General features: G+C 34.5%; 4 protein-coding genes across 4 annotated transcripts; 3 read left to right on the top strand and 1 right to left on the bottom strand.

The window, feature by feature from the left end:
- The first annotated feature begins 2,126 nt into the window (after positions 1-2,126).
- Positions 2,127-8,930, top strand: LOC145631383 (galactokinase-like). The gene is made up of 13 exons (XM_081683455.1): positions 2,127-2,347; positions 2,424-2,608; positions 2,997-3,043; positions 3,213-3,307; positions 3,450-3,532; positions 4,482-4,550; positions 5,212-5,397; positions 5,699-5,833; positions 6,153-6,287; positions 7,068-7,138; positions 7,415-7,492; positions 8,384-8,525; positions 8,624-8,930. The coding sequence occupies exons 1-13, from the start codon at positions 2,185-2,187 to the stop codon at positions 8,732-8,734; spliced, it is 1,500 nt and encodes a 499-aa protein (XP_081539581.1). The 5' UTR covers positions 2,127-2,184; the 3' UTR covers positions 8,735-8,930.
- Positions 8,931-14,099: 5,169 nt separating this feature from the next.
- On the top strand, positions 14,100-16,671 carry LOC145631382 (uncharacterized). The gene is made up of 4 exons (XM_081683454.1): positions 14,100-14,327; positions 14,536-15,241; positions 16,062-16,206; positions 16,465-16,671. The coding sequence occupies exons 2-4, from the start codon at positions 14,719-14,721 to the stop codon at positions 16,523-16,525; spliced, it is 729 nt and encodes a 242-aa protein (XP_081539580.1). The 5' UTR covers positions 14,100-14,327; positions 14,536-14,718; the 3' UTR covers positions 16,526-16,671.
- Positions 16,672-30,308: 13,637 nt separating this feature from the next.
- On the bottom strand, positions 30,309-39,723 carry LOC145629924 (nuclear poly(A) polymerase 3-like). Its single transcript, XM_081682164.1, has 11 exons — positions 39,519-39,723; positions 39,185-39,382; positions 38,958-39,035; positions 37,731-37,850; positions 36,692-36,754; positions 36,444-36,605; positions 36,111-36,224; positions 34,929-34,991; positions 32,415-32,720; positions 31,956-32,126; positions 30,309-31,235 (listed from the first exon to the last, which is right to left on the bottom strand). Exons 2-11 carry the CDS (start codon positions 39,326-39,328, stop codon positions 30,870-30,872), a joined length of 1,587 nt encoding a protein of 528 aa, XP_081538290.1. The 5' UTR covers positions 39,329-39,382; positions 39,519-39,723; the 3' UTR covers positions 30,309-30,869.
- Positions 39,724-48,637: 8,914 nt separating this feature from the next.
- Positions 48,638-51,133, top strand: LOC145631381 (uncharacterized). The gene is made up of 2 exons (XM_081683453.1): positions 48,638-49,153; positions 50,560-51,133. The coding sequence occupies exons 1-2, from the start codon at positions 48,833-48,835 to the stop codon at positions 50,800-50,802; spliced, it is 564 nt and encodes a 187-aa protein (XP_081539579.1). The 5' UTR covers positions 48,638-48,832; the 3' UTR covers positions 50,803-51,133.
- The last annotated feature ends 9,815 nt before the right edge of the window (positions 51,134-60,948 follow it).

The following is a 60,948-nucleotide window of genomic DNA, read 5'->3' as shown; positions in this document are numbered from 1 at the left end:
AGTTGATATTCAATTAAAAAAATTTAAAAGAACAATAGTGCTGGGGTTAATAGTTTATTGAAAAAAAAAAATGAATGTGAGTGAAAAAATATAATAAAAAGGTAGTAGTTTGGAACCATGATTGGAGAAAAAATATAATATTTAAATGTAGTTTTCTTTTAAGGAAAAGGAAGTGTATAAGTGTAACACTTATTAAAACACGCAAGGAGTAAGATAAAGAGATGAAAAAATTAATTTTGTTTTTCTCCTTATAACGAAAAAATTGTGGTAAGATAGAGTTAAATTTAATGGGTAATGATATATGTACTATGTATAAGCATTAAATATACTTCCCAAAATGGAATTAAGTTGGGTATTCATGTCAAATCACGCGCAGATTAATGTTAATTATATATAACCCTAAGGATTATGTTTATCATTTTTCAAATATTTTGTCTTTTTTTTTTGGCAAATCTATCTATCTATCTATATATATATATATATATATATATATATATATATATATATATATATATATATATACTTAATGTTTAAAAACTCTAACCACAAAAATCCAAGGAAGCCACGTGTCATTATCCTACTACATTTCCCCATCATTTCTATTGCAACACAAGAAAGTCAGACCACAAGTCTTCTTATATAAGAGAACCACAAAAATCCAAGCCAAGGTAGTACGACTCAATTCATCTTTTCACTCCAGCAAGCCTTTCCATATCTCTCTTTAATTTTAGTATTGATAGCTTCAATTTCTCTAATTCTCTCTTTAATTTTAGCATTAATCCGGCTCAACCTTCCTACTCCTTCATCTAGCTTCACTTCGAATATTACCAATTAATATCTTTAATCAAGTTTTTGGTTACACTTTACCCCCAAAATTATTTATTTATTGGTATTATGATATATCTCCAAAATAATTTATGCAATTATAACATTATATCACAAAGTTACTTCATTATCAATCAATATTCAAATACTTTTAAAACTAAAATATAATATCCTTATAATAAGCCCGTACGTCGTCGTACGGGCCCAAAAGCTAGTTTAATTTATATAACTAAGATAAATTTATTATGAGTATAAGCTATAAACCGATAGGGAGTAACACTAAAGTGGATAAACCGATAAAATTATTAGCTGAATCCCATTGAGGGTTTTATAAATTATACTTAATTTTTTGTGACTTATTTACCAGATTAATCATCCTCCTCTTTCTCAAGAGTCAGACCTATCTTTTTCTACAGTTTTCCGGTGAATGAATTCAAAAATAATGGCGAAGCACGAAAATGAACCGATACCAATTTACACCTCTCTAGAACCCGTTTATGGCGATGGCTCACTTCTCGAAAAACCAAGGATTCGTTTTAATTAGTAGAACTAAGATAAATTTATGATGATTTGGTTTTGTATAGAATTTGAAAAGTTTACATGGTGTTAAATACTTGACCATGTAAACTTTTCAAATTATATACAAAATTAGATGTGCTCTATTTTCTTGAGTGACTTAAATACTATCATCGATGATGTGCTCTACCTTATCTCAAATTTTGATTTTATTTCTTGGCTACATGTTATTGCCATCACTTTGTTTCGTCGTATGTACTAATGGACAAGTTGTCTATTAATTCTTAATAAAGGTGATACCGCGTGTTTTCCCAAAAAAAATAAAATAAAATACTTACTCCGTATTTGTTACTATAAATATAGAGAGTAACACTATAAATATGTTTGTTTAGAGGGATGGGGATTAAAAGAGGTTGAGGACAGGGATTAAAACACTCCCTTATCCCTCATTTCTATAACTAAGGGGTGGTATAAGGGGAAGGGATAAAAAAATAGGCTAAAAAATACCAAATTACCCCTTAATGAAATTAAAAGGATAAGAGAAAGGTCAGAAATGAGTAAAGATATTTTTATAATTTTACTACTTATCCGTGATTTATTTCTCATATTTATCAGTTATCAAACATGGAATAAAGATTATTTTCTTTGTCCCACCTATCAATTCCCTATCTTTATCCTCCTTCCTTATCCTTCTTATTTCTATCCCTCAAACCAAACACGTAATAAAATTATTAGGTGAGTCACATGACAGGGTTTTATACTTTTATTAATTACAATTAATTTTCTGTGAGTTATTTACCAAATTATTCCTCTTCCTCTTTCTCAACAGTCAATTCAAAAACAATGGCGAAGCACGAAGATGAACCAGTACCAATCTATACCTCTCTAGAACCCGTTTATGGCGATGGTTCGCTTCTCGAAGAAGCAAGGCTTCGTTTTGACAAAATGAAATCAAAATTCCAACAATTGTTCTCTCATCCTCCTGAAATCTTCGCGCGATCTCCAGGTTTTATAATTTTATATTTTTTCAATTTTCTCTCTCCTTAACTTATGCTAATTTGATTGGTTTTTTTGGGGATTAGGGAGAGTTAATTTGATCGGAGAGCACATAGATTATGAGGGGTATTCGGTGTTGCCGATGGCGATTAGACAAGATACAATAGTTGCGATTCGAAGGAGGGCCGAAGATGAGGAGAAAGTGCTTCGAATTGCGAATCTCGATGATAATAAATATTCAATGTGTACTTATCCTGCTGATCCCAATCAGGTTTATTTTAATCATCTCTCGTTTTTATTTTAATCTTGATGATAATAAATATTCAATGTGTACTGGATAATTTATGAGGGAATACAGTACTCCCTTAGCATAATTCTATTTAGATGGAGTAATGGAGAGGGGTATAATTATAGATAGGTTACTTGGGGTTGGGACAATGTGTCTTTTATTCTCGAACAGAAGACTATTATGGACACATGACTAGCAATTGTGCATACTCATATTAAGTTATTTCAGGACACAATATTAAGCTGAGATGTTTGATTAACTCTGTTTCTGTTATAACTTGTTTTCCTATAGTTTACTGCTATGACCAGAATATTGTTCTTGGTACAAGTCGCAGATGTTATAATTAATTTTAATCTATTATGTTAAGCAGGAACTTGACTTGAAGAATCTCAAATGGGGTCATTATTTCATCTGTGGGTAAGAATCGTAGTTTTTTTTTTTTTTTTTTTTAGATTATATTGCTAACTGCTGATGCATTTTCATTTTATTTTTTAATCAATCAATCAGCTCAGAACGGATTTTTAGTCTTCCAAAGTTTATGCTGCTATAATTTTTTTATTATTAGACTTTTTTGTAATATATGCAGATATAAAGGCTACCATGAATATGCCAAATCAAAAGGTGTAAATGTTGGTGAACCTGTAGGCCTGGATATCCTTGTAGATGGAACAGTGCCAACTGGTATATTTTCTTTCTTTCTTTCTTTTTCACTAATATTGTCACAATTGTTCTGATTAGCATGGGAAAGAAAAACTATTTTTATAATGATCTGATTAGGGCAGTGCTCATTCTGAATTGTATTTGCGATTCCTTTTTCACTTAGGTTCTGGATTGTCAAGTTCGGCAGCTTTTGTTTGCTCTTCTACAATTGCTATAATGGCTGCTTTTGGGGTTAACTTCCCTAAGGTATTTATAGCTCTTTGTAGTAGTTAATTCTACTGCTCGCTGATTTTCACCTCAGTTGCTTTCCAAAATCCATTTCATTAATTGGAAGAAAATAATTGCATTTTCTAATACTGTTCTAAGCTTCGGAAATTAATTTATCACAAACTTGCTTGAAATGATCCAAGACTCCCAAGAGGACAGATTGCTTTTCTTTCCATATGGATGATCTATTGAGTGGAAATTTTAAGGGCTATCATCTTCTCAAGTCAGACTGTATCTATGTCTTAGAGCTCTCTGAGATCACTTTAAGGCCTATCTTATAACACTGCTATTATTTTATTAATTGTTACTGATTTGGGAAAAGCTTTTAAGACCATACAAAATGAGTTGTTTTTTGCTAATTTCCCAATGGTGAGACGCTCTAAAATATGCTAACATCACTTTCAATTTATGGCCCACCAAATTCATATTGTAAGTTTTTTCAAAAAAAAAAAACAAAAAAAAAACACCTAAATAAATTACAAAATATATTATATATTGATAAGGGAGCCCAAACTTTTTGTCAAATAAGACTCAAAGTTGAGTATCTAAACTTAGCAACTTTTATTTAGAGTTGCTAAGTTTAGATACCAACTTATTGGTATCCTTCGCAAAAAAATCTCTCTTAAGAAACTCTCTCAAGTCTTACCATTGGAGATGGTCTAACAACAACATGACCTACAACTTTACTTTCGAATATAAAATTCTGTTATGCTACTTGAACTTGCTTCTGCATGATGAAAGCATTATATATTGGACTGGTCTTGCACAATTTATATCGGATGGAACAAAAGGCTGTAACAGACTGTACAGTAACAGCTTATATACTATAGTCATGTGTAGTTTACTGTCTATATATGTCTTGGTTGCAATCTAGATTTTAATTTTCTAATATAATTTCTTTTTTCAAATTTCATTCCCTTTTTTGCAGAAAGAAATTGCACAACTCACTTGTGAATGTGAGCGGCACATAGGGACACAGTCTGGTGGAATGGATCAGGTTAGACAGCATATTGTTATATATTTAAAGGATTTTGAGTAAAATGAAAGACTTTACTGGGAACAATAAGTTTTGGAGTACAACGAATATCTACTGAAATATTCACAAACTACATGCAGTTTGTCAATGTTGTTGAATTATTTTTCTGTGGAGTTATCTTGTCTTTAGAAGTTTTTGAGACCACTTCTTGCTAAATAGCTACTCCTAATATTCAAATGTTGAACTTTGTAGGCTCAAGACTTACAAATATACTTTCGTATTTTCTTCATGTTGGAAATTATATACTATAATCTTACCCGCTCATTGCTTTCATAGATTTTTATGTCTCTGTCTAAACTATACTACAGTTCACATTCTCTGTTTTCTTCTCAACTCTAGTATCGTTCCAGGCGTTTACCTGAACTTCTCTTGATACTCAACTATTAGGGTTCCATACTGATTCAAGGCTTTAGATCAATATGCTCTTGACCTGGTTTGGCATCTGATTGCTCATTTTTGGATCTATAAAGAGCTCCCTATAAAAAATATTACTGCATAATATGAAAAGACCCCACCTAACTTCTTTGACCTGGTTTGGCATCTGATTGCTCATTCAAGGCTTTAGATCCATCAATGTTGAGATTATTCTATTTATCAATTGATTTAAGCTTGTTTTTGCTAGGCAATTTCTGTCATGGCCCAGACTGGATTCGCGGAGTTGATAGATTTCAATCCTATTCGTGCAACTGACGTAAAACTTCCAGCTGGGGGATCATTTGTTATAGCACATTCATTGGCAGAGTCTCAGAAAGCTGTCACTGCTGCCACAAATTACAACAATCGTGTGGTTGAATGCAGACTTGCTGCAGTGAGTTTATATTCAACTTGTCTTAACGCTTTGAATAAAAATTTTGATGGTTACAAAATCATTCATTCTACATGAGTTCTAAGTTCTATTAGGCAGTTATGATGAGACAGGAGAAAATCAAAATTTGTGACATTGTTTTTCTTCCGATTATTTTGCTGCCGACTAAGCTGAAGATTATTAAAGAATGTGTTAAGCAGCTTATTGATTAAAAATTTAGGGTTGATATGACTATATGAGTGTTTGATGCAATACTGTTGATGTTTGAGTTTTGCGTTAAAGTTTGCTTGTTTGACTTCTGCAGATTGTGTTGGGTATTAAGCTTGGAATGAACCCAAAAGAGGCAGCATACAATGTCAAAACACTTTCTGATGTTGAGGGCCTCTGTATGTCCTTCGCTGGCACTCGTGGCTCCACTGATCCTGTACTAGCTGTCCAGGTACCCCTGCATACCTTATTAATAGTAGTTGTCTCTTTGTACCTATAGCATCATCCACGGTTTAGCTGTTTTCTGTTATTTTAGGAACCGAGTAATGGATTATGCTATGTAACCTTTAATTAGAATGTGTTGGGTGTGGAGAGAATTTTATTTAGGGAAAAGTTGGTGTCACGTTATACGATAATATTATTTAACAAAGTGCTCATATTGTGCTGCACTATCAATCACCAACTGTTTAGTTAATTCTGAAATTTGACTAGGCGTAATCAATCCTTTTTTACCACTAGTTTGACGATGCAAACCTTCCCTGTTTTTCCAGGAGAATCTTAAAGAGGAACCATATACTGCTGAAGACATTGAGAAGATTACTAATGAGAGTCTGCAATCAATCTTTAGCGACTCCCCAACTTCTTTGGATGTTTTGAAGGCAGCCCAACACTATAAGCTGCATCAGGTATAATACTACGGCCCAACACTATGTCTGGTGATTGTTAATTTAATTTAGACCCTTGCAACTATGTTTGCTTTCATGAATCCTGATTGTGTCATAGTTACCAGACATATGTTGATTTTATCTTTGGCTATTGTAGATCCTAATTTGTATATAGCTGGTTGTTATGCACTCAAAAACATATAAAGATGCAACTCTGTAGTTGCTGCATGTTATCAGACTCTGGGAATAGGTGTTTGACAATGTCACTATTTAGTACACTTCTTTTCCTTTTTCAAAATGTTTCAATTTTCATCAAGGGTGTCTTCTCAATTTGGAAATTTGATACTTTATATCTCATCCACTATATACACTGCAATTGTATTGTATTGTGCAATCTGCTCTAGCTGCCAATTTATAATGAAAGAGTGGAATTTTTTTATCTTTATGTCCCTGCTGCTTTTTTTTTTTCATTAGTTGTTCTTGGAACACTCTCTTCTCTTTCCCTTCCCCCACCCCCTTTTTTTTTCCTCCTCGGATCTTTTTCAAGTCATCATGGTAATATTTCTAAATTGTGAATTTTTCTTTTGCTATTTCTCTGATATTTTTTTTTTTTTTTTTTCCCAGATGGTTTTAGATAAACTTTACATTGATGTTAAGGCTAGAGTGTTTCACTGATGGATTATTTTATGATTCTTTGATCCATCTGCTGTGTTGTATGCTTGCACACCAGTCACCACTGTGGTAGAAAATTAGTTATTTTTTTCCCTAAATTATGCCTAATGCCAAATCATCTTTCTCCAGAGGGCTGCTCATGTGTATTCTGAAGCCAAGAGGGTACATGCTTTCAAGGATACAGTGTCCTCAGATTTGAGGTAAGTTGAAATTTAGCTTTTGGCTGAGCATTTGGATCCTTTTCCCCTGTCGTGTATCTTTTAAATATCATGCTGGACCCTATTATCCTTTCATTCTGCTGGAGACTGTCATATGCAGTGAGTTATTGACTAAACACATGGAGAGTCACATAGCTGTTGTACCCAGTAGTTTGAAACAAATATTTGACAATTATCTGTAGTAGCTGAGATTAAAATTTTACGTACCGTGTATAAATAGTCTTTTGTATACTTATATTCTACAACTTGTCTTTGCAGTGAGGAGGATATGCTTAAGAAGCTTGGTGACCTTATGAATGAGAGTCATTATAGCTGCAGTGTTCTCTATGAATGCAGGTATAGAGGCATTAACCACTAGTGATGCTAATTTGAGTTCAATTTAATTATTTGATGAAGTCTTCCTGTGTACGAAACTACATGTGTCTGGCTGTTTTAGGTCGACCTGAGAGTGTTTGAGTGCTTTAACTTTTATTTATGAATTTAAGCAATATTTTTCGGGACTTGTGAGTGTCCTGAATATGATGAGATTTGTGAGGAATGAAGGAGAATTGTAGCAAAACCTGTATTGTCACTAACTATAGCATAATGTTATATCACTTGCTCGTGGTCTCCTGCAGTCCTGCTACACTTAAGTTGATCATTAGAACACATTAATTGTACTGTTAATTTTAAATGGTCTAAGGGTTAGAGTAAGGGAGTGGCAGGGCATGAGGAATACTGATCATATAGGTCCATCTTACATGGGGCCGATGGGGGGCTATCCACCGTTCTGTGCTTTACAAACAAGATACACATGCCTGAATTGCAACTTTGACTGCTTAAGGCAATTGGAATGAGTAATTCCCTTGGCCATTTCGATGTTTTGACAGCAATTGTGCTTCAAAGTGGAGCTCTGGTGGTTAATCGGTTGGATTTGTCTGCTGTTACTGGCCACTTGATTTGCGCTTGGGTGTTTATTTCGCCTTCAGTTTTTCCTATAGCAATATATAGGTCCTTTTCATTTCTACTGCTGGAGGAGTGGAATGTAATGCCCTTCACCCTCCAGTTTCTTTATGTAGCGTGGCAGTATATGTAGGATCCTTTGCTTACTAGTTGCAGACAGGGTGGAATGTATGTAATGCAGATGTTAGAAATTGGAACATACTTTATCATATCACTTTTTCTTTGGCGCTTCTTGATTAACTGAGATTTTGTTTCTTGGTGGTGAATGGGTGACTTGTAATATAGCTGTCCTGAGTTAGAAGAACTTGTGAAAGTTGCTCGCGACAAAGGTGCTCTTGGTTCAAGGCTTACAGGTGCCGGATGGGGTGGCTGCACAGTTTCTTTGGTAAAGGAAAGTACAGTGCCACATTTTATCCTTGATTTGAAAGTAAGTTCAACTAAACACCTCAGGTTTTAATAGAGTTTTGAAGTGTGCAACCCGAATATAAGAAGAATTATCTGACCCATTTTGTGTGTCTCTATCAGGAGCACTTCTACCAATCGAGGATTGACAAGGGGGTGATCGGTAACAATGACCTTGGTCTCTATGTTTTTGCCTCAAAGCCATCTAGTGGTGCTGCCATCTTTAAGTTTTAGATTGTCCATTGCTGCCTGTTCATCTTTGCACAGCCAAGTTTAGTTTTGTCTACCGCAGTCCCTGATTTTTTTGTCTTAGCAAATAAACACCAGTTACATCTGTGGAGTAAACCTCCACTCTTGTTCTGTTACAGGAAATGTATAATTTAATGACAATAAAGAAAAATAAGGCGTGAGCAATTTTATGTCGTGTGAACTGATTTTCGTATCTTTATCAGTTATATGGAGTATAATCTTCAGAAAGTGATCTCGATGCAATCAAACAAATTTCACCTTTGACTAAATGATACTTTTTAACTCTTAACAAAATTAAAGTGAAGATGGATTGGGTCTTTATTATTGGACATACCCCCCTCTAAACTAGTTTTTTGTACAAGAACTAGCTTGAAATAGACAAAGAATTGGTAGGCATGTCTATCTATAATGACCCCCATCAAGTAACACTTGGTTTAATGGTAAAGGTTTGGCTAAGTGACTTAGAGATTATGGTACTAAACCTCACTAGGTGCTCTTTGGGGATGAAGGTTTGTGAGAGGTTTCGGTTCAGTATAATCATTCTTCTAAAAATAAAAAGAAAATCTCCCTCAAACTAAATTACTAAAAATAGATACGAAGCTTTAAAATGTACTAGTAAGATTTCATGAAAAAACATCAGAGAAGATAAATGCTAGTCTGTGCTTGAAGTGTTGCTAAATATGTATAATGTATCCTGTGATTCTGTGAATATTAAAGCTCATAAATGAAGAGCATATAGAAATTAAGAAGAGCGTTGTGACCTTTGGCTTTGGCTGGCAAAAGTCTGGCGTTATGGGCATGGATAAATGATAGCAAATTATTTGGGGATTCATTCCTCTGTTTTTTGTTTGATATTGGCTCCTCACCCCTGCTGTACCTGCTCATGTTCTTGATACTTCCAATGACCACCAAATGTTGATTTTTTTTTTCTCCTTTAGCTGAGGAGCGTGACTCCACATATAGCATGGGTTTAGAGCGTTGGACCACGTGTAATATTACGAGTACTGTTAAGTTTGTAACGGTTATAATTGTTTTATTTGAATAGATACGATTACAAAATATAATTTGAACTTTTTTAGAACAGATGAAAAATGCCCATAAGGAATTATCAGAAGGGGACGGAGGGAGTAATTAAATATAGAACCGCTACAGGTGATAATAAGAAGCTAAAGCTCAATTAACTTGATAGATAGTTTGACTTGATGCATTCCAAGTTCCAACCAATAATACATACGGAGTACACCGTAGTAATTCGAAAATATCCGAACCCACAAGTCCACAACAGTACAACTTTGTTTCTCTCGCTCTCTCTGAGTATATGACCCGAAACCCATCAATCAACTTTATAGAACAATACACAATAGGACAAAGGATCAAACAAGCAAGATTTTTTTTTCCTAATAATGCATGTCATACGAGTTATGAATTAAATGCAATGTCCGAGTTGAAATACAAATTCAGTTAATGATTTAGTGAAATAAACGTCAATCTTGGGTCAATTTGTTTCTCAGCATCACCCCACTCAGCTACTCTATTAATTCTAGTTGCTGTTTGTTGAGGGATTAAGATGTATACGATGAGTGGTGGTGGCACGAGGCTTAATGTGCTCGTGCTCATGCTAATGAAAGCGATTACATGGCATTACAGGCAAGGTTGATATAGTAGCCTAGTAGGGTTTTGTGATTTTGAGACATCACAAGGTGGTGTAGGGACTAGGGACTACTAAATTGTAAATTGGGAGATAATGTACATATCTTGTGACATGTATTTCCGGACTTCTCGTTTTCTCATTTAGTTCACATTTACTATGAAATACGAAGTATCAGTTATAAACTAACTAAACTAGATTATTAATTAAGTGCATCAAGCCCTTAGGATACTATATTTCTAGATACAACTGACTTTATATAGTACAGTACTAACAAATTGTATTACTTTTTTAAATTAACCATATATATGAAGTAGTATTTATTTTTTTGAAATTTTATAATTTATAAAATGTTCTTATTTAGGCTAAAGATTTCCTCAAAAAAAAAAAAAAAAAAAAAAATTAGGCTAAAGATTTGAAGAATACTACTTGTAATAAACAATTAGACTAATATATATGTTGTGGACAATGCATAAACAATTATTTTTTAAAAATAAAACTCTAAATATACTTCGTACATATTACAATTTTTTTTTAATTTTTTGAATAAAAAAGAATACTTTGTTCCGATAACATTACATGAGAGTGAAGTACGCAATAACTAGTTACTAGCTAGTATAAACTCGTACTATTCTTTTGTGAACATAAACAATAAAAGTCATTTTTTTTTTGAAGCAATAAAAGTCAATTATAAAGACCTTTAATTATTCCCAATTTTCAGAAAGTACATGAAGTAAATAAAAAAAATAAAAAATTTTAAAAATCAAATTTGCTGTAGACAATGAAGTGCATTACATTAATGTGATCCATCAATACCGGGAGAATATACAGGGATTAAATCTCAAACACCTGAGTTTATTTGTTCATATGATGCTAATTTTATACTCTACTTTCCAGTTTCCACAAAACAAATCCACATAAAAAGTACCCACATTTATAGAAGCTGCACTACAATAATAAGAAAACATTGTTGAGTAAATTTTGGAGCTAATTTCTTGTTGATCCACATGACCACATCTACGCCTGTTTTTCTGAACCTCTTGCTTTCAAAGTTGGTTATCAACTGCTTTCTTGTTCGGTTATATTCCACTAGATTTAATGCACGTGATGCGTGTTTCAACTTTTAAAAACCATATACGAGACAAGCAATCACTTTAAAGAAAATATGAAAATAAGGGACTTTAGCACGTAGAGTTATATGATGACTATTTTTTTTTTTTTTCATAAATATTTCTCAATAACGATGATTGATGCCACTATTGGCATAACTTACACCTATTTAAACAAAATGTTTTCGTATAATTGTAACAAGTGATTAATGTACAAACTCTTATATATTCCATTCACTTGTATTTTATTACATTATCTATCTTAACACTTGCATCAAAGATAGTACAAGTATAATGATAATATTGGGTAGTTGGGCTAACATCACCAAAACACTAAACTACGTAGTAATAAAATTTCAAAGAAACCAGTGCCAAAAAAAAAAAAAAAAAAAAAAAAAAAAAGGGGGTAAAGCAAACAAACAAGATGAATCTTTATTATTTGGTTGTGGGTCATTCAAAATTCAATTGTCGACTTTCTTTTTGAGTCTTTGCAGCTTACTTTATGTACTATTTGTTAGAGCTATATTGTCAATCATTCTCAAAAGAAATACTCCGTATTAACTTTTTAAAACTTTTGATTTATTTAAGTATTAGTGTATAACATATGTAGGACAACATTAATAAGAACTTAACAATAATTTTAGGTTTATTATATACGTGAAGTGACCAACTTATCCTTTAAAATAAATATCCATGTACTCTTAAGAAGTAAAGTATGTGAAGCCTTAAACATTTGAAGCCTTATATGTGAGACAGACTTCAAATGTTTTACTTCATACAATTACAAAGTATTATTTTTAGGGTTATCTTATAAAATTTCTAAGGTAACTCAGAATGTCTTCTTTGTAATACTCTATTAGTATTACTATATGCTCACTTGATGCAATGCTCTTGAACTCAAAAATGAGCTTACATACCTACCTATTATTAAATATTAATTGAGTAGTATATAAATGTAAATTCAAATCTGTTAAAAAAAAATGTAAATTCAAATGAATCTACATAGTATTATATTCCGAATGTATATTTAGGCGATTTCAAAATAGCTTGAAAAAAGAGGTTGATATTGTGTGGAATACTTGTTATCATGGTGTGATGACGTCAAAAAAAAAAAAGTCCCATTGTTTAATTGTTTATTAACTTTAATTAAATAGACTGAAAATATTATTACCTCCGTTAACATTTACTTGCAACTTTGGGGTATTATTTGATAGACATAAAATATTCCAAAGTTGCAAGTAAATGTTAACGGAGGTAGTATTACTCCTATTAATTTCAATATTATACGGAGTACTTTGAGCTAAGTGGTGATGAATGATTACGGTTATGGGCCAACCTATTCTAGTTTTAAATCGAAATTGGCAGTTGGCTAGGTAGCTTATAAGTATAAACTAATTGCTCACTTTGTATAAAATCAAGTCTTCCTAAAAATAAAATTAAAAGGCACATTGGTTTTTTCTATAATTTATTCTGTGACTAATTTTAATTTAGCTGTAAAGGACACAAGCATGAACTGATCCTTTGAATTTGTTATTTGTCATTGTAGATGTTGACTATTATAATACACGAAATGAACTACCGGCAAAACCATGATTTAAATTATGAAAAAGCAACTACCAAAGCTTATAGTAGAGCTTTTATTTGGGTTGGGTTTTATCTTGTCAAATTTATGTTTGTGCCAATTAATTAATGAGCTAGCTATAAATTATTCATACTAATCCGATCTAGCCAAATTTATATAAACAGCCAAACGTCTTAAATGGACTCGTCACTAACCTACTACTTTCATGCCTGCTTTTATACTTCTAGCCTAAAGCCACTCTTATAAATTAGCTTTCTAACACATACACAATTAATAATTAAAAAAAAAAAAAAGAACATTAACAAATTGGTTACTTAATTACTTTGGTTGAGTTTACTACAAGCTGAAAAAAGCCAAAATGGTGAAAATATTTGGCTAAAAAGCATTTGTAAAAAACAAACAATTTTTTTTTTTTAATAGAAAACCAAACATTATTTAATTAGCTTATTAATGGTTTTTTCAACCAACTTAACTAGAAAAACCTAACTAGACATATTCAAAAGAATCAAACTATGTATTCTACTAAAAACAACATGTCCTAATTCAATCTCAAATACTCCGTAATGTTTATGCCAAACATTCGAGTCATAACAAGACAACCACGAACAAACAAATTTGATTCATTGACCCAGACTTGACCCGAACCCTTCGTAAAATACTTAATCAAATTAGCCCACCCAGTTGAACAAACACTTAAATCCAAATTAGTATTCCTTAATTTCAATGGATAGAAAGACAATTATTTTTTTTTTTTTTTTAAAAACAATGGATAGAAAGACAATTCTAATGTCTTAATTAAGCATTTGGTAGTTGATGATAAAATGGGTTTGTACTTTGTAATAAGGTGTCGGTGACAATCCCGGGTTTCCCTCTTTAATTGGGTTACTTTCAATAAATTGACCCTCATTTTTATCATTTTTTTTATTATACTAAATAGTTTTTTTTTTTTTTTTTTTTTTTTTTTTTTTTTTTTTTTTTTTTTATTAAAGCTGTGACTCACAACATAGACTCCAGTTTCTTTTACAGTATATACTTTTTTAAATTCTGGGTTTCATTCTCAAATTCAAACTTATCCTCTTACATTTTTCCCCTTTTTTCTCTCTCTAATTTTCTCACTAATTCACGAAGGATCCAAGTTATTTCTTTTTCATTTTTATTTTGTTTAAATTCTTTAATTGTCCTCGTTTTCTGCTGCTACTGCCAGCTTCGGATCTGCAGTTTCTTCGCTCCCCACAAAAGGTATTCTTATAATCTATACGCTAATTCAATTTTTTAGATTAATTTGATACTTTGCTGCTCTTTATAGCATTGAGAATGTGATTTTTAACTTGGGTTTTTGAGCTAATTCAGTGCTTATTAATTGTTCACATTGAATTTTTTTAGGATAATATATAGTTGTTCAATTTTCTGGGTGTCTTAAATTTTAAATGTTTGCTTCAAATTGCAGGGTTGCTTCCAACATTTGAGTCAAAAATTTAATTTGGGGGAACGGAAATTAGGGTTGGATCTTGTGTAAAATATATAATTAATTGAAGAAATTTTGTGGGTAGTGTGTAAATATTAGGAAATTGTAAGGAAATGAGTTCTGTTGTATTGCGGTTGAGATAAGTTATTGGAAATTTATATTATTATGATGGAGAATGTTACTTCAAAAGACGGGTATTTTGATGCTGATCTTGAAATGGGGAGAGCTTGTGATAGCCTAGATTATAGCGGGGGTGAAGAAATTGAGAACAATAACATGAAACCATTGTATTTTGAGGGTAGTGGTAATGGAGGGAATAAGTTTGAAGAGAGGTTATCGCCTTCGATTGCTACGAGTTGTGGCGGGGAAGACACGGAGAGTGTGAAATTAATGGTAATAGATGAAAGGAATGTGGAAGTACCGGAGAAGAAGGTGGTTAAGGAGAGACCAAAGGCGATGAGTGCTAAGAAACCCCCCAAACCCCCACGACCGCCTAGAGGTTTGTCTTTGGATTCAGCTGATCAGAAGCTGATTAGGGAACTTCATGAACTTGCTAGGCTTAAGCGTGCAAGGGTTGAGCGAATGAAAGCATTGAAGAAGACGAGAGAAGCAAGGGTTTCTTCTCCCAAAAACCAGCTATTTGCTACTCTTCTTACTGTTTTGTTCTGTCTAGTTGTGCTTTTGCAAGGTAAATTTCTACCCGTGTTCTGTTTCTGTAAATTTTTGCTCCCCAAACTTTGTTCCTTGAAAATCTAATGAAAGATCTATCTGTTGGTTTTCGTGCAAAGCAGAATGAGTGGATTTTGTCTCCTATATCATTAGATATTTTTTGGTCTGATTAATTCTTCATGTTGCTTCTTTAGCGATCATATAAAATACTCAATGCAATTGTAATATTTGTTAAAAAAAAAGGTTTTCTGTTCTAATGATTCTCACTTCGTATACACCACACATTAAGCTCTTCTTCATTGTTGTTATTTCTTTGTGGATCACAGTTTCATGCTTTAGGCTCTTTTTTGACTTGTAATATTGAAGAAGCTTGGGAATTAAGGTTCTCTTATATTTTAGATTTTTAGTTGAAGGTTAAAAAAGTATCTGTTCTGCTTGAGATCCCTCTGCTATTTGGAAGAGAATGGGCTTCAAGATGTTGATTTAATTCCATTCCTTGTTTATTTAATACATTTTCGGATTTGTATACATCAAACTGTCGGCTTCTATTGGTATAGTTGCAGAAGGTATTTCTGTTTGTTAGAGGTGGAGTTTCTAAATCATCTTTTTTCTTCAAAATCATCCTTTTTCTTTCGTTGGATAACCTGAATTCAATTCTTTGAGATTATGTTATAAGCTATTCCAAATTTGGTTGAAATGTTAGTTTTGTATGTTCATTTGTTTTACTATGAATTCAATGATATTTGGGCAAATGAAATTTAGAGCTAGCCAGATCCCATGACTAGAAGTGTATACTTAACAATCAGCTGAAAGATCGTTTGATATCTTGTATGTTGCAGGAATTTCATCTAGGACTAGCTCAGCTGCAAGCTTCCAGGGATCGCCTATCTCATCTGGAGTCACAGAGCGTAGCATTATTTCTGTTCAGCATAACCCGATATCATCAGCAAGCTATTATAACGGACCCGGTTTTGAATCTCATAGGTATTATTAAGTTCTGCAGATACTTTTTTGGTTGTGCTAGATTCTCAATACTCTAATTTGAGTGTAAATACTAGTACTTGACATTTCATTTTGGACCCAAATCTTTAAAATATTTCATAATATGGTCAAGTTCTGCCACTTGGAGTAGTGATCATGTCCATTGTACCTGAGTATGAGTAACATACCTCGCTTCAATGTTTTGTCTTATGTAGTAAGTCATCAATTAGAATCTCCTCTCATGTAGTCAATATATTGCAGATTAGTGGAGCAGTCTTCTGGGAATAATAGAGGAGAACAGGCGAGCAGAGCAGTGGGCTGAGTATAGCTTGCAACCTAGGGCACTAGAGTGCTTTTGTGGTTTCAGGATTCACCAAATTTGGTGTTAGTTATTCTTGTGCTGCTGATGGTTGTGTAAAAACACTCATACTAATAACAAAATCTGTAGCTGTTTGATTTTGAGATGTACATAGCGTTGCATAAGCATAAATTGTGTGCTCCGTAGCTTCTTGGGGCTTGAAGCATTTTACTGATATATAGAATAACAAGTATCTTAAAACACTGTGCCTCTTTTCTCTCATGAATACCTGTAACTTCTCTTAGAGATTGGGGACAAGAGAAACATTTAATTCAGTGGAAATATAGAAGTTAGCTCCTCCTCTAAATCAGGTTCCTCTGAAGCCGGTTTCTTGCTGGAGCAGGTTCCTCAATCTCTGATTCCAAGTTGCAATATCAATGTGGAGATAATTCGTTACTGTTACATCTAGCGCTTTGGACAGTGCAGTTAGCATAGCACTTATACTATTGTTACTTCTGCTCGTCCTTTCCATGAGTAACGCCATCAGCATGCTTCCTTGAATCTGCTCTTCCAGCATCCTCGAAGATTGGTATCTGTAGTGCTCTGGATTGTGGTAGTAGAGGTCCTGCATATGTAAATATGTAATAGGGAGTAATAACTAAAAAAGTAATGGTGTCGAGCTTATTGAGATAAAATTATGAGTGGTATGGTTGTAGGCTACTAGGCTGGATTCTGAAGGCCCAGATGCACTGTTATCCATAAATGTTACGAGTAAAACTAAACTTTTAATAAGTTATCCATAAATGCCAGTATTCGATTTTTGTTGAGAAAGCTTAATGGCTTACAAAAGACCTCTAGCCCATAATATTGGCCCTTGTATAAATTTTTTGGTTTGAAAATTATTAAGTAGCTTACATTTTCCCTCTTTTTGAGAGTGAGGGGTAGCTCAAGTAGTTAGAGTTTTCCTCCCGATTTCAAGAAATTTTGGGATCGATTCTCACCCCCGCCTTTGTGGCTCTCTAAACACCAAAAAAAAAAAAAAAAAAAAAAAAACATTTTCTCCCTTTTTCCAACAATCTATTCTCCAAAGCTCACTTCGACCTCCTCAATGTACGGCTGCTGCATAAGAGCTTTTTTTCTCGACATTTCTATGCGTCCTAAAAGAACGGTTCGTTCTCGGCCAACCAATGGATGTCAGTATACCCTTAACAATGAATGAAGCTGCAACACCTTCAACTCAAGTGAAGCGTTCACTCATGTTATCGAATGGAATTAGGCCGATACGACACCAATCCATGTGTACTAAAGCCTAGGAAATTGATCAAGAAAGATTCATACAACTATTTGCTCAGTATAAAAATTACTCCGTAGTAACTATGAATCTATGATCAGACTAAGGTGACTCTATTGGTAGGAGTTTAAAGCTAATATGATTTCAGCTGATATGATTTCAGTATAAAAATTAACTCAAGCTTACTACGAACATTTATGAAAACATATAATAATCATATATGGTTCCAAACGACATTTTATGACCCCAAGATGTATCCCCTTAAATCTCAAAAATTTTTGAAACCGGTCCTCGAAACATCCCAAATTTCTCAAAAAGCGTGGATTTCAATTTTGGAATTTTTTTTGACTATTTTTCACTCGCAAATAAAAGTTGCCGAAATGTTTACCATGATCCCTTATACCCTCCGGGAGTCCAATTGGGTGGTGGAACCATCCAATTTGCCTTTAAACGGCCAATTTACCGGTTTACAACTTGCACCGATTTCATTAACTCAAGTCTACCACCAACATTTATGATAACATATAATGATCATTTATGGTATCAAACGATATTATATGACCCTGAAATATATTCCCTTAAATTTCAAGACTTTTCGACACCAGGCCCCGAGACCTTCGAAATTTCTAAAAAAAGCATGGATATTAGCCTTCAATTTTGGAATTTTTTGAATTTTATTCGTCTAGAAATAAAATATTTACGTAATGTTTACACCGGGTTGGGTGGAATCATCCAATTTGCCTTTAAACGGTCAATTTACCGATTTACAACTTGCACCGATTTCTTTAACTCAAGCCTACCACATAAATTTATGATAACAAATAATCATCATATATGGTTCCAAATGATATTATATGACCCTGAAATGTATTCCCTTAAATTTCAATACTTTTCGACAACGGCCCTTTAATTTTGGAATTTTTAGGCTTTTTTCGCCCGGAAATAATAATTGCCGAAATGTTTACCATGGTCCCCAATACCCTTCGGGAGTCCAATTGGGTTGGTGGAACCATCCAATTTGCCTTTAAACGGCCAATTTAATTACCGATTTACAATTTGCACGAATTTCATTAACTCAAGCTTACTACGAACATTTATGACAACATATAATGATCATATATGGTTCCAAACTGCATTTTATGACCACGAGATGTATCCCCTAAAATATATATACTTTTCGACACTGGCCCCGAAATCTCCAAAAATTTTCAAAAAGCCTGGATATTAGCCTTCAATTTTGAATTTTTTGATTTTTTTTGCCCAGAAATAAAAATTGCCGAAATATTTACTATGGTCTCTAATACCCTCCGGTATTCCAATTGGGTGGGTGGAACCATCCAATTTCCCTTTAAACGACCAATTTACCGGTTTATAACTTGCATCGATTTCATTAATTCAAGCCTACCACGAACATTTATGACAACAATAATGATCATATATGGTTCCAAACGGCATTATATTACCCTGATATGTATCCCATAGAATTTCAAGACTTTTCGACACCGGGCCCAAAAATCTCCAAAATTTAATTTCTCAAAAAGCGTGGATATTAACCTTCAATTTTGGAATTTTTTGACTTTTTTTCGCCTGGAAATAAAAATTGATGAAATGTTTACTATGGTCCCTAATACCCTTTGGGAGTCCAATCGGATGTGTGGAACCATTCAATTTGCTTTTAAACGGCCAATTTACCGGTTTACAACTTGCACCGATTTACCGGTTTACAACGGCCAAATTAATTAATTTCCACCGAACTCGACTTGAACCGAAGAACCAAACCATTTTAACCCGTCAAAACCCGAATTCAACCCGACTTGTTATTAACATGACCTGAATTCAACCCGACCCGTTCCTAATCCGACCCGAATTTAACCCAACATGTTACAAACCCGACCCGAAATCAATTTGACTTGTTATTGACCTGTCCCAAATTCAACTCGACTTGTTATTCACCTGACCCGAATTTTACCATACCTATTACTTACCCAACCAAAAAATTCAACCTGATCTGTTACTATCCCGACTCGAAATTTACACAACTTGTTATTGACCTTACCTAAATTCAACCCAAATTGTTCCTGACCCGATTTCAAATCACCTTAATTGCAATTTAGACCACCTTATTATTGTTGATCAAAGCATTTTATCTTGGGAGACCAAGTCGGTCCAGGCCAGCAAAAGAAAGGATCATCATCCTCAAATTTAAGAGTTAAATATAGTATATATTTGTTGTATGGTCAAAGGAGATAATTATCTTCCTAAATTATAAACTATAGTTCCCTAGTATATTTCCATATATATTATAGTCAAAGGAAATAATTAGCTTCATAAAAATGATAATTATCTATTTATAGTTACTTGAACCCGAATATGACCCGACTTGGAAATGACCCGACCTGATTATAACCTGCAAATTATTGACTTGAACATAACCCGACTTGAATCCGAGAATGACCCGACTTGGAAATGACCCAACCTGATTATAACCCGCAAATTATTGACTTGAACCGAACCCGACTTAAACGCGAGAACCCGACTTGAAAATGACCCGACCTGATTATAATCCGCAAATTATTGACTTGAACTGAACCCGACTTAAACCCGAGAATGACCCGACCTGATTCTAACCCGCAAATTATTGACTTGAACCGAACCCGAATTGAACCCGAGAATTACCTTAACCCGTTTTTAACCCGTGAAAACCCGAATTAAACCCGACATATTGTTCACCCGAACCGAATGTAACCCGACCTGTTATTAACCCGACCTAAACTCGATAAGAAGCATAACCTGACGTCACCCGTTTCAAGCATGATCCAACTCAAATCCGACCCGCATAGGTTATGGAATTAATCTGAAATGACTTGACCCAAACCCAACCCGTTTACCCGAATTGATAGCTCTATGTATAACCTTAATTCTCTAATTGGTGAGGAACCTTTAAAGGCCCCCCTTATAAATACGTTAAAATCCTCCTTACAGAAAATTCATCACTTAAAAAATCTCCGTACTCTTTGTCATAGAGAATCTCGGCGTCCCAAAGTAAAACCAAAGACAAAATTGTGGTTAAATAGCTAGAGTATAAGCAATACTATATTTAATTTTCAATGTGGGAACGTTATTTATTTGTTTATTACAGGAAATAACATTGCAAGTAGGGATAACAATGGGTTCAGGGTGCTACCCTAAAATATGGGTATTGGTCCAATTTTTTGGACCCTATGGGTATGGGTATAAGTGGTATCGGGTAGAGTAAGGGTTTGGGTACAATGTATTCAGACCCAGACCCTACCGAGACCCTTCTCGCGAGCCCATCAAACCCAGACTCGTACTTATACTTGCCCAATTTACTAAATCAAAAAAATTAAATCAAATAATACTTGTGAAACCCTAAATATGTGAGGAGCTTATAGCCGCCTTGCATCGTACACGTTAGTCACCCAAGTAATTGATACTATAAAAGTTATGACTATGATAATAGTTTTTATTATTTGTTTTGGACGGGGATGTTAATAGATGTTATTGCTACAATTATTGTTGTTAATAGAAGTGGGGTTAGCTAGTTTTGGCATACCAGTACAATAAGTTGAAATCCCACATTGATACGAATAGGAAATATAATTCAGTTTAATTATGGTTCTCTATGTTCGAAGGTTACCTATATGCTAAAGATAGGTAGCTTGTGTCAATATTGAATTCGATTGCCTTCGGCTAGCTGATGTGCAAATAGCCATCTAGTAAGGATGGACTAATTTTTGTTTTTGTTTTTTTTTTTTTTTTAGTATATCAAATTATTGAATTGGATCATAAGATTGTAGCACACTACAAATTTAGAGAGGGGGAGAGGGGTGCGTAAACATATAAAACACAATATCGTAAGCAACATTGGAAAGGTCATCCATAGCTTTGCTATCAGCAGATATGGGAGACTTAATTGGTGCCTCGAAGCTCCTCTCACACAACTCCACATTTGTTGGTACCGCGGCCATGGAATCTCGAGCAAAGCCATAGTCTCTATAGGACAAACCTTCTCGTACTTCTTTAAGCCAATTTATTATGATTATGTTATACCTATCAATGCAAGCTTTGAGGAGTTTCTTCGTCGGTTTATCTATCGTTCGATTCTTTAGGAGACCGGAGATGTGATCTCTGGTTTTGCTTGCCTCAGCTCGTCGTCAACATGGGACACCATGATGGTGGCTAGGTCTCTCATATCTTTTGCATTACCCGTCTTAGGATCTGAGTTTAATGTTGTAACACAAAGATCGTAGTTATTTGTTTGCTTGCATGTTTGGTTTATTAGCAATATTAAGGTAGCATTTTCACCATTTGCTACCACTATAAGATGCGCAACAATACTAACTATTATTAAGGCTTTAAAACTTCCCTCCATGTGTTTGCTTATGCCTTAAAATTTAAATGTGCCTGCAAGTTAGATAACAAGACCGTAATTAGCTAATAATAATGACCTCATATAGGAGACTTTGAATAATCAATCCCTTTTGCATGCCCCCAGTTTACAATAATTTTATTGTACATCGAACATTTTGCGAAAAGTGACCCTTTTTCGTATAAAAGTGACCCTTTTTCTTCTACAAAAGTAACCATTTTTTTCACAAAAGTGACCCTTTTGTTTCACAAAAATGACCCCTTTTATTCACAAAAGTGACCCTTTTTTTTCACAAAAGTGACCTTTTTTTTTCACAAAGGTGACCCCTTTTATTCACAAAAGTGACCTTTTTTTTTTTTTTTTTTTGCAAAAGTGACATTTTTTTCAACAAAAGTAACCCTTTTTTTTCACAAAAGTGACCCTTTTTTTTTACAAAAGTGACATTTTTTTCAACAAATGTAACCCTTTTTTTTCACAAAAGTGACCCTTTTTTTTTCACAAAAGTGATCCTTTTTTTTAACAAAAGTGATTTTTTTCACAAAAGTAATTAAACTACATATGCAAAATAGAGTATCAAAATCAACTAAAATAAACACAAAATTAACAATAGTGACCCATATTTACTGAAGTAGGAGAGTGTTTCAGAAGACATGATAAACCGCCTATTATCGGCCGTTGAGAGCTTGAAGATGATGATTGCGAGCTCGTTGAAGGAGATCTACCATAAAGTAATTAAGACAATAAACTTGAAAATCGAAGGGATATAATAAATGAAAGGAAGAAAAAACTTGGATCACCCAAAAAGAATGAAAGAGAAACTCTGAGTAGATGAAGAGGAGAGAAAAAAAAAAGGAGAGAGAAGTTCTAGTATCTGAAAGTGGGAAATGAGAATGAAGGAGCGACAAATATGTTTAACTTGGGTAGGTGAGTAAAACCTTCCTTTTCTTTCCGCCGCCATTCAGTAAAATACTGTACACCGGGTTTTATTAAATATGAACTGTTGAATAATTTGGTGGAAAATTTTTATTATAATATTTTCATTCCAAGTTGTCATCATCTTTTTCTTATTTTTTATGCTCTCTACTCTCTACTCTCGAGTACATTAGCCTCTAACTCTCTAATATAAGGGTCTGTTCACATTTACTGAACTGAGTTGAACTGACCTGAACTGAACTAAATATTTTATGAGAGAGGGAAATTAGGAGCTGAAATGAACTGAACTAATTGGAGCTTAACTGAACTGAACTGAACTGATTGAAGCTTAACTAAACTGAGCTGAAATTAAGTAAATGTTAATAGGCCCTAAGTCTATTTTTTTTAAAACCCTAATATAAGTCTATTTTTAATCTCTCTTACTGGCGGTAAAATTCCAAAATTACAAAAAATAATAAAGTACGTGATTATTATTACTAAAATTAAAAAAAAAACTTTTAGGTGATTATTACTAAAAACGACAACAATAGTAGCGGATTATTTTCTATGCTTCTTTTAAGAATTTTCTTTTTTCAAAGATGATATTTTTAATAATTGTAGTAATGAGTTGAAAACTGTGCAAAAGAAAAATAGTTTCGACAAATAAAAGAAATTATAGGGATTATTAATTTTTATTATTAAAATCTTTTTTCATGTATACTACAGAGTATTAAAATCTTTGAAATGTGGTAGAATTTGGTGAAGGAAATGAGAATTAAAGTTTAGATAGCGTTTTTAAAGGAAAAAAAATGGGGGAAAAAATCACTCAAAAGGGTCAAAATAAGTGTTAGGTGGGGCCTAAAGACGGAAAATCCACCGGATTTTTAAAATGGGTGGTAATCTGAGCATTGGTTTAATTTAAGGGGTGGTAATTTATAATAAAAAATTAAATGGGTGGTTAGTTCGAAAATGGTTATATTTTTGGGTGGTAATTTAAAAATTAACCTATTTTATATCTCACAAATAATACCTCTTTGTTGCAAATAATAGTTAACGAAGGTAGTATATGAAAATTTTCAAATTTTCCCGCTTCTCAATGCATTTCATTATAATAGCATATCTAATTATGCAAATGCAAATTTATTTAAAAAAAATATACAAAGTATATATATATATATATATATATATATATATATATATATATATATATATATATATATATATATTTGAAAAGATATACAAAGTATATATTAATAACATACACATAAGTACATATATCTAATGTATAAACCACAAACAAAAACATTGTTTTTTAAGCTTAATAATTTTTGTTTGATATGCAATAATAATTTTGTTGATTTAAAAAATTCTACATATTTAAATGTGTATCCAACGTTATTCATGTGGTCAAATTATAGGAAATTAGAGCAATACAGAAAACTTACCAAGTCTGAGCAAAGGTAAAGAAAAAATTCCCAACAACACCTGCAGAGGATCAAAGATGTGCAACTATAAGAGAGTGGAGAAAAGAGAGATTTTTTTAGGGAGGGGGGGGGGGGGGGGAAGAGGGGGTTATAAGAGCAACTCCAGGCAAATTAATTGTCAAATTAGCTTGTATGCCATATAAGCTTTTAAGCTAATTATCTTTCTAGATGATTTGAATTCCAATGACTAGTTATCAGCTTACTATTTAAATTATTATTCATTGTTTTCATCTTAATTAATTACTAATTTACTTTTAACATTATTTTCTTTTTAGCAAGGTTTTTTTTTTCCTAGCAAATTAAACTACATTGGCAAATCTAATTTGTTTGGCCAAGGCGCCAAGCTAATTGCATATATTCTAGCTCAGCTCCAATGGTCAAACTAGTAGCTAGAGACTATATAAAATTACAAGCAAGTCCCTAATTACAATCATTGAAGTTGCTCAAGTCATTATTGGTATGAAATTTAATTAATTAATTAATTAATTGTTGTTGACACACTTCCCTTTTAAAAAAAATTCTAGTTGATACTTGATATGCTTCCTTTTGAAAATAAATCTAGTTGATATGCTTCCTTTTGAAAATAAATCTAGTTGATATGCTTCCTTTTACGAAAAAATTAGTTGATATGCTTCCTTTTGTAGTTGATATGTGCTTCCTTTTTAGTAAATATATGCTTCCTTTCTCAAAAATCTGAGTAGTTAATAATATGTTTCCTTTTCTATAATCAATAAAAAAAATTTAAAATAAGAGGGGATTTTTCTGTATGGCTGGTCATACCGTGTAGCCGGGGTTACTCGAGTTACTCGATTAGAGGTTACTCGAGTTACTAGGTAAGGGGTTACTCAAGTTACTCCTGACTGAACCCATCAAGTAACCCTTGACCGAGTAACCCCTTAATTAGCCTCTGACCGAGAAACCCCTAACCGAATCCATCAAGTAACTATGTTCACGAACACACTCGTTAGCATCTTGAGTATTAATTCGAGCTTAAATGTATTTTAATTGGACTTGGTTAAATAAACGAGCCCTAATTTATCATTAAAAATGTTTTTTTTTTCAAGTTTTAATGCATCTATTTAACTTTATATAAGATGTTATTTTTCTTTATATTGAAAAAGGTAATGAAAGAGTTTTCATGCCTATATATGATGAAATAATTAGTATTTTTACAAATATGTATGAGAAAAAGATATATAATTTATTGAGTTTTATTTAGGCGTGAAAAACTTATAAATAAACTCAAACGAGTTGTTCATGAACATTATCAAGTCGAACATGATGTTGTTCGAGCTTTGTTCATCTATTTGGCGAGCTTAAGACTTTTGTTCGATCAAGCTTGTTTGTTAGCTTAACAAACTAGTTTTGATCCAGCATTGAGCGATCTTGTTCGCGTGGGAGTAGTTCACAAATGTATCATCTCGTTTACACCTCTATTTAACGATTTTTTTCACAAGATATACAATGAGGAAAATAAATAAGAAGTAATTATTAATGATAATATGATAATATGAATACATATAATAAAATTATATATTACTTTTCTTTTGTGAGTGAATTTTGAGCAAATAAAGTGTATAGAATGATTTTGATTTATTACCAAATGGAAATGTTTATAATTTACAAATTGCAACCATTTAAAGTTTATAATTTGCAAATTGCGGCTATTTAAAAAAAAATTGCAATTGCAACCCAATAGTATTAGTAACTTGTTATTTTGTTAATTGTCACCCAATTCATTTTTTTCCTCGATTCGAATGCTAAAAAAATGTTATTATTAAGGTTATAGGGGGTCATTTTAATTTTAGATCTTAAGGGTCCAAATTGAGCTCGAAAAAAAAAACGTAAATGCCTTGTTCTGTTCAGTTCTGGGTATTTTAATTTACGTTCCAATCCCCTCCTAATTGTTGTTGTGGGGGTCAAACAACTTATCCTTCCTACCAAGTACAGTCTCAATCACCACTGCACCAACAGTTAATTGGTACTCTATAATTAATTGTAAATTGTGTAGATTAAGAAAAGTAGTTGCAAATAATATTAATTGTCTTCACCTTAAAAAAATTATTAAGTAAAAATAATTTCAGTTCAGTAAAAATAAGTTTAGTTCAGCAAAATTCAGTTTTATTAAAGAAGAAGTATAATAGAAAATCAGTAAAAATAATTTCAGTTTAGCAAAAATAATTTCAGTTCAGTAAAATTAATTTAAGTTCAGTAAAAATAATTTAAGTTCAGCAAAAATAATTTCAGTGTAGTAAAAATAATTTCAATTCAGCAAAATTAAAGTGAATAGAACGGGGCCTAAGCATTTAGGAGGATGAAAAATTATTTTGGAGGTTCTTGGTAGGTAGATATTGCAAGTTTGATTTTATGTAATAATTTAAATGCAAATATTTATCTCCTATTAGCCTAAGTCAAGCAAAAGTAGAACAAGTTTATCTCCTTAATCAATTGAGCAAGTTTATCTTCCACTGTTCATTATCTACATGCCTAATTTATTTTCTTTTTGGGATTTCAAAATTACACGTTTATTTCTATTTAAAGAATGTACTTTTTGATAATATTATGTTTTTTTGATGAGTTGTCATCATTTTTTTTTTTTTTTGTACTTTTGACATCATTTTCCAACACTTTCTCTCTATCTCTATAATGATTACCAACTACCTTTTATTTCTATATATCTCTATGACCTCACATACACATATGTACTTCCCAATCATGAGTTTTAAGGAATCTATAAATTCCTTAATTCCCGTTAAAAATAAGAAATAGGTATATAAATAAGGGACAAATGGAGAAATGATCAAAACAAATTGTACTTCCTACATAACACACTACATAAACTAGGGGTGAGCATGGGACAGGTACCCGTACCGTTACTACTAACGGTTCGGATAACCGATAACTAATATCACTAAAAGTGATACCCATAAATCGAACCGATAAGTTCGGGTACCCGGACTTCGGGTACTACCCGGATTTTCGGATCGGTTATCGGGTACCCAATAAGATATCCAATAGTGATAATTAAACTCAATAATGTAGTTATAATATATCATTTAACACTAATTAACAACAATATATCACATGATCTTTACCAAATTATTAATAATATTACTAATCAAGTAATCATTGATATTATAAAGTGATTATGAAGTAAAGTAAGAGTTTATATTTTGGAAAAAAATAGATTTAAGTAGGAAAAAAACAAAAAATTGCTTATTGGATCGGATCGGGTAACAGCTAATTTTAAAATGATACCCATAACCATACCCAATAACAAATTATCGGAACGGGTACCCGAACCGTTAAGGTTATCGGATCGGGTACCCTAATTTTCGGAACGGTTACGGAACAGGTTTTTGGTTTTTCAGGTAGTTTTGCTCAACCCTAACATAAACCTCTCATCTCTCCAAAACCCTAGCATCCATTGTTGAATTTTAAAGGGGCTTTTATCGGTTTTAATCTGTGTAAAGCCCCAATCCTAGTTTCTTTGAAGCTTTTTTAGGTTTTATAATATGCTTCCTCCTTCTGGGAGTAACTTTTTTACCTCGAAAGAAAGGGGTTCCGACCACATTCGAAAGACAATGGTTTTTCGACCTCCTTCGAAAGACAAGGTTTATCTCCTTTTTTTCGGGGGAGAAATTTCTTAGTTTTGAATTCATGATAGTAGATCTAATGGATTGTCGTGAAATTATTTCGTTGGTGAAAAAGTTATCAAGTTTCGAATGTAGACAGATGAATCGGAAGAAAAACATCCTCACGGCTACAAATGATCGTTAGATTGTCTCTCCAACAAGGTTGTATTTTCCAGCGATATAAGCGGGAGATGTTCCACAATGCAAGATCTACCTGACGATCGTAGTTTTTATGAAGGAAAAATTTATTTGATTCAATATCTTATGTATTTGTTAACGTTGAATCTATTAAAAAAAATGGAGAAATGATCAAATGCACCGTGTTACACGGTGTATCAATCATTGCCTCCCTTTTCATTAAAAAAAAGTTTCTGACAGTAAATAAAAGCTACTTTGCAAATAAAATTTAATATTCCTAAGGCAACTACTAAATTACGAGTAATAAAGAGATACAGTAATATGAAAAAGTTTCCATGTGGTAAATTTGGTGTAAATGAAATAATATATTGTATGAGCTTTACATGAAATAATATATTGTATGAGCTTTACATTACTTGAGAAATGAGGCTTTTAAAATAAAATAAAAGGTACATATATACACAGTATATATATAGAATTGGAATGAAAAGTTGATATCAGCAAGAAAAGAAAACACAGAAAATGAAGGCATACCAGCATGTTTGTTTTACCCTGTTGGTTGGTGTATTAGCAATACAACATCTTAGAGTAGCTAATGGTAATGAATTGAAAGAGATTACATGGCATTGTTGGGCATTAAGAGTGAAGTAATTGATGGTAGTGGTGTACTGAGGTCATGGAATGACTCTGTTCACCATTGTTTTTGGGAGGGTGTGAGTTGTGGGCACAAACATAATAGACCTGGCAGCAAGGGGTTTAAGAGGAATTGCAGCAAAATAGGTTTACGGGATCATTGCCAAAACTTGTAGCCAATCTTTCCAGGGATTTAACTTGGCTTGGGATTGGGAAAAATCTTATCAATGGAGAAATTCCTACCGGTATTGGTAATCTCATTTAACCTTAAGGCCATTATGATGGAACACAACAAACTCACAGCTTCCATCCCTCCTGATTTTGGGAACCTTCATAACTTGGAATGTCTAGACCTTTACTCCAACAAGCTAATAGGTGAAATTCCCACTTCTTTTGGAAATTTATCACATCTAAGAAAACTTGCTCTCCATTATTTACAAGGGTCCCTACCTATGGAGATTAGCAACCAAAAAAACTTGGAAATTTTTAGTGTGTCCAATAATTGTTTATCAGGAGAACTTCCAAATGTCTTTAACAGCTTATCAGTTCTTCAACAAGTGTACATGGATCATAATTTATTCCAAGGTCTGATTCCTCCGTCATTTTACTATTTGGAAAATGTTTTGAATGTTGATCTTTCCCATAATAACCTTTCAGGCCCTATTCCAGAATATCTTTCTTCGTTTCCCTTGATATATCATCGGTGGGTCTCTTCCCAGACATAAGGAATGCATGATGGTTATTATAAAGATTGGAGTGGCATGCTCAAATCAATTGCCACACCATCGAATGACAATAAGTGCAGCCATAAGCGAGCTACTAGAAGCAAGAAAGACCCTTCTCATCCCAGGGCGGAGGCATAATTTTCCAAGAGGTACACAAATCTAACACAAGTTCAATAACTCTTTTTTTTCCCTACACTAGCTAGTATTGCTAGTAATTTAGTTTTTCATACAACTGATAAAACACTGAAACGTGATTTACAGCAGGAGCATGAAAATTAGCATCAGCTTGTGTGGAATCAAAGTATTCTGACAGACTCGGTCCTAGGATCCAAAAGTGCCAGAAAGTCGAGCATCATACTACACAATATGTTCTTTAGTATGTGTTTCTGTTACGAAAATAAATTTGGAGGATTTTTTATCTTGGTAATGTACATTTTATCCATGGTGTTTCTTTTTAGATTTCACAAGTGTGTACTGTACTAAATCAGCATTCTGTAATAATTACTCAGACACAATCTAAGAGATGCAAAGGTATCGACTGAAAACCCGTGGTAGCATTAGTAATAAGCATTACTAGTGTTTCAAACAACTTATGCTTCTAGATCACAAAAAAATTACCAAGCAGAGATATGCTGGTAGCAAATTTCTGCTCAATGACTTAAAATAACTGTTAAATGGGTAGCCAACCACAAGTGATTCTATTGTCGATGATGTCACTTACAAACACAACGTAGACTACTACGAAGTATTAGCCTATTATATTCCTCAAAAGAACAGGTATTTTTAATGAAGTTCAATCTGCTAAGATTTGAAAAAATTAAAAAAAAAATCCACTGGATAACTAAGCAGCTTCATGGCTAAAAACAATCAGCAGTGTATCTTTCATTCTTTCCTCTAATGTTAGTTGATCTTCAAAGACTTAAATGTACTGTACTTGTTTTTTTTTTTTTTTTTTTAGTACAGATGTAGATTGCCACTTAAATCTATACATTCCAGAGCAATTTGTGCCCTCTTTATGTACATATATCTATTGTTTAATCACCATACACAGATGCAAACGCTACCTAGAGCTGATGATTAGCAGAGGAATCTACCAAAAATAGGGGCTTTTGGTTTTTCTAATCTCCATTTCATTTTATGAAAAGAAAATTACTGCAAGCCTAAACCAATACGCCAGCATGACCTCCTTCCCTGGCAACATAACCGACAAAATTGTTCGGCGGGTACACAGGCATTCTATACTGATCATATTCAGGAATTCCGCAGAATGCTTTCCCTCCGTTCATTTTTCTGGTAAAGAACTGTTCAATGTTGGGCAGTTCTGAAGCTGGCACGATACTCAGTAACATCTTCCCTGGCTTTCCTCGGTAGCAGCTACTAAGACAGTTCCTGAATTCCTTCTCAAGTGAAGCTACATTGACACCCATACATTGATCAACATTAAGGCCCCAGTAGAAAACTACACTTGCTCCAGAGTCAACATGTTCAGTGGGGTTGGGGTCACAGGAAACGTTGATGTCCTCCAACTGCAAGAAAAACCAAATATGAGAAAATTTTCGGACAACAATGGGAATTGTTGTGTTGTATGTGAGTGTTGTTTGCACAAACGAGTGAAAGGGAGAGAACATGCTTACAGTATACCTTTTCTTTATTAGACTAGGCATACAAAGTGTGAGCAACTCACCAGAAGAAAAGGCTTACAAAGTGTGAGGGTCTCGATAACACGGAAAGCAGATAAAGACACGTCACACACACAAAATAACGATCATAGGATTCATGGCTTCAAGGAACAGAAATAGCTTGGCGTCAAAAGGTTCTCTCATCATCTTTAATATTCTTACACATTCTTTACCTGTTCATCTAAAATGTAGTTCTTATAGCATTTTAACAGACGCACAAGGAATGAAAAAAGACAAGAGAAGAATGCCAGCAACTATTGGCAAGAGACAGATGCCAACAACTGTACAAAGAGAGACACATTAATGAGAAATGGCTTAAGGTAAAAAGGTTTACAAGCCATGTGAAGTTATATTAATTCAGTTCTCCAACAGTCTTCTTTTAATAAAATAATAAAATCCCTTAGACAACTAGTAATTTAAAGAGATAATAGTTGTTATACCCCGTGAGATCTTTACTTTAATCTGAAAATTAATGTATATAGCCTATCACTATAAATTGCCTCCAATTTGTATTCAGTGTAAAGACAAAAATGAGCCAAAAAGTGTCACATATAGACCATCACTAACCTTCAAAATGAGAGAGGGAAAACGTGATTTCACCCATCCAGCCCATTCTCCCAATTCATCTTTTGCACGAGCTAAAAGGTAAATTTTAAGAAATTGGGGATACAAATGACGGTACATGAGACTATAAGGTTCAAATAAACAATCCCAGTCGAAATCAGGCCGCAGGATCCCCTGGAAATTTAAAGATAAAATGTGTCAGAAAATATAGGTCAGTGAAAGCTGTAAAATTCAAAGAGACAAAGGTCAACGAACAGAGTATCTTGAGCATTATTGTCTATACTCCACTAGAATTTAAATGTCAAATAACTTATGTTTGCTCATAGTTAATAAAAATGAAAAATCAACCAAGCCATTTATAAAATCACAGCCTGGTATCACTAGTTGTGCAAAAGTATCTACGTGATGAATTATAAAATGGTCAAAAAGGCTTTATTATTACAAAAAATCAAGTCTGCTAACCTTGGCGATTTCATGCCCTCTGAATAATTCTTTCTTAATTCGGTTAAACGTGCTCAGTGTGACATTAGATTGGCACCATTGATTAGGGCTACAAGGCAGACCAATTGGCATCCAATTTACTTTCTCGGTCACATCTTGCACAACGTGCATCATTCCATCTTGCAAAACAACAGGTGTAGGCCAGGGCCAATTGGCAAATGTGTTGAAGAAGTTCAACACAAGTGCACTTAAGCAAGCATCTGGACTCATTTGACACACAAAAGCTGATAATATAGCCCAATGTATCCCTCCTAGGAATCCAAACAGCTGAAAACAAACATAGAGCTGTCAATTATCCAGTAACATGGAGACTAGCCTGAAAGATGTGACCAGATGGGATAACAGTACAACACCTATGTGACAAGAATATAAAATATGGATGTATGAGAGATGCAAACTTAAAACAACAGAAAGGGAAATCACTTAAATGTAAAATCCAAATCTTCCAAACTTCATGCCTTTCATTTCTCTATTTACATGAAAAAAACACTCAACAAGTTAATCCCAATCAATGTTACCACTCTGACGTCACATGGAGTGATGCCATGTTTGATAGTTTTAGCTTTAACTGATGGAAAAAGTGGACATAAAATCGCTCCCCTTAAGACAACCTGGCCTCAATATACTTATAAATCAATCTGGAAAAGGGGGTACATGGAAAATCACCCACCCAACTCCTAAAATCTTTGCCTCAGATTATTGGGGAACCAGAACCTAGAAAAACACTCACTTATAACCCTGTCATAGGGATGCATCCAGAAGTGAAATTCCCAAACATTAAGAGCGCCATTTAGGGTAGTAAAACAATATAATCAATGGGAACGGACACAAAACAGTTGTTTTCCTCTCCAAACATCCTCCTATGATCTAGTTCAGTGACAAAGAAGGAGAAGACCAAATACAACAGAGAGATAAGCTTCCACAGGCAAGCATATATCACTGTTGTAAGCTTGTGAAAAACTGAGCATCCCATCCATGATACACGATGCCACAGCGAATCATACTCAAGCAGAACACACAACAACCAGATATTGCTATATAATGCCTCACAACCAAAAAAAGGTTATTTGAAATTGACAAGACTAAGGTGTCATGTACAATTGCATTTGTTAGCTGCTTTAATTGATACTGAGGCAGGAAGTAGGAACCTCACTGAAAACCGGTGTAGCTACCACAGATAATATCAAGTGCAACTATACAGGCTTCTTTTTGTGTACTAACAGAACATGATCTACTGGAGGCTTGTCTCTTTTCAGCACTAACTGCATGTCCATTCATGGCAACAACATTAACAGTACAACCACCACAGTCCAACAAAAAGAATTGCATAATTACTTTACACTTAATTAAAGATTAATGAATGGCCAATAGCCCGTAAATGATAGATTATTAGGACATTCCTTACATGCACTATTGCATTAAATGAAAAGGCAAGAGTTTAGAAATTAAACATCATAACAAGTTGGTGGGGGAATTGACAGATTGACTGATGGCCAAAATCTAGTTAACAGATCAAGGTGTGTGAGTAACGAAAAGGAGACTTGTTGGTGCTAGTTGAATGTGAAGTAATGGCTTTTGTGCAACGATGAGGGTCCTGATATAGTGGAATCATTCGGGTTGTTACAACCTCTAGCAGATGGTTCAAAAGTGATTCTAAAAGAACCTATACTTCACCAAGTAGTGCTAATTTCCCCCTTTTAAAAATGGCTCCAGTCACTACATTTATGCTAAGTCTGGTTGCTCGATCTGTTGATTATGGTATGGTATTGTCTGACTCAAATCCAAATATTGGGCTACTTTATTTGTTTGCCATATCTTTGCAACGTGTTTATGGAATTATTATAGCAGGTTATGACCCAGTAAATTGACACGGTCCACAATATAAAATACCAAACCTTCTGCATGTATTTATTCCAAGTTTGAGATATGAATGGTTGTAGTAAGCCTGGCAAGTAAGACCAGTTCTAAAATTTTGCATTTTGCACAGATAGAAAATGGATATAATTACATGAGGCCTTCTATTTCTTGTGCTGCAGGATCATAGCATTAATTACATCTTTATGTAAACATACTATACTTTGTCAATTTAACAATTGTTTGCTAATAACCAGAAAGAGCACAAGTTGCTGCCTCACTTTTTATTCCAGGTAATTATAGTTGATGGTCCCAAGTTGCAACTACTACAGATTTGAGAAGAACTAAATTATGAAAAAATGGGATTTAAATCTTAGATGTGTGCTTAAAGCAATTCAAACATAGAATACTCAGTCCCTCTTTATGTGACATTCTTATTAAGCAGAAGAGAAAAAAAGAATGTTGTTGGGTTTCAAGAGATCCAGAAGTCACATGGTAAATGTAATTATACGAGAACTAACACCAGATTAATGCATTCTAAAACTTAGTAGCAGTCAAGGAGCACATAGCTCCAAAAGCAAACTGTTAATCTCTGAGGAAGTTCAAGCAGAGATGACTTACATTACCGTAAACACCACGTTGTTTGGCCCAAAACTTGATGCACCGCAGCAATGACTGAAAATTCTGTAACATATGAACCACATATATAAGAAATTAAAAACTGAATGCTGTAGATATACAGACCCAAAGGGCTGAATGAAGAAATAAAATTATATATATAGGTACAATTTATCACTTTTTTATTATATTACACATAACTCTTCATTAAACCTCAGGAACCAGTGTCAGATGACTCAGATCCGCTATATTCACCAAATGGATATGGATACTTCATGTTAGATCAAAAAAATTTAAAAAAACTCTTTGTAATATGGATGTTTGGTAACATTTTCTGCAGATATCATACTATAGTACGGATGACAATTATTCCTGGTAGGATTAATTTTTCCTTATTGAGCTACTAAGTGTCACGAGTGGCATACCAGGAAAAGGATACCAATTATGACAACCACTAATGAATAATGACTAGTTCGAACATTGTGAACAGTCTGATCCTTTTTTTTTTTGAGAATAATGTTGGGAGATGATTAATGCAAAGAAGGTATCATATTAGACAAAGTTCACCAAGATGCAGCACCACCTATTACCCCATTAGAATGAATTAATCATCAACATGTAGACAGCTCTCATAGATCTAAGAGGAAAGGAGAAGTTGATTAAAGCAAGACTTTAAGGTATCTAAAAGGATTGATAAGAAAGTGAGACGACTTGTGACCAATATTAAAACATCAGAGAGGTGAACTTATCACCTCTTCCAAGTTTCATTTTCTTCGAATTTACTTTTAATAATCATTAATCTACCAATTTGTTTTCTACCCCACAAGGTTAATGTACATGGCTTACTTAATACAACTGCAGATCACTTTAACTCAAACAATATGGAGATGATATGCATAGGTTGAAGGAGAAGTGAAACACAGCCTGTGTCCTAAACAACAAAACTAGAAAACGTAAGGAAGGCTAAAGCATTTGAGTAATAATAACTGTACTTAGTAGTAAATGCATATACATCGCTCAATTGTCCATCACAACTCACAAAAGGACAGGCCAAGTTCAGCCCGCACGATGAGCCAGGGTTCAACTTCAATAGTTGAAATGCTAGCTAGTAAAATGCTCAACATAAAAAATATATATATATAAAATAAACACACACACACACACAAAGAGAGAAGAACATACTACCTCCAAGTTTGGAACAAGTTGAAGGATGCGTTGATTAGTACACACACCAGATAAGCTTTTCAAACTAGTTTCATCAATACTAGTCACGAACATTGGATTCAGCAGGTCCACATTCTGCATTCATGATTTCAGCAGATCAAGAAAAGAAACTTTTTCATTAGGATGTGTTCTTTGTAAGGGAAAAGGGGAAAATTTATATACACTGTAATGGAAATAAATTCAATTATAAAACAGAAACAGACAGAATGAAGATTAATTCTCATTTATCCTGGTAAATAAGTTCTATATTGTTCAGAGTAACTTTCCATCTTTAAGCAGCTAGCATTTACTCACTTCAGGAACTGACATAACTCGAAGTTGAGCATACGGCATATCAACAGAGATCCCTTCAAATTTAAACCGCATTAATGGCACCTTAGCATCCTTGACACAGTAGATTTCAGACACTTCAGGTGAGCTTTTAAGCATATTGTATAAAACAATAAAGAAATCCTCCTGCGATGTCAAAGACAAATATGAGACAACATCCAACACATAGCCACGCATCAATCCCATAAAATAGATAGAAAAAAGAAACCTACTTCTAGAGTAGCAAACCGAGGGCCAACACATATAGCATCAATGTCTGATTCTGAATTATGAACCTGGGTAAAAAAAAATAGAAATGAAACTACAGATAAAATCCTGAATCATACTTGTTATCAAACGCCGCCTAACCGGAAACACAAGCATGATATTAAACAATTTTCATCAATTCTAATATATATCAACATGAAAGAACAAAAGATGATATGAGCTTCATTAGAAACAAATTTAACTTTAAAATGACATCTGAGATTTTTAGTTTAAATTTTCATGGAGATTTCAAGATTATATAATTTTACGAGCTTGCGCATATTATGGTACTTAAAATCATTAGTAGACCTCAATACCGTCTTGGATACTTGATACTCCAACTTGGATATGAATGTTTAACAATTCATTTTGGACCATAATCATCAACCTTTCATAAAATGGCCAACTCCTCGATATATACCTATGTCAGACCGGACTGACACTACTACCCGAGTCCATGTAACATACATTCACAATAGTCAAAGCATAGGAAATTTAGAATTGATGGATCTAACAATCATATAAAAATGCATGCCTCTCTGTTAAGCTTTAACCAAGTACTAAGCATGTTGACCATTAACTCTATACTTTGCTTGCATGTAGACCTCAAGGCACAAAAAACTGACTAAGGCCCTATAAGCTGTTGTAGTAGTTGAACTGTTATATTTTAGATAATAGAGAATAGCTAGCAAGACTTTAGTGTTCTATACAACAAAATGCTGAATTAGGGATAAAAAAAATAGAACAGAACTTCAAATTTACTTTCTCCAAACCATTAATTATACCTCGCAAAAGTCAAAACCACCCCAAAACACTATTTTATCAAACACTGTTGTTTATAGTTAGAAGATCCATAAAATAAAGAAAAAAAATATTTCATAATTAACAGGCCCAAAATCTTAATATATAAAAATTAAAAATTAAAAAAAAAATGAGTTTATGTGTGTAAGAAACATAAGACCATGAGTCCATGCACATAGTACAAGTGCAAAATAGAATTCTTACCCCAAGGCCAAAAGATCCATAAGTTAATATTGTAGCTGATGCATTGTTGATCCATAAGTTTCTTCTCTGTTTAGGGAGCTTCCTCAGGTGAGCAATTTTTGTAATCCATTCCTGTACAGTCTACAGCACGGAAATAATCACCATGAGCCAATTAAATAGGACACTGAAGCATTTAAAATTAGATCATACAACACAAAGAAAAAGCAGTAGTTTATACAACAAACACTTAAATGGGAGGTCTGCCACAAGAGGGAGAAAAATGACTGCCTCTATCAATAGCTTATCTGAACAAAACACTACCCTTTGAAGAATGACTATACAATTGAATGATTCCCTTGAACAACATACACTATAAATCCACATGGAAACTCTTGAGTTCAAAATCCTACTTTGGTAGAATGGCAGCCTGGCAGGAGATAAAACAAAATTGGAACCAGAGATCCGGACCCATTAGCTCTAATTTGGTGCATATTATGTACACTTAAGACTATTAGTTTTGAAAAATGCATATTGCAAAGTAGAATTAGATCATCAGCCGAATTCCGATATCATTATTGCTCTAATAGCACAACCTATAATGACTTCTCAAGAAACTTGTTAGCTCAAATATGAATTATGCCTTGCACATATGCTAGTAGTACTACTTTCTCCTATTGAAAAAGGAACTTTACTGCGTTTACCCCTTAGTATACAAAGTTTGGACCAATTTCAATTTTGCTGCAATAATATACATTAGATGCCTTGGTGACATTCTCATGCAGTCATACTATCCTAGCATCAAAACTTTCACTGAAACAAACCAGTTTTTACACACAAAAGCACAAGTTCCTGATCAAGAATATATGTATAACACTACTGTTATCCATATGCCTCTTATGAGACTTTGGCCTAAATCATGTGTAATGGAACCGGGTCAAATGTATGCAACCGTACTCGACTACTCGCGCATCGGCCTATATACAACAATTACAAAGAGAATTAATTTCCTTGGTCATAATCTGAGCATTTCCACAAACCCCCAAAATCTTAAGCCACATTAGCTTCATGCTTCAAACAACAGCCAAGAAATGCATGTATAAAAAAAAATATGACATAAAACCACGATTTTCTAACTATAGGCAATCTTATATTCTTATAAACAAAACCCACTCATTAAATTAAATCATATAATTAAAGGCGCAAAAAAAAAAAATTAAATAAATAAATAATTAAAAGAAAAGGAAATACCTTTTTGAGCTTCTGAATTATGGCTTCTCTTTTGAATGTCTCTTCAGGAGACGGCACCAGACCTTCACTAACCATGAACTAAACCCAACAAAAAAATGAAATTAAACCCAAAACAAAATATAATTAAACCCAGAAAAAAATACTAAAGATAAACCCAAAAACAAATTAACATAAAACCCAGAAAAATTAAAGATAAACCCAGAAAAAATTAATAAATGGGGAAGTACCTGATGTAAAGTAATGGAGAGATGAACATCCATACGAACAAGGAAAGCAGGTGGAAGCGGATTATAAACAGGAACAAAGCACACGACGTTGTATGGATTAATTACATCAACTCTTCTTCCTATGTGATGGTATGCATTTGCCATACACCAATATCACAATCTTTAATCCTTTCAGCGCTAGGACTAATTGCAATTTCTCTACAAAAATTCAAAAAAAAAAATAGCAATGTTAGAGAAAAATTCTGGGTAATCTTGAAGAACAAAAGAAGAATTGGAAATGGAAATGCAACAGTAAAAAGGAATTGGAGAGAGAAAGAGGAACACAATTACATACTGGTTTGAGTTGAGGAAGGGTTAAGAGGATTAGCAACACGTTGAGGAAGATGAAGTTTGAAAGAGTACTACGTATTAAATTTTGGAGAAATTTTCTGGGTTATAGTACTCATGTGGTGGTCTGAAACTGAGATTTTTTAAATGTATTCAAGGGGGCAAAGGTCATTTCTCCGTTTGGCTTTTGCCGTTGCAGATATGGGTTTCCAATTAAGGCGCCCGCGTATATGTGTATTTACTGAAAAGTTTTTATATACACTCGGGTGTAAGGTACACCTAAAGATATTTGTTTACTCATTTGATGATAAAATGAGCAATAATTATCGAAACAAACAAATAATATCCTTGGGTGACCGTGCACCTGGTTGTATATAACAAGTTTTAGTGTTTACCTCATTCTCTTAACTTATTTTTGCTACTTGTATTTCATTTGAACTAATTTTTAGTTTCAGACAATGTCGTGAGTTATTGCATTATTTTTTGTCAAATAAAAATCCAAAATTATATTTAATTTTGGTAGATTGACATGTAATAAATATATGATAGCTTATTAGTTACGAAAAATTATCATGATTAATCCCAATTTTGCTCCGTTCGCTCAAAATAATCTCAACTTTCGATAATTTTTTAATAATCCCAACTATATACTTAATCCGTCCAAAATACACCCAAGTGACAGGATAAACAGGTAATTTTTGTAAGAAAAAAGTCTAATATAAACGTGTCACCACGTTATTGGTCAAAAATTTTAAAAAATATATATATAAGTATTATTATTAACTGATTAATTTTAAAAAAAAAATTAAAAAAAAAAAAAAAAAAAAACCACATCCCCAAACACCGCCCCAGCACTCCACTTGCCAACTCCAGACCCAATTACCCACAGTCGGCGCCGCCCTTACCCTTCTCCCGACCGTCAGCCTTCCATTTCCCCTTAAACCACCATTCCTGGCCAATTAAGATTTCGTGATTGAATTTCAACCTACATTGGTGAATTGAAAGATCAAAGAGAGAAAATGTGTAGATTATCATTGTATTTCTGCCGGAACAATCATCTTTCTCTATCATTACCCCTGAATCTCATGTTGGATTAACATTTGTTGCCAATTTCTGCAACATTTATTTGACTCCTAATAAATTCCTAGTTTCTCAAAATGGGTTTGGTTTGGTTCATTTGGATAGGGATTCACAAATAGTATTGCCCATGATCGTAAATTTGATGAATTTGAGGCTGACGTAGAGAAAATTTACCGAATTTTGAGAAAGTTTCATTCTAGGGTTCTACAATTGGAGCTTGCTTTACAAGAATCTGGTAAAATTATGTGTTTTGGGTAAATAGAACGGATATTACACCTATGTGGGGATGCGGGGAATTTAGCTTATGATGTCTATAAGGGAAAGGGTGATCGAGGAGGGTGTCTGACGCTTGGGAGGCAGGGGTTGGGATGGGCATTGTGTGGCGGTGGAGGGAGGGTGGCTAGGTTGAAGTCCGGTGCTTTTTTTTTATTGTTTTTTAAACCAATTGTATGATGACACGCGTCAATCAATCTAGAATAACAAGTTAGATGACTGGTTGGGAGTGTTTTAGGCGGATGGAGTATACAGTTCGGATTATTAAAAAAATAATCAAAAGTTAGAATTATTTTGGGCGAATGGAGCAAAGTTGGGATTATTCTTGTCAATTTTAGTTTACACTTTAGTTTTTAAACTTAAAGCTGTGGGTTTAAATTTTTTAACATCCATATTTTTAAGCATGTGAAATAAAAGATTTGATTAATTGAGGAGAGCGCCACATTGGCGTGTAGGCTTGCTTAGAAACGTCTTTTAATATATAAGTATAAGTATCAAGTACAAGTATTATTTTAAAGTGTAAGAGAATATGGACTTATTCGGCTATTTCATTTGTTTTAGAATAATTAACACTACGAGGTATTTGAATGGGAGCAATGGCTACTCGTACGAGGTATTTGAATGGGAACAATGGCTTCTCGTAATAAATTATATTCTCATACACTGTTGTAATTGATGTGTGCCCAAAATTTGTCTCGATTTACATGTTAGAAAAAATATTTGGTTAACGTCCGAGGGTCATTTTGATTTAATAAAATCCTAAATATTACATTTTTTTTCCCTTTGTTAAGCATATTCCGTTTTTATAGTAATAAACTGGGATTGCCTAGCAAATAATGCTAAAATAAAAACTGTATAATACTTCCTCATTTGCTTTGATGTGAAAACTATATTCTCACATATTGTACACATACATAGATAAAGCCACATAGGATCAAATGGAGGGTAGTTTTTTTTTTTTTTTTTTTTTTTAATTTCCTTTTGCAAGTGTTAACAATTTTCACCAATTTGGCATTACGAATGCCTGCTTAGTTTAAATTTAGCAAAATAAGCTTCCTATAAGGAGGGTATCCCATCGTAGGGGATCTTTCTCCTTAAATGCCCAGGCCCTTTAAAAGCCTAAGACTTTGCACTTGTTAGGGTGTATTAGGATTTGAATTCCTGACAATTTGGGGGACCTTGAATTAGAATGGATCCTATCATCACGCTTTTTTGTAAAAAACAAGTAGGAGTCGCCAATGAGTTTTAGGAAAACTCATAAACCTCGTTCATGCCTTTCTCCCAAGTAGAGTTCAAGGGATATTTAGCACGAATCGTAAGTTTACCTATGCCCAGATTGGTCTACATAAACCAGAAATGAGTTCGGGAGCGAGGGTACCAAGATAATGTTCCCTTTAGAGCGAAAACGCTATACTAGCCCTAGTACGACCTCTATTAACTCTTCATTTTTTCACAATTTCATCACCAAACAATATATGCAAGTATGCAACGTGGTAACTAATAACTAAGGGTTCGTTTGGCATCACTGTGGTTTTATGTTTTTTGGGTTTTTGTTTTTTAAAACTATATAATATATGTCACATAATGAGTTAAAAATTATTCAAACTTATTAAAATCATGATAATTTTGAAAATTGACAACAGAAAAGTGGAAACATCTTTTTCTTGTTTCCTGTTTTTGGTTATTAGTTTTTTAAAAAAAGGAAACTGAGAACAAAAAACGATGCCAAACAAGCCCTAAGTTAGTTGATTTTATTTACACGCGTCAATCACGTAGGAATTACATTGTAAAAGTCGTTATTCTTATTAAATCAATATTCATGAAAAGAACAAAATAAACAATATTCGCCTTGTCTTAAGTGATAAGACAACAATTAATTATCAAATTCTAGTCTTGTTTAGCGAAAGAATACTATGTGAACTAATTAATTAAAAGTTTGTTTAAAGTGATCAAATAACACTAATTAATCCATTAAAGTTATTTAAACAATAAAAGAAAAGTGATTTATCTAAGTGCTCAAGAAACCTAACGTCCTTCTTTTATGTAAAATCTCTGTTTAATGCGTTTATGGACTTTCTTTCTTTTTCGTACCTCCAAGGACTTCAATGGATTCAATTAGGGTTGGAAAGTACTTGGGAAGAGAGAAGAAAAGTAGTATGATAGTAAGAGAACTTGAGAGACTTAGGGTTTTTAGAATGCTAGGGTTAGAATTATGATTTTTCCGTCCTCTTTCGGGTTGAATGAAGATACCTATTTATAGGCGTAGGGATCTAGGTTTAGGGTTTTAGAGTCACGCCGTCAGGTGGTGCACGCAACTCTCTAAGTCGCGCTGGGTGCTGCGCGCCAGCCGTATATGCAAATGCGTTTTTAAAACTTCCATAACTTTTGATTGCGAAGTCGGATTAAGGCGTGTGAGATAACATTGGAAAACTCTAAATGTCTACTTTCCAATTTCGTTTGAATTATGTTAAAATATATTGTGGATCAAAAGATATGGCCGTTGGAGTGCAAGGGTGTCGGTTTTAGGGCTTGGTTTAGTGTTTTGATCATAACTTCTTCGTTTTAGCTCGAAATTGGGCTTATAATATACCGTTAGAAAGCTATTTTAAAGGGATATCCATATATATAGGCCATTCACGGAAATATGATGGTTGGTTTATATGTTTGGCTTGGTTTACAACAATGTAAGATCCATTGGATCGAATCATTGCATTTGCCGCATTTGGGTCCGTTATTAATCAGGTTTAAACATGTATGAGCACGTTTTAGGCCTAATTAGTAATCGGACAAGGCTCTAAGATAACTTGGTATCAAATATGAGTTTTAACTTACTTCATAATGCATTTCGTAGACCATAAACACTTCAACTTTGATCTAGCATAAAGAACGGGTTTTTGTAACATCATCGCACTTCCTTTCGGGACAAGAGGCCAAAAGTAGGTGTCTACACTTCCTCATTGTATTAGTATGATTGTGTTGCTTCATGAACTAGATATCGTTGCTCCTAAGTTTAGCGGCCAAGGCCCTTTAGAGGGGGTTATTCAATAAAAGGAAAAAAAAAGGCCTTTTAGAGGGGTGAGGGAATAGAGCCTCTAACCGGACCTTTTTTTTTTGTTGTTGTGAAAGAGAGGGCTAAGCCCCAAAACAAACAAAAAGAACAAAGAAAATAAACAGAAAGCAAAGCTAGCCTAGAAGCTGTTACTCTTCCGAAACCATCCTTGCCCTCGTTACCCCACATAAGTCATTTAATAAAACGACATGAAGATCTTTCGGGACCGCCAGAAAGAGAACAAACTTTTCATTCAAACTAACTTCATAGTTAGCTAACCAGTCAGTCGCCCGATTAACCTCTCTATAGTAGTGATAGATGGAATTCTCCCATTCCGAAATAAGAGTTTTACATCTCCAAATCATGTGAATATAGGAGAGTTGGTAGGGGTTCCTTCACCAACATACGAACAACCACTTCGGAGTCAAGAGTTGACCTTTCTATGTGCTCCATCCCACTCCAAACTAAGCCCTATCAAGACAACATCTAACTCGGCTTTAGTACAGTGAAACCCCACACTTCATAGCAAAAGCCTAAAATAAATCACCTCGATGGCCCCTAATAATTCCTCCAGCTCCAGCTTTGCCAAGGTTGCCTTTTAAGGCTCCATTTGTATTGAGACAAACCCTCTCTCGGACATTGCCATTTGATTAATCTCAAGACTAACGGATTAATATAACCCCATAACTATGAGATGCAAAGCTTTTCATTATTTCATTAATCAAGGATTACTTGATATTGTTTATCTTGGAAAGTTTACACTTTAGGGCATGTAAGTGAGATATATTACCAAGTAATAAAATTCAAAGCAAGCAATATGAAAGGAGGATATAGTGATGGTGTGATTGTATATATAGAACATTATGTAGTGAATAGTGATAGTGTGGTATTAGGTTACGAAAGCTGAACTATTAACTCCAATTTGGGTGTAACAGTTATATAGTTATATACTTACACTGGAGGTGGGGTGTGTAATTATTGCCTTCATAATGAGGGTAATAATACTTCCATCTTTCTCTTTTCCTCATGGCACGAACACCTTATTTCATTTGTAAACACCTTATTTTTTACAACAACACTAATTATTAATTTTTTTTTCAAGTATGACTTTTATTACCCCTTAATATTCATTATAAATCATATGTTAAGAAACCATCACCAAAATACATAGATTAAGAACAAAAAAAATATTCACTTGAGTACAAATGTATAATGACTTTTTTGTCATTACTTGTCTTCTTGATGTTTTTTGTTCCTCACTTTATCTTAAAAAGTAATCCCTTCGTTTTTAAATACTTGCTTCACTTTTTATTTTTGGTCGTTTTAAAAATACTTGTTCTATTTTGTTATTTAAAAAGTTTTTACAATATTTAATTCATTTCTCTTACCTAATAAACCCAACATAAATCATATTTTATTAATTTCATATTCCCCCTCCTTCGATTCTCTCCACTGCTTTTACTTTTTAAAACCTTTTATTTTACCACCTACTCCACCACCTTTGTAAAATTTTACATATGGAAAAATGAAGCAAGTATTTAAAAACGAAGGAAATATGAGTATTTATTTGTTTATATTTCCTTTACTTCAAGTTAGTTGACACATTCTTTTATACTACCTCCGTTTCGCATTATCTGCAACAAACTCCCTTTCACATTCCCCAAGACAAATTTTCTTAAGCAAAAATTAGTAAAAAAAAGAACATGTGATTAATTGGATGAGAGAGAGTAAACACCACCTTGTAACTCACCCTCTCACCACCACTAAGATCTGAAACACCACCACCCAAAACCCACCCGACCAACTCACGCCACCACCAATTAGCTTGCACCACCACCCAAAAACCCACCCAACCAATCGCACCACCACCCAAAATCCACCCAACCAACCCTACGTCTCGACTAGCCACCAATCAACTCGCATCGTCGCACCATCGTCGCACCACAACCCAACAAAACCACCCAACCAACCTGACCAGCCACCAATCAACTCGCACCACAACCTAACAAACCCGACCAACCAATGAACCCACCAAACCAACCAACTCGACCACTACTAATTTAGATCTGAAACCACAACTTACCACCATCCAATTTCGATTTTGAAAAGGGGAAAAGAGGCGGCGGCGACGACTTTGATAAGGGGAAAAGAGCCGCCGGCGGCGAACTTGCGAGGTAAAATATTCGGTGGTGCGGTGGATAATAGAGAAGATAGAAGAGAGAGAACAGAGAGAAGAGATGGTGGTGCGGTGGAATGGTCGGTGGTGTGGTGGATCTGGGTGGTGGTGGTGGTGCGTTGGTTGTGCGAGAAGAGAGTGAAGAGAGATGAAGGTTGGTGCTGGTGGTGGTTTACAGGGAGGAGAGAGTAAAAATGGTGAAGGTGGTGGTGGATATGGTTGTGAGGGAGGAGAGATAATGTGGGTTAGGGTTTTAATTATGGATAAATTAATTTGGGTTAAAGAATTAATATGTTGTTTATTAATGTTAAGTGTAGTTTAGTAAGGGTATGGTGGTAATTTAACACAAAAATTTTTACTAAAAGAGGAAACTTTTTTTTTGTTGCACATAATATGAAGCTTCCCTAAATGGAAATTGTTGCAGATAATGCGAAACGGAGGTAGTATATATTTTTTAATTTTCTAACTTTATAGGATTTTCTAGTGTATATTTAGAGCTAGTTCTCCTTAGCTTAATTTTAGTTTACTTTAGCTTCAATCGGTTTGATTCAATTCCTAATTTCCTTTCTCTCAGAAATACTAGTAATTCATTTTAGCTCTATTCAATTTAGTCCATTTGTTTTCGGTAAATTCATTTTAGCTCTATTCAATTTAGTCCATTTGTTTTCGGTAAATTAAAAGAGGCTCTTAATGCTTATACACAGCCTTTGTATAGCATTTTCCTTGTAAAAAATACTAAAGTTTTAACTTTAATTAAGTTTGAATTAAACGGATCTAACAAGAGACTATAGTAAAGAAATGTTAGTCAAAATAGAATATCAATTTGATTGATTAATTCTTGTAAAACTTATGATTTTTGATCGAACACATAGTTGAATACTTGGAATAATATACTGAATAAATACAGTTTATACAAATACAATAAGAGTTACTCGTACTCAATTTGATTGATTAAATGATTAATCAATTAAAGAGTACAACCACAAAAAGTATAGAAGAAACAGAGGAGAGAAAACAAAGCAAGAGACTCAATCATAGTTACCAAAGTCCATAGCACGTTATCAAACACCCAAATATTCAACCACTGCAATCTCTCCGCCGTGTAATTCGTGAAATCAAACTCCGACCACCGGAAAATGGCGGAGATGGACGATGATGCTCCCTGAATTCCTATTTCCGACCACCGGTATATCGACGATGTCGCTGCTGTCCATATCCAACCCATTGATCTATCCACCTTTTACTAAACTTGTAACTTAATTTGTGAAATGAAATTGAATAAAGGAAAGGAAAAAAGGAAAAGTGTGGAATTATAATTTAATTGATTGATGGAGATAGGAGGATATAATTTGGTGGAGCTGGGGGGTGGAGGGAGAGGAAGAAGGATCTAGTGAGGATAGAGAATTTGGAGGAGTTAAATGTTGGATTGTTATTTTGCGGACCAAATATCAAAGAATATAGACAATTTGATAGGTGTAGAGAATGGAGTTGCGTATTGTAGTGTGAACTTTGTGAATGTGATGGTTATTTCAGTCTTTTAAGCTTGTGTTACTTGTTAAGGGTTGGAGTAATGGAGTGTGATTAGATAAAGGTCATACTCCGCGTGTACAATTGAACATGTCTTGTTTAATATAGTAATTATAATTTATTTTATTTGTAATTTTAATCACACTTGTAAATGATGGGGTGTCATGTATATTGAATTGTTGATCGTTGATGTACAATAGTTGCATATTGGGTTTGTATGTTACCTTACATCAAGAATGTTTGAATTGGTATTAGGATTATGCGTATAACATTAATTTCAATATACTTCTATAACATTAAATTCCCTCTAATCTACCCCCACCTCAAATTATCCTTTTACCCAGTTTATACTTATAGAAGTCTGAGACTAAAATAGTGGTCACTACTTTTAAATAACAACAAAGTTGGTATTAGGACATTGTTTTTGCTAGCTCTAGTTTTTATTCTATTTCATGGTCTCATGTAAAGCGAGATGGCAATGTAGTAGCTCATCATCTTGCTAGGTTAGTGCCGGTAGGTGTTGAACAATGTTGGGTGAACCACGCTCCAAGTGAGGTTTCCCCGTATGTGTTAGTTGATTCTCTTACTATGACTTAATAAAAGCACTAACCTTCTTTCAAAAAAAAAAAAAATTGGTTAAAAGTTATTCTCGTACTAACTTATCGGATCGAATTGAATATTTTGTACGACCTAAAAATTTTAGATATCCGATATTTTTGAACAAATCAAATTGGATCATGAGACAACAGCCATACAATAGGCCCAAAGGTTCCAAACCAACTGACGGCCCACTATCTCACTAGTACAGAAGCCCAATAATAATGGTGGATTTCTTCAGTACGGACATAGCTTCGAAGGAATATTCGAGATAGCAAAACCTCGTAGCAGAAGATCAAACCCCTCTCAAAATTATCAAAAAGCCCTCAACCCTAACTTCCACGCACGCGTATCACACGTGAGTTTCAGAAATACACAAAATATCCCTAATCCCCAATCCACAACCGTCCGATCTTATTACACGTCATCAATCCCCATTGTCCTCTTTTTTCAACGGCTGAGATCACACTTGCCCAAGAGTTGCTACTGGTTCGAACCTCCCCTGTTTCTCCCTTTCTCCCTCTCTCTCTCTTCACTCCCCTGCTTTCCCCCTTTCCCCAAAAATAATTTCAAAAAAAAAAAAAGGAAAATTCCCAAAAAAATCTCTGTTATTGTATCCATGAAGATGATGATGGAGGAGGAGAGAGAAATTGAGGCGGCGAAGAAGGAGGTCGCAGACGCCATTAACGGCCAGAAAAAGGAGGAAGTTGTAGAAGAAGAGGTTGACGGCGAGGAAGAAGAAGATGCTGATGATGGTTCTGAAGAAGATGATGATGACGACGACGATGATGAAGGTGATGAGGATGCAGTGCAAGAAGGTCTACCGTCTTCTGATACTCCCGCAGTTCACTCGGTAGATGATGAAGACGATGATGATGATGCTGATGATGATGACGACGACGACGACGATGACGACGACGACGGTGATGACGATGATGAGGTAACAAAATTCGTATTATGTATAATATTGTTTGTTAGTTTTCTGGATTATTTTCAAAATTCTGGTAATTATATTATTTTTATGTTGATTTCAGCATTTTTTGTGGATTTTATTGTCAGATCTGTTGACGTGCTGCGTTTTTATGTGATGATTATGCTTAATATGTGATTTTTTTCGTTTTTGATGCTTTTTCCAGAAGTTTCTGCTGTTTATGTTGTTTTTCTAGTGGTCTGCTGTTTATTCTGGTTTACTGGAGCTTAATTTATTAGATCTGCGGCTTTGTAGCGTAGATCTATGCATATATCAGAATTATGTACTGTTTGGAGGGCGTTTTGGTCAATTTCGAGGTTGGTACTTGGTCCTTGGTAGTGGTCAAAAATCAAGTATTTTACTGTCAATTTGTAAAGACTTAGGGTTTTTTTTTTTCTGAATATTGTTTTTTTTGGGTAGATCTGCAAAAAAGTGTTTTGTTTTAAAGTTTACTTTTGTTTGCGATTGTTGTTATTTTTCATTTGTTTGTGGAATTTGAGATTAGATAGAGGAATTTTAATGAAGTAATGTTGTAAATGTTTCGTGTCCGTAGATTTTTGATCTATTTTTGCAATAACCATTAGAGGTTTACATGGATGTTTTGCTTGATTGCGACCGATTTATGAAACTCATTTGATGTCAAGTTTTGGTGTTGAGTTTTGGATTCATTGGCTTTTAAAGATTGGTCATTATTGGTGAGAGCTTTTTATAATCTGGCCTATGCTGTGTCGCTGGGTTAGATCGTTTGTTGATTTGTTCATGTAGTCATGTGGGCGTGTTGATTGTTGATGGTGTTTGGTAAGATTTCTTAATCAAGGTGGTAAAAGTCAAATAGTAGCTGTAATTCTGTATTTTTTTTACCATGACTTCTGAGTTTTTGCATTTTTAGCCTCATTTTATATTGTGTTGGATGGTATTGATCTAATAATATGTACAGAGTAACTAAGCAAGTAAGCAATGATTACTTTTGGATGTAATATCAACTCAATGTTTGGTGTAGCCGGTATGAATTAATCAAATCACCATATTTATCAATATTTGTAATCTCGTTTTAGACTATAAATTAAGTTTTAAGTATTGATTTCCTCTAAAATATAAAAGTTTTTAAGTATTGATGATATGATTCTATGTGATTATTTTAATCTGAGTTTTTGGCTGGGTGGCACTCCCATACCTTTAAAAGCAAAAGACAACTCACTAGTGTATATTGTCCTCAAATCATCTAAGGTGTAGCTTGTTTAGGTAGTCTGAGCTCTCGAGTGATCCTCAATTTTTTACAATGAAACTGAATTTGCGGAGGGTGATGGTTAATGTTGTTTCGGTCATCTTTCTGTGAATCTTTAAAGTTTTACTGATTCTTGAACGTGATTATATAGGAGCCTGATACCGGGTATCTTGTTCGCCCTGTTGCTCCTGCTGAAGATGAGGTGGATGCCTCTGATTTTGAGCCTGAAGAGAATGGTGATGATGAAGATACCGAAGAAGATACTGATGATGAGGTTGATGATGATCATGAGGATGGGAAAGTTGAGGCTCCACCAAAGCGCAAAAGGTCAGGTGAAGAGGATGATTCTGGTGATGATGATGGAGATGATGATGAAAGACCACCCAAACGGTAGTGGTGAGGACCGTGGGGTTTGGCTTCTGTTACTCTCTGGAAAAATGCCGATGGAGGTTTGACCCATCGGCATGTAAGTCAATCCCTCTCTCTTTATCCTCTCTGTCATCCTTGTATTATGATCATCATGGTGTCATTTAGTGTCATTATGGTGCAGACTCAAAAAGGAAAAAAAAAGGTGCATACTAGTAGAATGACTCCTTGAACTGTTCTCAGCGTTAGATCTGATACATGATGTTATGAACTCTGTTAAATTTCTGTAGTGTTAGGTTCATGGTAGATTAGAGCGGTGGAAGTTAGGCTTATTTATGTTAATGTTTCAATTTCCGATCTGTTTTTTTATACAACTTTAGTTTACCGGTTATGCCATTCCATAATTTTGCACCATCATTGGTGGTTGCCTATACATGTCTGTTTTCATTTGCTATACTGTGATGGGGGATGTTGTAATTTTTTGTGACAGTAGTCACCATTTGTGAGGTTATGTGCCCAGTTGATTCCAACCAATGCCCAACATATACTCGGTAACTCATTGTTCCATTGAACAGAATGATGACAACCTGTTATAGCCCATTATTGCTCTAAAAGGGTTTAAGCCATTCAATCTGAGGTGGTTCGGTTCAAAGAAGTGTGTTATTAGCCAATATGACTTGGGATAGGTTAGATTCACAGTATACTAATAATACCTCAAAGGGTTGGGTATAATCAAAAGTACAATATTGTGATCAATTAATTAGTTAATGTGAATTGTGAAGTGCCCTATTAATACAGTAATGATATTGACCTACTAGTAGAAGAAATTTTCAATTAATCTCTTTGAGCGAGAAAGCTGAAAGACACGTGCAACTAACCTTATGGTTGTGGGGCATTTACTTTTTGCTGAAGAAACTGTTAAAACAGCATGGGTCCCAACTTTTGGGACAAGACAGATAATTTTTTATTTGTTTTATTTGTACATTTATACTTGGTAATTGAACATGTATGATGAATTATAATTGTGTATTGTTATCTGTTATTTTTATCAGTGTGTAGTTACTGATGTGCATTTTTTGGGTTTGTTTGGTAATTGGTTTTGTAGATAGCGACGATTGGTATTGCAAAAGCGATCGCTGAGAATGTCGGGCCAAGGGGAATGGACTGGCTCACAATTTTGCTGGAAAGTCGCATCTCTATCGAGCCCATTCCAACACCCATCGAGCCCATTCCAACACAATACAACTGGACATTATTCTTGATATATACTACCTCAGTTTCTTATTATGTGCAACAAAGGAATATTTTATGTCTCACAAATAATACCCCTTTGTTGCATATAATATGAAACGGAGGTAGTATTTCAGATTTAACATAACTGTTTGGGTACTAAAATGGTCATACCCATTTTAGCCTTGGGTAACTCTACCCATATAAGCCCAAAGGGCATAAAAAAGGTATAAAAGGCCCCAAATAAGTCAAATACATCAATATGGCCTTCAACGGCCCACATATGTACTTTTAGGGCTCATAAACCCATTTATGTACTCATATAAATACCCCTCAAAGGGCATAAGGTAAAGGGAGGTCACTCTTATCATCTAAGATGCCCATACTCCTCCACTCTCTCCCCTAAACTCCTCTCAAAATATGCATTGTTTGGCAACTAACTTGGGCGTCGGAGGCTCCGCCCCGGGTTCAACCCCCGGGGCTCGGGGTTCATTTTGCAGGTCCATTCAAGGCCCAAATTCCAGGTTCTCAGACACCCCTCCAAGGCCCGGTTAGCTCATTTTTTGCCGAAACAATTTGGCGCCGTCTGTGGGGAGACGAGTACTACTACCCATGAAAATCCACTAATTCATGGCTACTGTGTTCTATCACGAAAAAGGGTCAAAATTTCTAGCAAATTTAACCCAAAATTATTACTCCTGTCAAAAGGGGTAATCATTCTTGCAAATGGTGGAGATGATAGATAAACATTTTGATTTGTCGCCAATCTAACCACTACTAACAAGGTACTTCGTGCCTTTACAAAAAAATTGGGAAATATTCCATGAATATGGTCAAACCTTAATTATTCTTGAAGAAGAATAAAAGCTAGATCTACGTGGCTCTAATGGAAAGCTCACAAAAGCAAGCCTTTCATTCACACCACCAAGTTGAAGAGGCAGCAGGTGGCATGAAACATACATAAAAAATCAATCAAGTTTATGTAAATTCAATGCTTGCCGAAGGAAATTGCCATTGTCTTCATCACAAGCTTCAAGGCTCACAACTCCACCAAAAGAACGACTCACCATTTCATCCTAGGCAACACATGCCGAGGTCAATGGGGGTCAAGGCTAGTATTGTGAAGTGAGCCAAATCTCTTCACATTACATCTAAAGTAGCAGCCGAAGAAGATCCGAGGTTGTCTACCATTGTTGAAGCTTAAAAAAGCTCAAACTATCACCAATCTAAAGTAAAACTCTTTCTATCCCCGGATCAAGAGTAATAAACTCTTTTTATCCTCGGATTAAGAGTAAAACTCTTTCTATCTTCGGATCAAGAGTAAACTCTTTCTGTTCTCGGATCAAGAGTAATAAACTCTTTTTATCCTCGGATCAAGAGTAAACTCTTTCTGTCCTCGGGTCAAGAGTAATAAACTCTTTTTATCCTCGGATCAAGAGTAAACTCTTTCTATCCCCGGATCAAGAGTAAACTCTTTCTATCCTCGGATTAAGGGTAAACTCTTTCTATCCTCGGATCAAGAGTAATAAACTCTTTTTATCCTAGGATCAAGAGTAAACTCTTTCTATCCCCGGATCAAGAGTAATAAACTCTTTCTATCCTTGGATTAAGGGTAAACTCTTTCTATCCTCGGATCAAGAGTAATAAACTCTTTCTATCCTTGGATCAAGAGTAACCTCTTTCTATCCCCGGATCAACAGTAATAAACTCTTTCTATCCTCGGATCAAGAGTAATAAACTCTTTCTATCCTCGGATCAAGAGTATTAAACTCTTTCTATCCTCGGATCAAGAGTAATTAACTCTTACAATCCTCGGATCAAGAGTGTTGCCTCAGATAACCTCTTTCTATCCTTGGATCAAGAGTAATTAACTCTTACAATCCTTGGATCAAGAGTGTTGCCTCAGATAAACTCTTACAATCCTCGGATCAAGAGTGTTGCCTCAGAATAAACTCTTACAATCCTCGGATCAAGAGTGTTGCCTCGTATGAACTCTTTCATTCCTCGGATCAAGAGTAATTAACTCTTTCAATCCTTGGATCAAGAGTGTTGCCTCGGATGAACTCTTTCAGTCCTCGGATCAAACCTTGGATCAAGAGTGTTGCCTCGGATGAACTCTTTCAGTCCTCGGATCAAGAGTAATTAACTCTTTCAATCCTTGGATCAAGAGTGTTGCCTCGGATGAACTCTTTCAGTCCTCGGATCAAGAGTAATTAACTCTTTCAATCCTTGGATCAAGAGTGTGTTGCCTCGGATGAACTCTTTCAGTCCTCGGATCAAACCTTGGATCAAGAGTGTTGCCTCGGATGAACTCTTTCAGTCCTCGGATCAAACCTTGGATCAAGAGTGTTGCCTCGGATGAACTCTTTCAATCCTCGGATCAAGAGTAATTAACTTTTTCAATCCTTGCATTAAGAGTGTTGCCTCGGATGAACACTTTCAGTCCTCGGATCAAGAGTAATAACTCTTACAATCCTCGGATCAAGAGTGTTGCCTTGCATAAACCTGAACAAATAAAGTCCTTCGACTCAATTTCTATGAACGAATTATTTGGGAAATTGAAACAAAACCCAACTCATTTTTTCAAATAGAATTGGGTCTCGGGGGCTAATTGTTTGGGTACTAAAATGGTCATACCCATTTTAGCCTTGGGTAACTCTACCCATATAAGCCCAAAGGGCATAAAAAAGGTATAAAAGGCCCCAAATAAGTCAAATACATCAATATGGCCTTCAACGGCCCACATATGTACTTTTAGGGCTCATAAACCCACTTATGTACTCATATAAATACCCCTCAAAGGGCATAAGGTAAAGGGAGGTCACTCTTATCATCTAAGATGACCATACTCCTCCACTCTCTCCCCTAAACTCCTCTCAAAATATGCATTGTTTGGCAACTAACTTGGGCGTCGGAGGCTCCGCCCCGGGTTCAACCCCCGGGGCTCGGGGTTCATTTTGCAGGTCCATTCAAGGCCCAAATTCCAGGTTCTCAGACACCCCTCCAAGGCCCGGTTAGCTCATTTTTTGCCGAAACAATAACTATACCTGGTTATTTGGTATTTGGGTTTGGGTCGGTCCGGGTTATATCTTATTGGTCCAAAGTGATCCACATCAACTTGGGCTGTGGATTAATATTGTGTTGGTATTCGATAGGCCAATAAACGATCAAGGAAAAAAATATAAGCCAAATTTTGTTGTATGTGAATGTGGAATTATACATTTTTCAGTTTACTTTTAATGTGAAAAAAATTACAAAGTACAACTACAAATTAGAAACAAAAACATACTGATGAATAAGCCTATAAACTTTTATGGCATTTAATTTAAACAATAATTTTTTTTAAAGTAAAAATATTTCTATGTAATAAAAATATTTTTAATTAAGCAATAATAAGGGAGTGAACAAGGCCTTGTTAAGAGTTGAATTCAAACTTTCCTTCGAAATGCGAGTGCTCTTATTTTTAATCTTAATTTTGAGTATTGAAATACAAAATAAGTTGTTTTTAACCTTCCATGGTGATACCTAATACACTTCTCAATTTACCAACTCATGTAAAATCTAATTTTTCAATGGTGTGACTCAGAGCTGTCAATTCGGGTAAACAGGTCGGGTAAGAATGGGTCGGGTCAACTCGTGTCGGGTCAATTCAGATTAATTCCATAACCTATGCGGGTCGGGTATGGGTGGGTCATGCTTGAGTCGGGTCACGTCGGGTCATACTTCTTATCGGTTTTGGATCACGTTTAGATCGAGTTAATAACAGGTCGGGTGAACAATAGGTCAGGTTTCATGGGTTAAAACAGGTTAGGGTAATTATCGAGTTCGAGCCGGGTTCGGTTCAAGTCAATAATTTGCGGGTTAGAATGAGGTTGGGTCATTCTCGGGTTTGAGTTGGGTTCGGTTCAAGTCAATAATGTGCGGATTATAATCCGGTCGGGTCATTTTCGGGTTCAAGTAAGGTTCGATTCAAGTCAATAATTTGCGGGTTATAATCAGGGTGGGTCATTTCCAAGTCGGGTCATTCTCGGATTCAAGTCGTGTTATGTTCAAGTCAATAATTTGCAAGTTACAATCAGGTTGGGTCATTTCCAAGTCAGGTCATATTCGGGTTCAACTAACTATAAATAGATAATTATCATTTATATCAAGCTAATTATTTTTTTGACTATAATATATATGGCAATATACTAGGGAACTATAGTCTATAATTTAAGAAGATAATTATCTCCTTTGACCATATAACGAATATATACTATACTTAACTCTTAAATTTTAGGATGATGCTCCTTTCTTTTGCTGGCCCAGGCCGACTTGGTCTCCCAAGACAAAATTCATTGATCAACAATAATAACGTGGTCTAAATTACATTTAAGGTGATTTGAAATTGGGTCAGGAACAATTTGGGTTAAATTTAGGCCAAATCAATAACAAGTCGTGTTAATTTCGAGTCGGGTTAGTATCAGGTTGAATTTTTAGGTTGGAAAAGTAATAGGTATGGTAGAATTCGGGTCGAGTTAATAACAAGTCGGGTTGAATTTGGGTCAGGTAATTAACAAGTCGGGTAGATTTCGGATCGGGTTTGTAACAGGTTGGGTTAAATTCGGGTCGAGTTGAATTCAGGTTTTGACGATTAAAACGGGTTTGGGTCAATTTCAGTTCAAGTCGGGTTCAGGGCAAGATAAATTAAATTGGTCGATAAAACCGGTAAATCGGTGCAAGTTGTAAACCGGTAAATCGGTGCAAGTTGTAAACCGGTAAATTGGCCGTTTAAAAGCAAATTGAATGGTTCCAAATACTCAATTAGGCGCCCGGAGGGTATTAGGGACCACGATAAACATTTCGGCAATTTTTATTTCCATGCGAAAAAAGTCAAAAAAATCCAAAATTAAAAGCTAATGTCCACGCTTTTTGAGAAATTTTAAAGATTTTGGGGCCTGGTGTCGAAAAGTCTTGAAATTCTATGGGATACATCTCGGGGTCATATAATGCCGTATGGAACCATATATGATCATTATTTGCTGTCATAAATGTTCGTTGTAGGCTTGAATTAACAAAATCGTTGAAGTTATAAACTGGTAAATTGGTCGTTTAAAAGCAAATTGGATAGTTCCACCTACCCAATTGGACTCCCAGAGGATATTAAGGACCATGATAAACATTTCGGCAATTTTATTTCTGGGCAAAAAAAAATCAAAAAAATTAAAAATTGAAGACTAATATCCACGCTTTTTGAGAAATTTTGGAGGTTCCGGTGCCCGGTGTTGAAAAGTATAAATATTTTGAGGGAAACATGTCGGGGTCATACAATGCCGTTTGGAACCATATATGATCATTATATGTTATCATAAATGTTCGATGTAGGCTTGAGTTAATGAAATCCGTGCAAGTTGTAAATCGGTAATTAAATTTAATCGTTTAAAGACAAATTGGATGGTTCCACCCACCCAATTAGACCCCCGGAGGATATTAAGGACCATGGTAAACATTTCGGCAATTTTTATTTCCAGGCGAAAATAAGTCAAAAAATTCCAAAATTAAAGACTAATATCCATGCTTTTTGAGAATTTTTGGAAGTTTTGGGGCCCGTTGTCGAAATGTCTTGAAATTTAAGGGGATACATCACGGGGTCATATAATGCCATTTGGAACCATATATGATCATTATTTGTTGTCATAAATGTTCGTAGTATGCTTGAGTTAATGAAATCGGTGCAAGTTGTAAACCGGTAAATTGATCGTTAAAAGGTAATTAGATGGTTCCACACACCTGTAGACACCCATTTGTGTCTCCCCAAAACCAAACCCGGTGATGAGTACCTTTCGCGTCGAATCATAATCGAATGAAGTGAAAGTGTGGAAAGTTTAGTGTTGCGGATAGTTTTAATTTCTTTTCTCTTCTCTCTATTTTTGAAAACTTATTTTAAGAAAACAACCAATCCAGTTTGGTTGGTCCATGATATGGGTCCAATAGTAGTGTAGTTGGATGGGGCTTGAAAAGAGCTTTCAAAGATATATTATAAGCCCAATTCCGATGAATATTGAGGAAGTTATGACCAATTCACTGAACTGGACCCGGTTTGAGCCTTATATGCGGCCTAATAATCTAGGGGAGGGCCTAATATAGATTTATCATTCCTAATGCAATTAGGAATGGTTTTAGTCTTCTAGATTCTTCTAGAAGGTTCTTTTCATTCCTAATTTAATTAGCATTGGTAAATTGAGTTTTGTTGACTTTTCAGAGTTTTAATTAAAATCAAAGAGCATTTTTTGAGGAAAGATACGATTTTATCCTCCTGTACGTCAATTTCTATCTTATTTAAGAAAACGCGTGAATTTCTGAATCAGCGCCAGGCGTCAAGCGTAGCGCCAGCGCCTGGTGCTAATGTTGGCGTCTGGCGTCAATAGCCAGCGTTGGCGCTAATCAGATTTTATCTGCGCCAGAACTCTGTTTTGATATTTTATTTTTTTGGCTGATTTTCTCCATAAATAACGTGCTAAAAACTCCGTTTTCATTCACCAGTTTTCAACTACAATCATCAATAACTAATTTTCATTCATCTAAAATCTACCATTTTCTCTCTCTCTCTCTCTCTCTTTTTCTAAACTACCCTTCTCTCAAATACAAAATTTCGCATTCATTAGATCTAGATACGCCTAGCCATATTCGAAGTTGCCTTCGCCCTAGACGTGAAAGGTTTAATTTCTGAGGGTTTGGTCCCAAATCTATCTTTCAATTATTTAATTTAATTGTTTTTTTTATTATTTTCCTTGAAGTTAATAACGCGTGTATTTTGTTAATAGAAAGAGGTACGAGGCATCCAAGTAAGTACTTTAATGGTTTAATTGATATTATGATATAGAAATCATGCTTAGATTGTTATTTTGATTCCTCGTATAATGTTAGGATGTTTTATTGCTTCTTAGTATCATGTTTAGGGTAAAGAATATAATGTCAATTATGATTTCTATGATGCCTTTTATTGTCTTTCCTAATATTCATGTTAGTATCATGTTAGGGTTAAAGCTTTGATTTTTATTGTTTAGTGACATGCTATGGTTTGTTATTAATCTTGTTAGTATCATGCCTAGGATCTTGCTATGCTTTAATATTGACATGAATATGATTATTATAATTATTTTTATGATTATTATTATGTTCTTGATATTTGTTGTTATTGCTTGATCACGCCTTTATGCATGTTTAAAGGGAATTCCGTACTTGTAATCATGCTTAATGAGATAATTAATAATCTTGTTTGGGGTTAATTTGATTATAATTCAAGTGATCGCCAATAATAGTTTTATTTGTGCATTAAATTCAACCAACATAGATAAACAGGTTTAGGGGTAAACCTATTGCTTGCATGTTAGTCAGAAAGCGCACATGAATACGATCAGAATAAAGTAGAGGCCTATTATTAGGGCAGGTTCAATCTCTTTTAGGTTGGATTAGTACCTTCATCCCCGAACTACCAGTCATGGTTCCAGACCTATTGGAGTTGACGATCTCCTGGGTCTTTAAGGGTTGTAACATTCACCTCGTGAACGGTTTACAAGTTCCTAAAAAACTTGTTGGCGACTCTTTTGCTCTATCTTCTTTCCCTTTGGAAGCCACCGTACTTTAGTGTATGATCACAGTGGGGTTCAAGCTAAGGGATTAACGCTTGAAATATTCCCTACAACACCCAATGGGACTCTTGGACGGTATTAGGGACAATGGTAAACATTTCGGCAATTTTTATTTTCGGGCGTAAAAAAGTCTAAAATTATCAAAATTGAAGGCTAATATCCACGCTTTTTGAGAAATTTTAGAAGATTCAAGTCCCAGTGTTGAAAAATCTTGAAATTCAAGGGGATACATCTCGGGGTCATTTAATGCCGTTTGGAACCATATATGATCATTATTTGTTGTCATAAATGTTCGTGGTAGGCTTGAGTTATTTAAAACGGTGTAAGTTATAAACCGGTAAATAGGTCGTTTAAAGGCAAATTGCATGGTTCCACTAACCCAATTGGACTCCCGAAGGGTATAAGAGATCATGGTAAAAATTTCGGCAATTATTATTTTTGGGAGAAAATAAAGTCTAAATTTTCCAAAACTAAAGTCTATGATCCACGTTTTTTGAGAAATTATAGAGGTTTTGGGGCCCAGTATCGAAAAGCCATGAGATTCTAGGAAATACATCTCGGGTCCATATAATGTCGTTTGGAACCATATATGATCACTATTTGTTGTCGTAAATGTTTGTGGTAGACTTGAATTAATGAAATCGGTGTAAGTTATAAACCGGTAAATTGTTCGTTTAAAAGAAAATTGGATGGTTCCAACTACCCACTTGCACTCCCAGAGGGTATTAGGGACCATGGCCCATGGGAAACATTTCGGCAATTTTTTTATCCGGGCGAAAAAAGTCAAAAATTTTCAAAATTGAAGGCTTATATCCACGCTTTTTGAGAAATTTCTAATGTTCGGGGCCTGTTGTCGAAAAGCATTGGGATTTTAGAGGATACATCTTGGGGTCATATAATGACGTTTTGAACTATATATGATCATTATATGTTGTCATAAATGTCCGTGGTAGGCTTGAGTTAAAGGAACTCAGTGCAAGTTGTAAACCGGTAAATTGGCCGTTTAAAAGCAAATTGAATGGTTCCACATACCCAATTGGACTCCCGGGGGGTATTAGGGACCACAATAAACATTTCGGCAATTTTTATTTCAGACGAAAAAAAGTCAAAAAAATTCAAAATTGAAGTCTAATGTCCACGCTTTTTTAGAAATTTTTGAGATTTCGGGGCCTGGTGTCGAAAACTTTTGAAATTCTATGGGATACATCTCTGGGTCATATAATGCCATTTGGAACCATATATGATCATTATTTGTTGTCATAAATGTTCATAGTAGGCTTGAGTTAATGAAATTCGTGCAAGTTGTAAATCAG

Source organism: Chenopodium album, chromosome 5 (genome assembly GCF_948465745.1).
Source record: "Chenopodium album chromosome 5, dcCheAlbu1.1, whole genome shotgun sequence".
Classification (NCBI taxonomy): Eukaryota; Viridiplantae; Streptophyta; class Magnoliopsida; order Caryophyllales; family Amaranthaceae; genus Chenopodium; species Chenopodium album.
This window is presented reverse-complemented; position numbering and strand designations above follow the sequence as displayed.

Coding starts and splice junctions, on each gene's coding strand:
- LOC145631383 (XM_081683455.1), top strand. CDS start 2,185: ATGGCGAAGCACGAAGATGAACCAGTACCAATCTATACCTCTCTAGAA. Junction 7,139..7,414: donor ACAGTGTCCTCAGATTTGAG/GTAAGTTGAAAT, acceptor TTGTCTTTGCAG/TGAGGAGGATATGCTTAAGA. Junction 8,526..8,623: donor ATTTTATCCTTGATTTGAAA/GTAAGTTCAACT, acceptor TGTCTCTATCAG/GAGCACTTCTACCAATCGAG.
- LOC145631381 (XM_081683453.1), top strand. CDS start 48,833: ATGAAGATGATGATGGAGGAGGAGAGAGAAATTGAGGCGGCGAAGAAG. Junction 49,154..50,559: donor ACGGTGATGACGATGATGAG/GTAACAAAATTC, acceptor GTGATTATATAG/GAGCCTGATACCGGGTATCT.
- LOC145631382 (XM_081683454.1), top strand. CDS start 14,719: ATGATGGAGAATGTTACTTCAAAAGACGGGTATTTTGATGCTGATCTT. Junction 15,242..16,061: donor TCTAGTTGTGCTTTTGCAAG/GTAAATTTCTAC, acceptor TGTATGTTGCAG/GAATTTCATCTAGGACTAGC. Junction 16,207..16,464: donor CCCGGTTTTGAATCTCATAG/GTATTATTAAGT, acceptor AATATATTGCAG/ATTAGTGGAGCAGTCTTCTG.
- LOC145629924 (XM_081682164.1), bottom strand. CDS start 39,328: ATGGCAAATGCATACCATCACATAGGAAGAAGAGTTGATGTAATTAAT. Junction 36,225..36,443: donor GAGTTATGTCAGTTCCTGAA/GTGAGTAAATGC, acceptor TCATGAATGCAG/AATGTGGACCTGCTGAATCC. Junction 32,721..34,928: donor AACGTGGTGTTTACGGTAAT/GTAAGTCATCTC, acceptor GTTTGTTTTCAG/CTGTTTGGATTCCTAGGAGG.